The sequence below is a fragment of the Xiphophorus hellerii genome, chromosome 18, assembly GCF_003331165.1.
Source record: "Xiphophorus hellerii strain 12219 chromosome 18, Xiphophorus_hellerii-4.1, whole genome shotgun sequence".
Classification (NCBI taxonomy): Eukaryota; Metazoa; Chordata; class Actinopteri; order Cyprinodontiformes; family Poeciliidae; genus Xiphophorus; species Xiphophorus hellerii.
This window is the reverse complement of record NC_045689.1, coordinates 12,878,666-12,950,754: the sequence shown is the minus strand read 5'-3', so window position 1 is coordinate 12,950,754 and position 72,089 is coordinate 12,878,666. Positions and strand designations below refer to the sequence as shown.

The 72,089-nt window shown below is 37.8% G+C and overlaps 4 protein-coding genes across 7 annotated transcripts in view; 1 reads left to right on the top strand and 3 right to left on the bottom strand.

Annotated features, from left to right (window-relative positions):
- The window catches only part of lsamp (limbic system associated membrane protein), a 783,778-nt gene extending 778,626 nt beyond the window's left edge, over positions 1-5,152 (top strand). For both annotated transcript variants that reach the window (XM_032590657.1, XM_032590656.1), the window contains one exon: positions 1-5,152. This exon is cut by the window's left edge and continues 1,007 nt beyond it. The gene's annotated coding sequence lies outside the window, so the exon portion shown is untranslated.
- Positions 5,153-8,451: 3,299 nt separating this feature from the next.
- gap43 (growth associated protein 43) lies at positions 8,452-21,302 on the bottom strand. 2 transcript variants are annotated; one of them, XM_032545562.1, is made up of 3 exons: positions 21,019-21,298; positions 12,711-13,314; positions 8,452-9,703 (listed from the first exon to the last, which is right to left on the bottom strand). In XM_032545562.1, the coding sequence occupies exons 1-3, from the start codon at positions 21,046-21,048 to the stop codon at positions 9,624-9,626; spliced, it is 714 nt and encodes a 237-aa protein (XP_032401453.1). In that variant the 5' UTR covers positions 21,049-21,298; the 3' UTR covers positions 8,452-9,623. The 2 variants fall into 2 exon arrangements, with proteins under 2 accessions (XP_032401453.1, XP_032401452.1); XM_032545561.1 differs by lacking the exon at positions 8,452-9,703 and adding an exon at positions 12,541-12,611 and having other exon boundaries at positions 12,651-13,314; positions 21,019-21,302.
- Positions 21,303-27,186: 5,884 nt separating this feature from the next.
- On the bottom strand, positions 27,187-38,869 carry mpzl3 (myelin protein zero-like 3). Its single transcript, XM_032545853.1, has 6 exons — positions 38,559-38,869; positions 36,372-36,538; positions 30,729-30,942; positions 30,009-30,165; positions 28,007-28,076; positions 27,187-27,810 (listed from the first exon to the last, which is right to left on the bottom strand). Exons 1-6 carry the CDS (start codon positions 38,626-38,628, stop codon positions 27,730-27,732), a joined length of 759 nt encoding a protein of 252 aa, XP_032401744.1. The 5' UTR covers positions 38,629-38,869; the 3' UTR covers positions 27,187-27,729.
- A 4,255-nt stretch (positions 38,870-43,124) lies between these two features.
- On the bottom strand, positions 43,125-71,743 carry LOC116707824 (myelin protein zero-like protein 2). 2 transcript variants are annotated; one of them, XM_032545449.1, is made up of 5 exons: positions 71,433-71,743; positions 51,530-51,699; positions 51,008-51,218; positions 50,443-50,617; positions 43,125-43,581 (listed from the first exon to the last, which is right to left on the bottom strand). In XM_032545449.1, exons 1-5 carry the CDS (start codon positions 71,485-71,487, stop codon positions 43,569-43,571), a joined length of 624 nt encoding a protein of 207 aa, XP_032401340.1. In that variant the 5' UTR covers positions 71,488-71,743; the 3' UTR covers positions 43,125-43,568. The 2 variants fall into 2 exon arrangements, with proteins under 2 accessions (XP_032401340.1, XP_032401338.1); XM_032545447.1 differs by lacking the exon at positions 43,125-43,581 and adding an exon at positions 47,726-48,165 and having other exon boundaries at positions 71,433-71,742.
- Between the last annotated feature and the right edge of the window lie 346 nt (positions 71,744-72,089).

Below are 72,089 nucleotides of genomic sequence, written 5' to 3'. Positions count from 1 at the left end.
CTGCCACTGTAACACCAGGATTTCAGAGAACATTGTTGCAGTTCATACTTTTAGCTGAGGTATTTTAGGATCATTCTGCTAGACAGTGGGGATTTGGAGAAAAAAATATTTACGTATGACACCAATGAATGACTTAAGTTTTTCTCTTTCTCAAAGAGTGTTTGTTTTACTATGACATGGTACAGAAATATTCATGACAATATATGATGTTCATGCTATTTTTTCCATCTTTATCTCATTAATTTTTACAGCACACTTCAACCAAAATACCTTATGTACAATACCAACCACATTTATTGGCACCTCCGGTAAAGATGAATAAACTGCCTTAAAATAAATTTATTGTAGCAGCCTGATCTTATAAATAATAATACTGAGTATGTTTATGCAGAGTGGATAAAAGTACTCTGCATAAAGAAAATTGTTTCTTTTCACTACAAGACTGGTGGCACACATGTTGGTACAACATTGTAGAACCCCATTTTCCCAGTACGATAAGTAAAACTTAATCTCTTAAAAAAAGATTACAAGGATGGACTGGGCTGGCTATGGAAAAAGTTTTTGAAGTTTATGATGGTAGGATGGTGTCTCTAAGATGCCCGTCTTTGATACAGTTCTCCAGCGGTTACCTTTGAAGAATTTTTTACAGCACAATCCTAAAAACCAAAAACATGTTAAGGTGATTAATTTGCTTATGTTTAAAAGAGCTCAGCAACAACTGTGTCTGCTGCTATGGAAAAAAAGCAACTAAATTCAACGTATTAAGTATTTCCAAAAATGCTGCCTTGTAATTGCGCCCTTTCTTTAATCAGCTGATTGGCAGTGTGCAGCAAAAGGTCGGGGAGGAGCAGCAGCACTGTGCTACTTTACTCTGTCTCGTGAAACTCCAGACTCTTTGGGTTAGGGCTATCTATCTTTAAACGTAGAACTGTTTAATGGTTTTGAGCCACTTTTTTTTTTTTTTACTTTGTATACCAGTAACCAAGAAGTCATTTATAATGATTAAGAAATGTCTATAAATTCCAATTATGAATACTAAAGTAAACCTTTTAAGAAAACCTTCAGTTACATTTATTTTGCAGGAAGAGTGTTGATTTTATTATCAATAATTATTTCTTAGAACAGTATTTTTCTCCACTGAATGTACTCAAATGCTAAATATTTTAGTGAGACAAAATGATAGTGAAATAAAGGATGAATTTATTTAAAGGCAACAACTTTAGCACTGGTACACTGTATAAAAAGAGAAATTTGATGTTTCTTTATAGGATAGCATCTTATTGAGGCTTGTAGGTCTTTTAAACTGGCAGCCATACAGTTTTGATAGAAGCCCGTTGGATGGGAATATAATAAGGCAAAGTTATGCATTAAAAGCAGATAGTTCTGTGCTGTTGTTGTTGTTATTGTGCTTATTCTTGAGTTGACATTTTTTTAAGAATGCAGTATTATGGTTAGCTTGCAATGCTCATTCAAATGCCTGGACTTCAGCACGAGAACAGAATATTAAACACTGGACATGACTCCTCTCAATCGCCAGCAAAAAGTGATTAAATTTAACTGCAGCAAATCACCAAGTCCTTTGCCAAAGCTTTCACAGGATTTATTTCTGTAAGAACTAATGAGTAAATGTCTGTGGGTTTTTCTTTACTCACTCATAGAGTGCAGTTCAGGGTGCAGCTGTGTGGCTCAGTGAACCTGCTGCACTATTATCTGCCTTTTTACCATTTTCTTTGACCTACTGTAAAGCTGACTGATTGTGCAATCCTTTGCTTAGCTCAACACTACCAATTCTCGGTTATCCGAAAACAAACATTTAATTATTGTCATTTTCACCATGTATTTAAAGACTTGTTTCAGTGTTTCCATGGTGATTGCCTCTGAGGTTGCAGCTGTCTGTGGTAGTGATGTTGAACTTAAAATCTAGTATGCTTTTACTTGAAGTGCTGTTTTGGTCACACCAAATCCAATATCACATTTCTGACTCTTGGAGGTGTTAAGGACTCTGCTTATTTTATGCTTTCACCTTCTTGCACATTTTTTTCATTAGTTTTTTTTTAATATATATGCATATATACCTGGTGTGTTTCATTTCTTTGCAGCATACTTTAGGCACAGCAATATAATTTTGTTATTGTGGAATAGATCTTAGCAGGTCAGTTTACCAGAGAGAAATGCTGATTCCTCCTGCTCTGTCTCACTGTCTTTTTATTTAAAATAAGGGCAGAACTGAGCACGGCTGACCTGAAGCAGATGATCAGATGTAGACATTATTTTTTTTGTTTTTGCTCCCTGGCTTTTTTCATCAGTTAAGTGGAGGAGACTGACAGACAACCAAGGTGTTAAAAAAACTTCTTACTGCCTCAAGCCTTCATTTTAGCATTTGTATGCATGATCTCTGCTTAAAAGCAAAACATTTAAGGGAACTCTGATTAATGGATTTTAAGTTGATTTATAGACTATCTTTGTACCATTCAGGTTGTTCAAGTGCATGAGGCTAAGCTCAGCGGTGTGGGTGCCCAAGCACATTCATGCAGGTTAAAACCAGCTAAATAGCACTGACTTACAGCGCCTTGCAAATATATTCATACCATTTGAACTTTTACACACTTTTTGTTACATTATAGCCATAAACTCTAATGTGTTTCATTTGAATTTTAAGTGGTGAATAATTTTGGCATAAAGTAAAAATGACACATGGTTTTCAAAAAATGTTGAAAAATGTAGCATATAATTTGCATTCATCCTACCCACCTCTCCAGTCCCCCATACGCAGGAATGTCTACTTATTCTAAAATGGATCATCATTTATAAAAACACAGATTTGTCCAGACGGCACCGTTTTCATAAATGTTTTTATCCATTCGTAAATACAGACCAGTCCTAGACATTGTTTTTACTCTCCCCACACCTGTAAGTGGTGCTTCCATTCTTGACATGTTTATATTCCATGTCAAGTATGGAATATAAACAAAAGACCTCCACACAAGATTAATGGTAAACATAACATGGGGGGGAAAAAAACAACAACAAAACACAAGTGGAGCCTTTTGAAAAGGTAAAAGGTAAAGGTAATTTTATTTATATAGCACATTTTCAGCAACAAGGCAATACAAAGTGCTTTACATGACTTAAAAGGAAATACAAACAAAATAACAAACCAAAGGAAAGAGCAAAAGAAGAAAAAGAATCTAATGTTGATCTAAAGTATGTAAGCTAGGTGCTCCTGTTCAGGGTTACTAAGTATCCTCTGGTCTAATTCCATTTCTGGGTTGGGAGAACAGGAGTCTAAAAAATAGTTTAACAATGTTGATCCAAAAGTGTCCTCTGGGTTTCTGGTCTCTGCATCTAAATAGTGAGTAAAAAGTGTAGAACTTTTTGCAGTTGCTGCAGAACTTTAAATGAAGTTCTGCACTGCCACCAACATGTAATCTGCCATTGTTGTTATGCATAATCCATATGGCATGTGAAGTTGGGCTAATACGTCAGCATTGTCACAAAAGATGCATTTTTGCCATCCAAATTAATATGTTGGAGCTAAAATTTCACTCTGACCTGCTTTTTTGAAAAACAAAAAACATTTTCCGTCTACCCTTGTGGTGAAAAGCAGTCAAAAACGTCACACAAAATCATCTCTTTAGCTGCAATTACAGCTGTAAGCCTTTAGGGATACATCTCAACTAGCTAGTAGTAATTATTTCAACTAAAACTGTTTTTCCCATTCTTGCAAAATCGCCAAAGCACAGTCAATTTGGTTATAGGACCCATCAACTCTATCCAGCATCACCGTCCTGGTTAAAGAAAAACATCTCCAAAGCATGATGCTACCTCTGCTGTGTTTCGCTGTGTGGGAGAAGAGTTTGCACCATTAATTTTCATGGTGTAAAAAATTAAATTTTTGGTCTCATGTGAACAGAGCACACTTTATCCATGTTTGTTGTGCCCACATGGGACTTGGGGAAACCTGCAAATTGTAGTTCTTCTGACTTTTATGTAACAATACCTTCCTTCTTGCCACTTTTCTATTAAGGCCATTTTGTCTTTTTAGTGTCCATAACTAATAGTTGTCCTGTCAAAATGTTCTCACTCCTTTGCTGTTCATCTTTGTAGCTCCTCTAGTAACCTTGGGTCTCTTGACTACTTCCCTAATTAATGCTTTCTCTATCTGACTTGTCAGCTTAAATGGACAGTCATGTAATAATAGGTTTGCAGTTGTGCCTTACTCTTTTCATTTTGGATGGTAGATTGAACAGAGCTAAAAATGTATCTGAAGATTGAGATATTATTTTGTTGAACAGCTGTATTTATACTAAGAATAAATTACACACAGTAGGCTGTAGCTTTTGATTAGAAAATGTTTTAAAAGCTGTATATCATTTTCTTTCAACTCTACAAATATCCACTTTTAAAGTTTGTGGTTGTAATGCAACATAATGTTAAACATTTTAATGGGTATGATTACTTTTGCAAGGCACTGAAAATATTCAGACCATACGTGTAAAAGCCATGAAGATCTGTCTTATCTGTAAAGCAGAGAAGGAGATTTGTCTTTCCATGTTTAACACATCCTAACAGCCAGCCTAAGAACACAGCACTAACCCAATATCTGCTGAAAGCTACAGGCACAGCTACCTAGTTTACTACTGAGCATTGTCTCGGCCCTCTGCTTCACTGTAGTAAGCTGGCTCTTGTAAATGGCGTGTGTGTTCATGATGATTAACAATGACTGAAGTTGTTAAATGTGAGGCATGAGATATATGAGGAGTACAGCACTTAGTTGATGGTTACTGTGGTAACCCTCTTTTTCTTTAGTTTCAGGTCCCACCATCTTTTTCTCCCTCTTGTCTGTATATACAAAATTATGTTTCTACATTAGAATGTTGTAAAGTCACCAGTTCCTTAAAGATCTCATTCATACAACTCCTACCTTTTGAAAATGTAAACTGTTTGTACTTTCCCCGTACTTCCCCTCAGTGGTGGGAAAATTAACATTCTGCCGTAGACTATGATGCCGAAATGTTTCTCTTTTTTTCAGTTTTGCTTTACTTTAATATTGCATAAGGTAATTCCAGTCCATTTCTAAAAAAAAAAAAGATACATATTAAAGGTAAACTGTATGAGACAATGTTAACAAAATAAAGTTGTTTGAAGTCAGTGTTCTGTATTTGAATGTGACTTGAAATGTTGGGGCAAGTATCCCTTTTTATCTTTTTTGGGGGGAACTCAGAACACACAGCATCTCAGTGGTACTGATGTGTTAATCATCATGTAACATGCAAATAAAATAATGTATGTATTGTTACAATCTTTTCTGAAAGACATTTTTGTACCTACAAGGTGTGAGAAAACCAACTAAGGTTCTGCTTTATTGTAGCTGGTAACACAGCAGGTAAAAACACCAAAGAAAAAGACAAACTGTGTACAGCTATTGGAAGGGCTGCAGTAAACTAGTGCGCCTCTAGGTGTCATAACAGACCATATTTTAAAGTATTGGGAGCGATAAAAGCACATACTGGGGAATTAATTATGAAGAAGGCTACACTGAAGCATTTGCCTCACAGCAAGAAGGTTTTGGGTTCAAATCATGTCGGTCAGTGACATGATTTGTCATCATCATGTCGGTAAGCTCTTCCTGCTCATGCAAGCCCCCAAGTTTCCTCATAGAAACCAACAGCATGCTGGGTTAATAGGAAACTCTACCTTGCCCTTAGGTATTGAGTTTCCTTGAATTGTTGTCTTTGTCAGCTGTCTCTATGTTGGTCCTGTGGTGGACCGTTGGTGGGGTACACCTATACAGGGTGTACCCCACCTCTCACCCTTTGACCCCTGGATATACGCACCAGCCCCCTGTGACCATGAGTGCTAAAAAACAAGCACAGACAATGGATTGCATCTAAGTTTGTGCACAAACTATGTCTGTAGTTCTGCAATGCAGCATTGCCTTCTGCATACCATGTATAGAGCATGTGCAAAAAAGTAAGTTTTCCTCATTTTTCAGACTAAAATAAAATAAATGAATGAGTTAAACTTGTTGAATTTCATACAACGTAGGCATTGACAAGGAATGTGAGCACCTATAGGAAGAAGATATTACCAACCTGATTGTGACTCAGTAAATTGAGGGATTTTTTTTTTCCCAAAGAAAGGATCCTCTTCTCTGGAGAGCTCACTCAGCGAGCGAGCATCATTAGTGTGAAGGTCACTCACCCTTTGTGGGAAAGAGAATGGCATTTGCTGGTGGGCATGTGGGATGTTCAAGTATTAGCACACTGTTTGCTCATAAGTCTTGTCCACACACTGAGATTGAAACCACAGACCTTCTTACCCAGACAATATACTGCTATCACACCACTGTGTTACTATGTTCTAACGTAACAATGTTGGATTCTGATCCTTATACGAAGATGCAGATATATGTGACTGAGAAATGAAATGCAGAAGACATCTGAAATTTTAATCCCAGAACGGCGCTCCTTCTTTGAGGGAAATATTTGAGATATTCCAACCAAGATTCTTTGCCCCCCATAATGATTTGTGTTAATTAATAACAAGCATTGGTAAATACTGAGTACTAGATCAAATACTTGACAACTAAAATTAAAACTCAGAATATTTTATTTGGTTCTGTGGTTCTTCAGAGATTTTGGTTCATATGCATTTTGTTGTAGATTTGTCAGTTAATCTGCTCTTAGACCACATTCAATGCCTCCATGTTGAATTAGCATCTGGTGACTGAGGAAGCCACTGAAATAAAACAGGTACAAGTTTAAGAAACAAATTTTATCTTATTTCAGCCTTGTTGCATTCTGCATGATTCTGCTGGAAGTATGCATCAGAAAGCAGGCAATACAGCAAACCTCATTTTATTACTTTCAATTAGTACTAAAGGGCCAAAAATCCACTAAGAAAATATCCTCCACACCATTACACCATCAGTCCCTAGCTGTTTATGCAAGGTGGAATGGTTTCAAGCTTACACCAAATTCTGATCACACCATCTGAATGTCTCAGCTGAAATCTAGGTTGATGAAACCAATCTAATTTGTCTTTGAGGTTATACATTTTATCTTTTGTGGACCATCCTCTGTAAGCTTGAGCAACTCTTGTGCATGAGTACCAGAAGATCTACATGACATTGGATGGATACTGGCACCGTCTATCCATTGTCTATACCTGCTTATTGTTGCAGGGTTGTTGGAATACTCACTCACACCATGTCTCATTCAAAGTTACTTAAATTTCCTTTCTTCCCCATTCTGATGCACAGTCTGAACATCAAGTAATATTCGTCACATCAGATACTTTAATGTATCTTGCTCCATCAGAGATTAACTGACTTAAGGAAGCAACAATAATGATCTGACAGCTCTTTAATTAGTTTTTGACAATATATGAGACAGCTACAATCATATGCTAAGGCTAACAATTGGATGCTATATGTTACAGACCAAATTTAGTGAAAATCTCTTCTCCAGTTTCTTAAAGCTAGAGCTTTTCACTGAACTACATAAAATTTAGTAACTGGTGAAAGTATAAATTTTATACTGGCTAATGCCTAGTCTGTCTCCCCTACTCAGTGAACATTATTAGGGTTACGGTTAGAATCAATGATCATTGAAAAGAAAATACTTTATCAGGACCTCAACCCCATGCATGGGATGGATAGAAATATCTTTACTTAACCCATGTGCAAAGTATTATTGTAAATCTGCCTCAAACTGCTTTTAGTCAAGTGCTACCAAGATGGCATTTGTATGCTGTTTCTGCCAATAGTAGCATATTCCACACATATTTTAAATACTAAGCATAAGGTTATAAGCATTTTGCTACTGTCTTGAAGACAGAGTCATTATGCCTTATTCTGCTAGTTTGCATTAAAAAAATGCACATTTCCAGCTTATGTCTGCTGTCAAATTAACTATGTCCACTTGAAGTGACGGTGGTAAGAGTGTTTCCCAACCCTGGTCCTTATGGCACTTTGGCCTGCATGCTTTAGATGTTTTCCTTATTTAAGACACCTGATTCAGATGATTGCAATTAATCAGCCATCAGTTGAAATTATGTGTGCTTGAAGCAGGGAAAAATCTAAAACATGCAGAGCAACAGGGTTAGAAAACATTGCTGTAACCAGTGGGTTGCTGGTTCAGAATCCTTTCCGTCTGTCTCTCGTTGTGTCTTTGGACAAAGTCACTTCACCCGCTTTGCCTGCTGCTGGCGGTCAGAGGGCTTGGAGGTGCTGGTGCATGGCAACGTTGTGAATGACTAAATGTAGTTTGAAGTGCTTTGGGGCCCTCTAAACTTGAAAAAAGTGCTGTACAAATACAGACCATTTACCATTTGACATAGAATCATTATTTTTATATATTTGTAAATACCTTGAGGCATTCTTCTTCTGCAACCTAAATGTTTCCATCCATTAGACACAACAACTCAGCTTTAAACAAACTCAACTGCTTAGGATGGTAATTGGCACATTTGCTTTATTTTGAAAACAGACATTGAAACCATTTTTTATTTTTTTCATCATTTTTTTTCACAAGTTTGAACTCTTTGATAAGGTTGAAACTGGACATTGTACTCACTGGAACATAGGAAAAGAATTTCGTATCTTTGAATTTTTCTTTTTCAGATTTTTTATCTTTTTTTCAGTAACATCAGTGCAAGAGTAATTTTTTTCCAATTCATAGAAACCGTCATAACAACACCAAAGACATTAAAAAGAAGCCGCCACACCTCTTAAGTTTTTGTGACTGCGAAGAAGTTCCTCTCGGAGGGAGAGTTCCCATCATGCATCTGGTTCCATGGTTCATGCTACTGTTCTCACGTTTGCTTGGCAGAACACAAGTCAATATATATAAGAGCCAGTTACATCAATACTCTGGTAATTTACTATAGTTTATTATAGGATTTAAATGGCAACAGGTCCTGTACTGTAAATGTGGATTGACAGAGTTTGTAAAAGGGGTGTAAACCAAGCTTGAGTGACTCAAGCTGAATAGAAAGAGCAGGAATTTTATTGTCTTATTTTTGATATGGAATAAAACTACCCAACTAGAAATCTCACACATTTAGATATACATTCGAGTATCCATCTGACTTGTTGCTGTGTTTTCAATGCACTTGCGCGATGCTGAAAACTGGAGTTGCATTTAAAAACTGACTTGTTTTTGTGCATGCGTTTGCAGAACAGATTTTTGTTTTCGCAAAGTGATTTTAAAAAAGAGTGCATTACAATGCAAATGAACCATGGTGCATTGGCAATGCATTTTAAATGTGTGAGAGGTCCAGTTGGAAGCAGGCAATCCATTTGTGTTTCACTTATATTCAGTGCTGTAGCTTTTTACCTTTGCAACATCATTATCATCATCAAGGTAATATCATTTTTCACACTCATTAATACAGACATCATCATCATCACCACCATCACACTATTAGCTTGAGCCAAAAAACTTCACGTTGGAAACTCCCCCAACATGAGAAAATCATTGCCACACAAAAAATGACAAACAAATAGAAACTGACTGCCCTCGACATTGGGAAGGCAAAGAGCAACCTTTTTAGATTTTTGTTTTGTGTTATTCATCATTTTCTCGTAATTCTAATTTCCAGTGGGTAAGACTTTGCCTTTAGTCTTCCTTGGCCTCAGAGGTCTCCGCAGCCCCATCTGGGTGGGCATTCTCCTCCGCTTTTGACTCCTCTGCAGCATCTGTGGGGAAGTGAGGGGAGAAGACAAAGGAAATAAATGTAAACCCAGGAAAAGGAAATGTGAGTTTGAGAAGAACAGTTATAAAAGCTAATTATAGCCAACTACTGTTAGACTAAAGTGATAAAAGTATAAATGTTTTTTTTTAAGATTCTGAAAAGTGCTGCAAATATTAAATGTGAGTTTTAGAGCTTTAAAAAGTCATGTCTGATTAAACATTAGATAAAAACAACATTATGGGAAAAAAAATCTTGAAAAACATAGAAAGGGGCAAAATAATTTAATATTTTTCATCAAGAGCACACCATTTCAAGCTTCAAGCTAATGCCAAAAAAATTCCCTTCTACGTGTGTAAATAATAAAGGAGAAGAGGGCTCCTAATGGACCCATGAAACCCTTGAACTGACATCACAATGCTAACAGCAGCATCTTGGCCTGCCACATCTGATTATGTGTGATGCCTACAGGGAAGGACTGGGCTACAATAACAACCAGAGTTGGCTGTTGTTAAATGTGAATCGTTGGTTCCTCACAAACCTACATGTAGGTTTCTAGGCTGTGGGTTATGTTGTTCTGGTGTTTTTATTTTACATTCTGTCTAATGAGTTTTTCTCTCCAAACAAAATTTTTAAAACAGCAAGAAAATCATACGAGCCAACGTTGCATTAATAAGTAAATATTTCAGTTACAAATGTGCGAGACAGACGCATATTAGTAGAGTGCTCTTTGAGAGGTGATGTCACACTTGGATGATCTCATACTTTTTTAATGAAAAAAAAAAGCAGATGACATCATGGCAGTGGGCCCAGGGTGGGGCTGTGCATAAGTGTGTTTTAGTGCATGTGTGTGAAGAAGTGCAGTGAAAAGTGGGACAATCATATGGCTGCACTAATGTGTGACTCAAGACAGAATGAGTCATAGTAGATCTTCCAGGTGAGAGGTAATTAGCTTGTTAGCCAGCATGACAGATTCAAGAACGTCCTTCTCCATGGCTGCTGAATGTGTGTGTAGCAAATACAATCTCATCCAATTTCCTGAGCCAATGCTTGTTTCTAATGTTGTGGCATTTGCTCCAGATTATCCATGAAATCATTGGGACCAGCAGAGAACCGTTGAAGAAAGCAACCAGTGTGAGAAAGTGGCTGGATTAAGATTTATATGAATAAAATCCACATAACATGTTGCCACCTGTTATTTTCCACTTGTTTTTAAAGCAATTTGTCTGACAGAATATCAACAGTCATCAAAGGACTTTTTTATAAAGACAGAGAACTGATGTAACATACTATGCAGATGACATTTGATTGTTCTTAGCGGGTACTCCGTTTGGATTAATTCTGTCAGTAATATTTAAAAGTATTTGGAATTTATCTTTGCAAGTAATTGTGGCTTTTTTCCTATCTCTTTTACTTGATATTTTAAATGTCCAGACTTGGTTAGGTACTAAATGTACTATTTCCAAACAACCACTTGATGGTTATTAAAGCAAGCTAAGATGAGAACTGATCAAAACTGAAAACAGAAAATCTAAAATAAAGACCTTCAAAGACCTTTTTTGTAATTACCAAACATTTGGTGCATCATTGAATCTGGATCCCAATACAGCAACATTTTGATGAAAAATATTCACTTCCTGAACCTATAATCAATAAAGATTTGTTTGATATCTAGAGCGAAGCATTTTTAAGTAACAGATTTGTTATACAGCTCATTGTTCTGTAGTATTAGAAACACTTTAATAGGTTTTACTTATGTTCCCCTTTGTAATGAATACCAAATTATTTCCAGATTATTCAATAAGGAACAATTTGATGCTATGAAAGTCAATTTGGAATAAAACAAGTGTCAGACACAGGCCTCCTATATACAACAGTGTTCTTCAGTATATTACACCAATCTGCACATTAGAAAATCTAATCAAGTTATTCAGTAATAAATATTAATTTACTCTGAGTCAGTTCAGTGAGTGTAGCAGTGTTTTGCTTGCTGTGGCTATAGGTAATTAGATGTTCCTTGTCAGGTTGTGCTTGTTTATGACATGCCTCCCCGGCGTTGACCGTTACCTTTAAGGGATCATTAATCATTCATTTAAATCAGAACACCTGTTATGGCAGCTTTTCTCCACGCAGGGCCAGCTATACCCATTGAGGTGGTAACTATGACAACAGGGAGACAGGTGACCTACTTTCTTTGTAGTTCCTGAGTTGGTACGTCTGTGTGCTTCACCATTTCACACCCCCACCAACTCCGCACTGAGCATGCTCCACTACCCACCTGTCTGACCCAGTCTGAGAGTCCTTGGACCAGAAATATCAACTCATGTCAAGAGCATGTTGTCAGAGTCTGCTGCACGACTTTGGGTTGTTACTGCTCTTACTGGAACTTGCACTCTGGTTTGCTTAAAAACTTAGTGTTCATCAATATTTGTTGTTCATTTTAAAACCGTGACAATGGGGAATTTAAATGTACTTCTGTCAACTTTAAATAAAACTGTGTAACATTCAGAAGATCTGAATGATTTAACAGGCATGGTGCATTATCTTTAAATAACAAGTAATCTCTGCTTCTGAAATACAGCTCTGATTACTCCTAAAACACTCAGCACATTATGCTCAGAGATAGTTATTCTTCAACTCTGTATTTCTCTCCTAAGCATTACCACATCAGTATAGAGTTTCCATCAAGCTGAGGCTGAGATACAAGGCTGTTTAATGTAATATTGAGCTGCATTTCTGTGTTAAACAGTGAATGCTGGAGCCCTGCCAACGATCTTTATATCCCAAAGACTTAACATGAAGTGATGTCTTGAGGTGCCTGCCAAGCAGCCTATCTGAAAGCCTATCAACTCTTCTTTATTACATTTTACACCTAGTAATTGCTTCTATATTGTTGGAATTAACTAGAAGTATTTCTTGTCTCTAAGTACAATCACAAACATATGCACAGAAACGTGTCCAATTAAACACCTTGAGAAGATTCTTATCTAAATGGAGCTCTGTGATCCGCATACCTTTTTTATCATTTGTTTGGTTAGGCTCCTCCTTTTCAGCTGTCGGACTGACAGCAGCAGGCACATCGGCTTTTCTGGCCTCCTCCTTCTTCTCCTCACTCTTCTCCTCCTTTTTCTCCTCGGCTGTGGCTGTGGTGGGACTCTTGGCTGTGGCCTCCACCTCTTTGGGCTTCTCCTCGGCCTTCGGCTCCTCTTTCTGAGGTTCAGAGGGGGCTGTGGCAGCCGTGGGAGAGGCAGCAGCTGGAGCTGCTGCTACGGGAGATGTTGCTGTGCCTGCAGGAGAGTTAGCTGGCTTATCTGCTCCTGGGGTTTTGGCCTGGTTTGTCTCCTCCCCCTCCTTCTTGGCATCCTCTCCTGTAGTTTCCTCCTGCTTAGCAGGTGCCTCTTCTCCCTCCACCTTCTTCATCTCCTCTCCGTTTTCTGCCTCTTCTGCAGCAGGGCTGTCTCCATCCTTCTCTTCTTCTCCATCTTTCATCTTTTTCCGAGTTATGTGTCCACGGAAGCTTGCCTGTATTTTGGTGGCAGCCTTGTGAGCCTTGTCTTCAGGCTTGTTGGGGGTGCCATCCTGTTCAATCTTCTGATCTGCATCTTCATTCTTCTCCACCTGAGAAGCAAGAGACATTTAGGCAGGTTAACAACTGAAACCAAGAGTCCAAGTTTATGAGAAGCAATCTAGGTCTGGAAATATTTATTCAAGGGGATTTTTTTCTTCAGGAAAATATACATACAGAATCCCTAAATATCATGTTGGCATTTTTATCTGTTCATTACACATAGTCCAAATGTAATGAACTGAGAGGTCAACAGGAGGAAAAGTTACTGAAAAAGTCTTTAGCCACCCTGTGCCTCTTTTTCTATTTCTAATGCTGGCACATCTAAAAACACAACTGATGTAATAAATAATAATAAAAAATGTTTGTATTGTTCTACTTTGGATGGTGTGCATTACTTTTACTGCCAAATCACAGTTTAGTTTTTCTCCTACTTAATAATAGCCTAAGCATGAGGAAATTAAAGACTACAAGAGTTTCCCCCAAGTGGCCATGCAATTGTTAGCTGAATTGATTAAAAAAAAAAAAGCTTTGCCTACAGTCAGTTACAGCCACTTGAAGCATTTAGCATGCTAAGATAAGGGACTCTTCATTAGTGCAGATTGAGCATATGCATTGCATTACACAAGATTCATAGGTTTATGGTTGTGACATTTGAGTGGCATTTATTTCAGGCCTGTTGTAGTAGGAAATAAGTGTGATGTTTGCTTATTTTTATTTATTTATTTGCTCATGGTGCACATGTATTTGTACTTTATTGTAATGCAAGGCATATATGTGACTAGAACCTAGCTTAAGAGTACTTAAGCTAACTGACTGACCTTAAACAAAATCAGAAGACCCGGAGCAACATAAAAACCAAACCAGTAGATAATTTATAGAGGAGGAGATGCGCTAGCCTCAATTTCATACAAAATAACTTTGGGTTTCCTAAATTGCTTTGTGCTGGTTAAAAGGTCACAATCACAAAGTTAGTTAATTTAATAATCAATCATCTCTATGAAAAGAATCCTCTACACTAAAATATAGATTTAAAAAGCTGCCAATGTTCAAAGAAAAACTTTTGAAAAAATGCTCTCTGGCTGAAATTTAAGCATATAGTTGGTTAAAGACTTTTTCATTGAACTGAATAAACTGTATTTGTAACCATTAAGAAAGAACTGAAGGCTGGGAAAAGTTCAGATGCAGGAGGCATATGACAAGATGAGGAAAAGGGTTAGGAGCAGGACAGTGCTGAGTGTAAGATTAACCAGGATTTAATGATTTTACCTTGGGCAACAGGATCCATAGCTGTCCATCAAATAGTGGGTTGTGTTATGAGTCATATAAATCTAATAAAAAGAAATCAAATCCAACAAAAGCATGAATGATGAGTACTGAAAGTGGCATACAAAATAAATCAACACATTCAAAATGAATAGGAAAATAAATCAATGTAAAATATTCACAAGTTAATAACCTGAAAACAATGTTCACCTCAAATCAATGTAAGTAAGCATAATTAAGCAACAGAATTGTCCAGCAGCATGGAGGCTGTAATAATTTATTTATGCTAAGTGGTAGAGAGGCAAATGGGGAAACAAGCAGCTTCTATATGGTTTGAGACACTTTTTCCTTCTGCTTGAAATTATTTAGCAGGAGCCGGACTGACTCCAGAAAAAATAGACCTGTAGTATCATTTTATGTGACAGTAATAGAAGACTTAGTGTTGTGAAATCAAAGTTGTGTGTGTGCGGGAACGGGTGGGGGTTGATTGTCTCCACATAATGAATTAGGCACACTGGGATTTAAGGGAAGACAAATATCTCAGAGTACTTATTATGATGGTTCAACCTAGGCAGAAGGCTGATATTGTTCTCTTTGCATGTTGCTGAATTACATTTGGTAAATCCTTCCCTCAGCATCCATTTGTCCCGTGCCGAGTCAATTTTCTGCTAATGATTTTCTAAAAACTGTAAAAGCCATCTCTATCTTCTGTGTACGGTCGGTGCTTCCCATCTGAATGAGATGCCTGCACAAAATCTCCTCAGCATTCACTGCCATACCCCTCCCAACCATCAAAGGTTACCTTGACAACCAGAGTGCTAACTCATCACAGCTCTGTATGCTGGTTGGCGCTATGAAAGACCACACATCACCCTGATTGGCAGTGCATCTGACCCCTCGGGTGGAGTGGGCCAATGGGAGCACATAAATTAAGACAGAGCAATCGGGAACAGCTACGGAGGGGTTGCAATTCAGCTGCAGGACCTGGTGGGATGAAAGGGTTAATGTGCATGTGTGTGCATTAATGTTGGTGGTCTGTGTCATTAGGCAGCAGGAGGGTGTAGAAGTCTGAGTGGAAATTGTGCCCTCATCACTGCTACTGTACCTTTGTTTCCTTCTGCCTCTGTTAGTGTCACTGTATGTGATGTAAGGTCTAAATTGGAAAGCTGTCTGCCCAGGGAATCACATCAGTGTCGGATGATTTACTGTCAGAGTCAGAGCCCCTAAACCAACATGTTCTCTTCAGGGTCAGTGTGTCAGTGCAATAAGGTGCAGCAGTCTCACTCCTTCACATTTCCTCCCATGGGTTCAGATAATAAATTCTACTGCTCCATAGCAACCTATCCTCCTAAATTATTTTGCCCTGATCAAATTTTAAAGTAAAAAAAAAAAGTACCTGCAGCAAAAGCAATCAATGGCTTAATCCAAATAAGTATTTTAGGCCTGAAGGTTGCAGCTGATTGCAGAAGGGTCAAGGCCAAAGTGGTTTATGCAAATACTAATTAGTGAAACAATCTTCATAATATTTTCATTAAGTGATTAATTTCACATAATCCGATAGTTATTTACACAGGGAATTCAAGCAGGAGGTTGTGTGCCACTAATAAACTTCCTGTGTTAAGAGTTTCTACTAAGAGTAAAAACATGATAAAATGTAAGGCAGTGCAAAAATCTATAAAATGGTGTTCAGTTAAACCTTCATAACATTTTATGAACTACCCTACTTTAATTGTTCTTTTACTGAAAACACATACTGAGTTTCTTTGTTTCATACTGAGAACTGTGTAGATTGTTATTGGATTATGTGAAATTAACCACTTAATGCAAATGTAATGAAGCTTCCAATCTTAGTTCCCTGAATAAATAACTACCCAACTTTTCAGCTAAGTTCCGAGGTCCAGAAAGTAGCATTTGCCTAAATTGTTATAACATTTTTGAAGTTGGATTTGTGTTAGGACAGTAGAAGTCTGGTGTTAACACCTTTAAATCTAGCTGTTAGCTTTAGCTTTGGGGATAAATCAGCATGGATTTACACTAAACAAGAATATCAAGACAGTTACCTACTGCTGGAGAGATAATAATTGCCTATAACCTTTTGACAGAAGCTCACTAAAAAATTGAGTGGAAACATTTGCCAATTGGCTATTAAGTGTTGTAATAAACATAAGAATGAGTCCTTTCATTAGGCTGGACGGCATGGAGACAGACAAAGCTGCACTGCCCGGCCCTCTCCTCTTAGTAATATGCAGGCCTCCAGAGACTTGTTTGGCTTTTATTGGTCTGATCTCATAGAAGCTTGCAATTGCCAAAAAACTTGACCTGCGCACTTAACTCCAAACCAAATTACTTACCGACTGCATTCAGTGAGTCAGGAGGACAGAGAAAAGGATTGATGAGAGTGTTTGGGAATATAGAGAGGGTTGTGGGGGGTATGACATCATTGTTGGAACAGAGGTAATATCATTTACTTTATAGATGAGTGGAAGTATAATGAAGCATCAGCAGACTGCTGAGTGATCTCATATCAGCGTATGAGGGCGGGAAACGCCATCACCTTCACATCACCAGCTTAATCAACTGCATTCGCCTGCATTGCACTCCGCACTGTCATGTTTTTCAGGAGGATGCTAGACTTGTCATGTCAAGTTCATTGAGCTGTAATATACAGCCTAGCAGTGGTTAACGCTCTGCTTTGTTGGCTATGGAATGTGAAAAATCCCATTTTGTCTCAACAGAAACGTAGTTGCAAATGCTTTACAAAGCTTCTTGAAGAGCTGTTAATTGAGGCCCTGGTCACATAGGAATCCTCCTGCGGGCGTTTTTCCACTCTGTCCCTTTGCGGCGCACATTTTCATTCATAAATACAGAGTCGCATCCCTCAGGTACAGCACACTACAAGGTACGCTCGGCTTAAACAAAGACTTCATGCCTGTTCATGCTCTTCCTCAATTCATTTCCGACGAGGCAACATATTTGCATTATCCTGCTGATCAAATTACTTTTTAATAAAAATCAGCTAACAGAATTTTCTCTCTTGTGCATATTCATTTTGGTTGCCATAGATACAGAGGAAGGACATATAAAATGTGAAATCTTTGTCATGTGAAGGCAGACAATGTCAGTTATGATTGTAATAAAAAGCCTTGAGCGTATTGTGATGTCTAAGACATCATGCTTGATGTAAGTAACCCACAACGACGCGCATCTACCTACACAATCCTGCAGAGGACAAACACCTCTCTTCTGTCTTGTCTGGTTTGTAAAAGTAACAAATAACTGAGCAAAAATGTTTTCAGATCACCATCTACTGGCTGAATGTGTCGACCAGAGCTTTTGCCAGCAGCTGCAGTTCGCCTCTGGCCTTGGCTGGCCACCGGGAAAACCACACCCCACACAGCCAATGGCTTTACCAGCTTTATCCATAGCCACTCACATCACCATCCCCCTGCCCCACTCCCCTATCCCCAGTGGGGACACACTCTAACAATTTGCCACCTTTCCGCAGCCTCCCTGAAAATACCATTAGGGACTTGTTCCGGGAGGGGGAAGGAAGGAGAAAGGATAGAAGTGGTGAGGAAGACACTGCCTGAGCAACCACAGAGCAACAGCACAAGCTAATGCATAGACAATGATGTGCATACAGACCAAGAAGATCTTTTTAAAATACATATTTGATAGTTCTACACCAAATACAATTATGGAGCTATTAAGAGTAATTTTTGCATTCACAATGATAATGTTACTCAGCATTGCTTTGCAGAAGCTCTTCAGTCACAAAGCCAACAGGTGCAGAGGCTAAATAATTTTTTTTTTTTTTTTTACAAAAGCCTTGTTTAGCATAACAATGGAAATTGCTGTCATATCAACTATTTAAATACCAAAATAAAAACCAAATGGCAATCATTTAGAGCATATACTTCTCAAACTTTGGTCACTCAGGTGAGCTAAGGCTCAGTAGAGCGCCCCTTGCTGAAAGCCTCCACAAGATTAGAATATCTGTATCCTTGTCCGCAATAAGCATCCAGACACCAAAGAGCAAAGGCTGCAGTCTGCAACCACTGAGCATCTCTTCCTCGTTCTCTTTCTCTTGTCTTTCACTCTTCTTCTCGGTGAGCAAATTGCCACCTACTCACTCTCCGTCTCTCTCTCTCTCTCTCTCAGTCTCACTCACACACACACACACAGGCACAGCAAAGCACCACACCCTTTTAGCCGGCTGTCTCCTGCAGATGAGGAGAGAGAAGTGGGAGGGGGGACTCAGCTCAGGTGGTGGCTGCCACAATCCCCACTCACCCTCTCTCTCACTCGCTGCCTCTCCCTTGATAATGAATTCATTAGGATGTAACGTTTCTTTATCTTTTTTTTATTTTCACCACAGCCCAGGAAAAGATGCTTTGCAGCAACCACTAACAGCCATATGCTAGCTTCATTACATCCTCCGGAGCAGCCTTTAATTGAATTACACCGGCTCTCTGCCTGAACAAAGGCTCTGCAATCAGCGCTGATCTCATAGGGGGCCGAGGATAAGGATGGAAAGAGACGCTGGAGAAGAGGAAGAAGAGGGCTGGACATGAGAGGTGGGGGCTAGTTGACGGAGGAACAGAGACTGTGGTCTCATGCTTCGGCTTGGAGTTAGAGTGCAAGAGCAGCCAAAAGAGAAGAAGGAACAATTCAAGTAGAGAAAAAGGTCTTAATAGCTGAGCTGATAAAATAGGTTCCCAAGATAAAACTGAAGACCTTGGTGCAGGTGGAATTCAGGTAGAGCCAAAAAGGGTGAGAAATAATAACTTCAGCTAAAAAAGTGAGAAGGAGTTGGAGACAACTTTGAATTTAGGTAGGACCTGAATGCAGAAATAAAGCTGGAAGACGTGCACTGGCAAAGATACAGCCATAATTTGGGGCAGCAGGAGACTTCCAAAGTAGGTGCTAGCAGCCACTCCTGTACACTGAAACGATGCTGCAGCAGCACTTAGTGCTCCACAAAGACATGGTCCAGTATTACTGTGCTAAAAAGCAGAAAATCATGCTCTTTGCTCATCCATCCATAAGGACCACAGAGTGTGTCCAGATTCATTTATTCTTAGAAGCGGGAAGATGAGGATAAGTGCTTATGGCCCGGGGGGGATATCTCTCCCCAGCGATGAGGTGTGCAGCCTCACCCACATGGCTGCTGTCTGCAGCATGCATGCATGCCGGCTTTTTATTCCTTAAAGCGTCCTCCCCCACTTTGATCTTACTCACCTTTGCGCTCGCTCACCTGCTCCACATATTATCTCCTGCCGGCTGCAGCCACCACTGTCTTTCCTCTTCATTCCCTTTTTTTAATCACCTTTGCAGCATCCCTGCCTCTGCCGCCATGCCTCCCTTTTGAATTGTCATTTCCTTTTGCATCTTTACCCCAGATCACCTCCATGTGCAGCAGCCATGCTCCCTCCCTGCCTGCATCTCTCCATGCAGCCTCGTGCATGTCTCTTAAGCAGCCTTAGCTCTACTACTCTCTCTCCTCCCTTCTTGCCAGAGCTAATATGACTCATGTGGGCTGACATTTAAGAAGCAATCCAGGACCATCAGAATCCAACATGGTATGAGTCTGATAAATTTCCAATATGTCTGAGGTAGCAACCTGAACCTTTCTGAGATCACAGAGAATGACCATGATGAATGCTACCTCCTTCTCTTTCTTGCTATCCTCCACCACTGAGACCGGACTCTGGTTTTCATAAAGCACCCTTTAACACCCTTTAAACAAGCACTCTCTTCACACAACCTCTCCACTGACTGCATCCACTTGTAAAAAGCTGGAGGGCTGTGATAATCCATTTATACTCATTCATTCCCATTGTATTCCCATGAGGCCACTGACATGATGGTGCCGGCAAACTCAATCCGTACCCCACCCATTTTCTTCCTCGCTGTGGAAATTTTCTTTCCCCTGTCACCAACTACTGCTCAAGATAACCTGATTACAAAAGACACTCAAACACCCCTCATTTAAGGTATCAATGAAGACTTCACAGAAGGTTGGTCCAATTAATATGAAGCATCATTAAGAATGATAGATTATGACTTTTGGAGAGTTTCTTATCTTTTATATCAACCAATAAAGTGCCCTTTCATAAATTTTAACTTTTTGTCTCCAAATGTTCAATCTATAAAAAAACAGCTGGGTAAGATTATCTTCCAGCCTTTTGCCTCCTCACCGGAGCAGTGTGAGGTCTGAAAGACATTGTGGCAACATCCATTCATGCGGGATAATCACATTAACTAGGCGTGTCGGGGCTTTGTGGATAGATTTCTATGAAGAGAAGTCGGGCCCAGAGTCAAAGCAAATGAGCCCAATGCTTCCCTCTAATCTCCCCCACCCCACCCCCAAAGCTTTCTAATCTGACTACCAGGCAGCCTGTGACAAAAGTTCAGAGATGAAATGAATCATTTAGCGATAGGAAAAAAGATGCTGAGGATGCTGGAGAAAGCAAAGCGGTGCACTTTACCGGTTTGGTTCTTCTTATGCAGCACAGCATAGTTGGAGTTGTAGTATCCTCCCTTTCTCTTCTCTGCTTCTTTCTTCCTTTTTTCCCTTCCCTTTCACTTCTCTCTCACACTCTCTCTTGCTCTCTCTCGCTCACTTTCGTGCACACACACACACACACACTCTCGTTCTCTCTCTCGCTGTATCACCAGCTAAGCCTTCCAGTGCATTTATTCATCCCAGTTTGCACACACACGCTCTTCACTGCCTGGGTGCAACTCTTTTCTCTCTCTTACTCTCTGCCTGACAATGCCTACAAGCCCATCCTTTAAGCCCCTCCCTTCCCCTCTCTCCTCCTCCTCCTCCTCCACCATCACTTTTAGATCAGCACTCCTCTCTTCTACATGTTCTCACCCTCCTCTGCCTCCTCCCTTTCAGCCTAGCTCCAGCTAAAGCTGCGGCCCCACCCAAAAAGGCAGCCCCCTTTGATAACTGAGTGGACACCTCCAGCCGGGATTTGCCAAAGCAGTTTCATTTTATTCTGCTCAAATTTACTTTTGCGTTACTTCCCACACCTTTCTCACACACACAGATGAAGAGATGTCTCTTTTCTTTTTGTTTGGCTCCAGTATGAGGAGTGGGGGGTGGGAGGAGGCTTGTCTGCTTTTCAGATTGCGAAGGCTCTCAGTGTGTCAGATTATATGCCTGGATGTGCAGTGCCCAAATTTTCAGGGAAATGCCAAAAGTGCGTTTTCTGGAGCAGCCAGGGAGCAGGTCCTGCCAGCACAGATGTATGAAAGACAGCAGCGATGAGCGCTGATGCATGCAGACACACACACACACACACACCCCTACACATACACATGCACGCTCAGTGCTTTTAGGACACGTCACCCACATCACCAAAACCACCCACCCACCCTCACTCTCTCTTCAACCCCCCCTCGATACCCAGCGCTCTCTGTTCTCATGGAAACACCACACTAGAAGAGCAGAGGAGGAGAAGGAGAGAAGGAAGAAAAGGGAGGAATGATGGCAGGAGGAGGAAGCAAGAAGGCCGGGTGTGGCAGACAGGCGGACTGCTTTTCTCTCTCTTTTTTTTCCCTCCTCTTGTGTCCACCTTTGCACATAGTCTGGTTTAATGAACAGGGACTGGACAAGCACTTCCCCCTATTAGAACCATTAGCATAGAGTGAGGCTTACAGGCGCATGCTCATACAAACACCCACACTCTGTATTTGTATTTCATAACACACATACACACAAAGACACACCGTGGTGTCAAAACTGTCCCCACCCCCGCTCCGACACCAGCAGGCTTCAGCCAAAGACACAGAGACACAATGAGGATGGGAAAACAGGTGGATGAAAAGGAAGAGGGGTGGATGGCGTGAGAGAAAAGAAGGGAGGAGAGAAAGACCTGGAGGCGTTTCCAGTTTACTGAAAAAACTCATCAACTGGCACCACCACGTCTTCCCCTGCCCAGTGGTCACTGCTGTCACACATTCTTGGCAGCACTACATCATCACTTTGTGTAATCATGGTCTGTAGCAGGGACAGTGACACAAGCTGTGTAATAATGCAGGGTTCTGCTGAGTGTGCCTGATCTCGTTTTTACCTCTGCATAGTTATGCACATTCATGCTGAACAGCTGCCAGTTCAGAGTCCTGTATACAAAGCTGATGCACTGGAATAAATGTTAGATATGGCAAATGAAAACAGATGATATTCTGTATTCTGCCAGGATTTCTTGAGACAAAATGAAAAAGGAGGTCAACAAATAAAGTTCACAGAAGAAGCACCAGAAATAGGTATTTTAATAAAGCTAAACAAACAAGAATGCTTGTTTATTTAGCTTTATTAATTTAGAAAGTAATGGAAAAGAAACAATTGTGAATTCAGAATGACATGAGCTGCAATCACACCATTACCAAAAACAGACACAGTCCTGTGGTGACTATTGCCAGGTTTTGTCATCCTTTATATTTTCTCTCATTAGCTCTACAGTTACTGCTCAACCTGACAGAACATCTGCAAACAGATCAACAGAAGATACAGTCATCACAATTTTAAAGCACATCTCCATTTACACTAGCCAAATTTCACACATTGATTTCAGCCCACATGTAAAACAATTATACTTCACGAAATAGACCAGAAATTGAGCAAACTTTTGTTTTGGCAGGTTGAACACAGAATCTCAGTGCCCTGAGCCACAGTTTGTAATGTAAATAATTCTAACTCAAATTGAGACTGGGGCCAGGCAGCATTTCTAAACAGCAGTTTGAATGTATTGCCACAGATTTTCAATTCAATTCAGTTCTGGACTTTGACAGGGTCATTCATACTTTGATATAAACTACTGTTTCTCAGTTTGAGTCACCAGGCACCATTGTCCTGGAAGTTTTAGATGTGTGCTTGTTCTAGAACACCCAAATCAAATTATTGAATAACCTCCTCTTCATTGCTGCAGAATCATATTAAAAGCAAAACCTAAGGCGTACTGTGGTGATATGTGGTGGGTGATAGCGCGACCCACGTTTGGAGGCCTTGAGTCCTCGACGCAGCCGTTGCGGGTTCGATTTCCGGACCGGGCGATATTTGCCGCATGTCCTTCCCCCTCTACTTCCCACTTTTCTGTCAGCCTACTTTCATATAAGGGACACTTGAGCCCACAAAAGACCCCTTGGAGGGGAGAAAAAAAGAAAAGGAAAAAAAAAGCGAAACCTAAAACATGCAGTGCAGTGGTTCCTGAGAACTGGATTCAGAAATATTGATCTAAACCATTGCATTGTAGCCGCGGTTGTATATGGTTGTGTTCCTGCTAGAACATGAATGTGTCTTGTCTTGAAGGATACCACAACTCAACAACCTTATCCAGAACTTGACTGCTGTGTTTCTTGATCATCGTGATGCTATTTGTTCACTAATGTTCTGTAAACAAGTTCTAAGGCCTTCACAGAACATTTGCATCTATACTGAGATTAAACAGATAGACTCAATTCACTAACCAACTTCTAGTCTGGTTGGACAAGATTTGTTTTTCAAGAGTATAAAGTAATTTTTTTCTTTTGAATTACTAGAATAATTTCATTCCACTTTACACTTATGCATTATTTTATGTTGTATTCATCTATATTTACCAAAGATTTGCATCTATGTCAGTCATCATTAGTGCATTTCACTGTTGGTAAAATATTTACAGCATCAGCAGTTCAACATTAAGAAGCAAATCACTTAAAATCAAGTCCCCATTCTGCAAGTGCTGATACAAGTCCTTAGAGAGAACAAATAATAATCAGCTCCCATTTTAAATGAAGAGGGCTGTTAAGAAGAAAAACTCAACAAAAATAATAATCAAAACATTTCAATCCCCAGGAGTCAGAAATCAGGCTGAGGCCGGGGCTGTAGAATCTGTGGAAACCGGGCGAGAGTGTGTGGGTTGGCCTTTGAAAACAGTCCATCTGCCATTGCAACAGATTGGGCTGCAGTTGAGTGAAAACTAACTAAGCAGACATTATAGCTGTTCCTGCTTCCTGAACAACTTGGTATTCTAATGTATGTCCAGTTCTTTGATTGTTTTGTTAATCAGTTGAATCTGCAGCCTTTACCGACCACAGAAATCAATAATGTCACACTGATCGGCCAGCGCTGCCGGGGTGTGTGCTTCGGCAAGGCTTCACACCTGGCAGACTGCACCTCTGGTCACAAAACAAATATGATCAGTTGTACTCTGAGGTTGGCAGAGTAGCCAAAAATTGTAAGTAACTGTTGAGTCACAGTTGCATTATTTCAGTACGTTGGTTATTAAAGAATAATAAAAAAAGAACTAAGTCATATTTGCACAAATGTTACAGAATTATAGTATAACTGGCTGTGCTGTTATGTCAAACTTAATTTTTTCCCATTTCATTTTCACCTCAGGCCATTTCCAATTCCAGTGAAAGAGAGATTTAACATTCAATGTGTGCCCAGCTGAATGCCGATAAAGAGGGTTTGCAAGAGTCTTAAATGAATGTGCATTCCTTTAAAACTTATGAAGCTTGTTTTTGCAATGATTTTAACTAGTTCTATGGTTACAATAGTAATGTTCACATTTAAGGTATTTTAAAGCATTCTGATGTTATTGCATACTTGGAGAATCTTCTAAGGCTGTGGGTGAGAATATCTTAACCCTTGTTAAGGTATTATTCTACACACAACTGCTAAAACTTAGCAGGCGGGGTAAAAAATATTAGTAGTCATGCATCCTTGAATTTCCTCAACACTTAAATCTACTAAATGCATAAATTGACTCTGTACATATAAGAAAACTGCTTACCCATAGTGTCAGCCCTGTGCACTTGTGAGTGCATTCTGTTTGTTGCTTTGTCGATTAACAATGTACCACTTTCCTCGCTGTGATGAAGCTCCTTGTCTGCAGAATGAAAGGTCACTGTGCCTGTGAAAGGCAACGAGGTTCACAAGTAATATGCCAGCTGTAAGCTATATGAAAATATTAAGGCCAGGGCCAATTTCACCTAATTGACCATAACTATTGTAATTGATTAATTTCCTGTAGAATGCTAACGCAAATGTCAGAACTCAAACAGTGCAGATGACCCTGAACTGTGAAATATTTGGCTTTTTAGAGTTGCTAAAGTGGTCATTATCAGCTTATTTATAGTTAGCACTTTGCGTTTTGGTAGTATATGACACATCCCACAAGGACTTTAAATAGATGATTCCAACTAGCGGTGCAAACCAACTCAGCTACACAGACATACAGAAACATTTGCAGAGCGTTGTAACAATAAACAAAATGTGTAGCAGTAACACAAACTCCTCCAAATAAAACAGATACGATGGGTAAGGAGTGTGAATGTATTTTTGTCTGCTGTTTGGACGCCTCGGTCCAGACAACTCAGAAAACATTAGGATTGTCTCAGTATCAGCAAGTTTTAAAATGTAACTAATTATATTTTGTTCTGGAGCTTCTTGCTGGTTGTGCCTCTCCTGAAGTAAATTAAAATTTAATTGCAGCATTAGGATTTCAAATTGAAAAATGTACAGAAATAACATTTGGAGGGAGTTTCACCTTCGGTAACCAGGCACTGGTACATGTCTAAAGCTGAATTTCCTGTGGTGAGGTTGGAGACGGTTTGTGTGTCTGCCGTCATTGTTGTGTCCAACATCTTGTGAATGATGTTCACAGGTTTTGTTGGTCTCTTATTTAAGTTCAAACACTGTGTGATTCAAGCTGCCAACAATACGCAAAGAACTGAACAAAGGAAATTGGATAAATAATTTTACATCAGAAGCACTTCAGCTGGTAAAGAACTACATCATCTATGCATACTTAATAATAGAATAAAGACAGATAACACAAAGGTTTTGAAAACTGAGAAAACTGAGTTTTTCTTCCGTCTTCTCCGAGTGTATATCCACTGTGTGTATCCACTGGAAGAAGAAGACATTGACATTGATGGTGTTATCATACAGCTTTGTAAGTCTGGAGTCCAAATCCTTTAACCTCCAAAACACATTCTCCTCGGAAAATCAAGTCCATCCAGGAAACCGAGGCTTCTTCATTCAATCAATTTTCTTGATTTTCTTTTTCTGACCAACACTAGTAAGCTGTTGCCATGGTAGTTCAGATGAAGCAGGAATAATAATTGTTTCACCATAGCTGTGTGTGAATTATTAAAGCCTAGAGGGCATGAGTGAACTGACTGAGATGCAAAGAAGTCAGAAAGAATAAGGACTGAGTTTTCTTGAGGATTTAATTTTTGTGTTCTCCCTAGGTCTCTTCACAAGAGTCAAAGCCTGCGACCTTACAGTGCAAGAGTCAAATCTGACCTCCAAGATTTGCAGAACTACTCAGCAACATTAGGAAGCAGCTTATTCATTAAAAGTACATACGTTTAGACTCAACTTCAACAACTTGTGTTTACTGATGAAGCACTGCATGTTGTGTTGTCTTTTAGAACTGAGTCTATTTTTAAAATCAATGCTCATTCTCTCACCAAAAAAAAAAGATTATCTCATTAATAATTTATTTAGGTAAAAAAGATGCATCCAGAGCTAAACTGCCACTCAACAGCCCTCAATAAAACACAATAACAAGTACACTGACACAAGGTTGGTGCTAAAATGAAACAGTGAAAGACAGAAAACATGTTAAATAGTCACAGACACAAAGTGAGATCAGTAGAAGTTTTAAATCAAAATGTTTATTCTGTCCTAATCTCAAGCAAATACCAAAAATGTTCCACAGCTACGCAAAGACAAAATGGATGCAGCCGCTCTCTCAGGCAATAAATTAGAAAAAAAAATAAAATAAAATAAAACAAAATAAACTCATCCACATGCTTCACAATAACAAAATGACACAATAGGTAAATCAGAAAGATAAAAATATATATACAGTGCTCGGTTGGCTTGTTTTGTCAGGTTCCACCTGATTTAAGGGTGCTGGGTTTAGTAACTCTACTGCAGACAAAATAAAGTATCTACACCATAACCCACAAAGGAATGAAGGATTTTTGTATCTGTCAGTGCTCAGCTGCTCAGCTCAGCAGTCAAAAGTAAGTCAAATATTTGTGGTAAATATTGGGGTGGATCAATTTCTAAATATGTCTCAAAATAAAAATGAAAAAAACAAAGTAAACTTTATGACCAAATGCCAATCAAGAAGGCCAGTTTTGTTTTCTGTCCAGTGGATGAAGTTTTTAAACAGCTATCACTGTGGATATTAGCACTGAGATTCAACATACTCCTCTTCCCTGGGATGCCTCTTCTGTATACTGTAGTATTCATCCTCTATGTCAGAGTCCTTGAAGAGACCAGAGCAGGGATAGATTAAAAACTTTGTACAGGAAAATTATCAGTATGTCACATATCTTAATGTTCTGCTGTTATGCAATGAGATTATGCAATATGCAATATTTATTTGATGAAGTGGACATATCCATTCAAGTTATTTATGAGCTGAAAGTTATTGTTTTCAAGTGCAACACCGTTAGACGTACCATTAGACACATGTCACAGCAAGTGGTGCTCTTTACGTAGGCTTCCTGTGGGTAGCCACCATTTTCCTCTCTGATGGGAGGAGAACACACAGAGGGTTGTTAATGAAAATAATCACACAAACGGATGTCAAAACATGCACTATGTCACACATTTTAACCTGTGTTTTGTGTGTATAAAATATATCTAAGGTTGATTTTTACCCAGCGCTGATGTGTCTCACTGTCTCTTTCCCTCCTATTACTTTAATATCAAAGCAAGCAACTATATAGCCTAACAGGGCAAAAAAAAAGAGTAGAATTAAAGAAAACACTTAGAGACAAGTTCAAACAAAACGACTATTTGAAGATCTATAAAATGACTATTTTCATGAGTTATCACCACACAAAAAAAAGCGATGCTTTAGTGCCAGAAGCTGTAATTCTTGGAGAGACTGCCTCCAAATGTGAGTCAGTCCCTGCAGACCTTTGTGTTTGAAAACCCTGCTGCTCAGTGCTTTCTCACTAGTCTGGAGTCATAACTGGTGCATATGCTTAACTGTCTTTGCTGTTCACATCATGAACACGCATGTCTGATAAACCCTGACAAAGATTTCCAGATTCTTGCTCCTAAAGAAACAGTGCAGTCCAATCTCTCATGAACTATGGTTGAGTCTGCAATTTTGAGTATCAATTCTCAAGTGAAGACAAATGAAATATTAAATTCTATTAGGAAAAAAGAGCGATCTATTTTTAAAAGGTTATTAAATTGGCAAATAAGTGATGGATAGCTGCTGCCCTGTGCTCTAACTGAATGGATGTTAAGCAGAAAAGAAAAGCTTAAAGCTGAAAGAAAGTTGTGTTCAGTAGTGGGGTTTAAAAACTTACATATAAGGACAAGAGTTGATTTTGTCACAAAACTATGATATGTGTTAAGGCATTTTTAAGGTATTCTTTAAGGCATGTTTAGTAATCGCTTTATTTATTATGCTTAACATTGTGATCTCATTTTATAGTAAATAAAATTTGCAGTTTGAGCTCATAGCCCCGTACCCTGAAGATGAACTAGTTGGAATAGTCCAATAATTTTTCAATTGGAAATTGTCCTTTATTAAGGAACATGCAATAAATACTAGGAATAAACCTGAATGCAAAATACTGAAATAAAAAAAAAAAAAACAAGTTAGGGAAAATATACTTTGGCATAATCTTGACTTAACTCCCTCAAACCCATTACATTTTAAATACATTCATCAAGTACTGTATAACTAAGCTATATTTCTATCCCATAACACATTTAGTGCAGGGGTATTGAGGTCATAATGTCCTTTACGCCCCCCAACCTGTCGCTACATCAAGTTTAATCTTGGCTTTCTGGTATATACTGTAGGTGTGTTTTATAAATTACATTTTTATTACTTATAATCAATTTGATTTTATTTTAACCTAAGCAGGGATTGATCCTACTTCTCAGTAAAGCCATCACATTGTGTTCTAAGTTTTTTTTAAATCTTGTACATATTGTGATATTTTTCAAATATTAATATTTTTCATCAAGGTATATGGAGAGCATCCCATACTGGCCCAATATAGCAATAAAGATACTATGGTGTGTTTGTTTTATTTTTTTTTTCAGTACTTATGTTTTAGGTTTAAGTGCCCCTAAAACACAGTAAAATATCTATCAATCCATCTATCTGACTTTTATTGTTATGCTAAGGTTTATCCAGAATCCCAAGAGTTAAAAAGAAGAGAAAACAGCAGCTCTACTCAGATTATGAAGTCACTGCCTGCCATCTGAAGCCACCTTAGAGATCAATCATGGGAAGACGGTGTTGATTCAAAGCACGTTCCTCCAAGACGCCTGACCTTTCTTAAGCCAAATCTTTAACTTAGACCTCAGTTCTTGCTTAACCTTGGCAGCATTAGCAATCCAGATGTAGAATCTATCATCGCTGAAGGCTGACTTGACTGTCATTATCCCCAAGAGAGCAACATCAGTGATTGGTAGAATAAATTTACTCACCCCTCTGTGACCTCTATCGGTGATCTGTAGGCCTTTGATTGGTTGTGCCGTTTCTTGGGACAAAACATCCGTCCAATCAGGAAGAAGGTAATGAGGCCGGAGGGGAGTAGGATAAAGGCGAGGAGCACAGCAACATCTGAGAAGCGGATGGTCGTAGCTGAGGACAGCAAGAACATTGGGGTCATTAGGTACAAATTACCAAGATGATCATCATCAGCTATTCACAGGAGATTACACCAAGAATACAAAATCATTACAATTCTCTCCTCAGAGAAAAACAAACATTTCAGAAACATATTTAAAACAATTTCACTTCACTGTTTTAGTATAAACAGTTATGACTGTAAACACTGATCATAACTTCATTGACGGGAAGTTTGTGGGCGTCTTTGACCGGGACCACAAACTTCCTGGTTGCCTGGAAACTGCATTCAGACATAAACAACTAAAATGTGAAAAGTTTTCTCGGGAGCTTTAGCAGTGCTGCTACTGCAGGTGCTGAAACACACATGGCAGAGGAGGGTGATCTTCTCCAAATAGATATCCTCAACCTTACCTCAAAGCCAGAAAATTTTGAGCCAGACTGCTTACATTATAGGGCAGCCCAAAGCAAACGAGGCCTAAATGTTTGCCTTAATCTGCTGAATCAATAAATATTTGGCAGGAAGTTGAATTCAAAGGGCTGCCCACCATCATGATTTCCCATCTGTTCCAACTTACCCTTTGGAGTAACTGTCAGAACAGTGTGTGACTTTGGGGAGTCAAAGACATCTGGGGGGTTTGTGACATCACATGTGTATGTCCCATTGTCATTCAGAGTGGCATTGATCAGGGAGATGGAGACGTCCCCACGTGCAGGGGTTCCCTGCCATTTGATGCGACCAGCAAACTGACCACTCTTTGGAAGTTCAGCTTTAGAGGAGAAGTGGAAAAACTGCAATGGAAAAGAAAAGGCAAAAAATTGTTTCATAAAGACCAGGTGGTGAGATAAAGTGTAGCTTGAGCAAAAGCTGTGCACTTTAAATATTTTAATTCACTGTCAAACATAACACCCGAAAATATGGAGTCTACTTATTCAGAGCAAATAAGACCAATTGCTGCAGAATTCAACTTGAGACACTGTATTTGTCCTATTCTGGCAAGGTTGTTCATAAAAAAAAAACAGCTACAGGGAAGGGACATTCATGGTTGTGAAAAATATCTGCACATGTCTGGAAAGCAAAATTTAACTCTCAAGTTGACATTTACCCACATCAGTTTGTTTACAACAACAAACATCATCACTGAGTCACTACTCTGTTATGCCGACCAAGACCTTTTCAAACACTAGAGTACGAGTTTGTTGTATGTGTGTGTGGGAGCAGCGAGGGAGAGAAAAACATGTTTTAGAGTACATTACAGCTGCATGTTGTATGACTAATAAAGTTACACTAAAAAATTTAACTATAAATATAACTGGATTTAAACAAAAAATAGCAGTGATATATGATGCTACGATGATAGATTTGTCCAAATGTAATGAATAAGGACTACAAATGTTTTAAATATTGAAATGAGGGTCAGAAAACTCAAGATTCCTTGATACTATACTCGAAAGCTGGAGCTTAAAACTGAGAGATCATATCCAAGTTCAGCATGTTTGAGTTGCAGGATGAAAATCACCTGACTTCTGAATACTAAGATAATGCACTATTGTTTCCACGTACAAAGCACAATGTGACCATCTACAGTATATTTTCAAAGCAAAGATGAAGTTAGTATTTACTTCTAAGAGCAGCAAGCCAAATTTGTCCATCTGCTCGTGCTTTAAATCTTTGTATTAGCCTTTTTTACCTATTATTGTGTAATTAATGGAATTTAAAACTCAATGTATAAGTGTGACAACAATATTGATGAATATAATCCTGATTATAATATTTTCAATTACCAGACAGCTTTAATTCTCCTAAATCTCACTGCAAGAGTAAACAAAATACTGTTGAAGCAAGCTTCCAAACTTTGCCTACAGGCGACAATGATATGGAGAAACAGTGAAGATAAGGTGACTTTTTCACCCATCACAGAAAAATGTAAGGTATTTCCAGTTAATTAAGGGTATTAAACGTTGGTATAAACCAATAAATCCCCATGAAATCTTCTGAATTATTCACAGTCTAGTCTGGTAACAACTGTAAAGATCAGTTAGTCAAAGCTTTAAATTCATGAACTGATCAAGCCACATTTTAAAATGTAACCAGACTAACTTTCATCCATGTCCCCTAACCTTATGGCAAAATGTTGCCTGATGCAAATTTATGCAGTGGCAACTAGGTGAGTTCAGTAAGGGCAATAAAATTACATCTGTCTAAAGTAAAGGTTACAGCATAGCGTTATACCCCATTGCGCAATATTTCATTTGGCAGCTGGACAGCAGAGACTGTTTTTATGACTCTTTAGTCGATATAACAGAACTAAGGCTAAAAACTCCTGAGACGATCATGATTAGATCTATAATGCTTCCTGAGAGATTTTACTTTTAAAGCTAATGACTAATAAAAACATGACAGTCAACGCAATTTAAAAAAATATCCAGACCTCATTTTTATCACAAAGCCTGAGTTAAAAATAAATAAAACAACAAAAAAAACAAAAACATTTACAATAGGAAATTATGCATTTGTTCCCTAATGAGGATTGGTATAACTTTGTGGTTAAGGATGCCGCAGAGTTCATTTTCACAAATGAACAGGTGCACTGCAGCCTATAATCCTCAACACACTGGCCATTGGCTATGTACTGCATAGTCCTGCTGCCTCTGTCCTCCTTCCATCAAGCTACAACTGAAAAGGTCACTAATGTCACCAAACCTTCAAAAAAAAAAAAAAACTTTCTGAGGTTTTTTTCCGATTTCACCTTACATATTTTTTTATTTTGTGTGCATCCAGATGTGTGTTCAAGGGAACTACGCTTATTATTCATTTAAACACTGTACACAGAAATGATCCAAATAAGATTTTTTTTTTTTTTTAATATTGTGTGTTTAATTCTCTCCATATGCTTATTGTGAGTATTTGAAGCGCTGAATTTTCATCTCTTGATTTGTTAGTAACTACATTCTTTCATCCAGCTTGTTGTTGCTAAAGAACAGTGGTTTAATGGTTAGTGTGAAATTTGGATGTCAGTCTTACTCACAACTATGTGAAATAAACAGGAAACAAAGAGAAAGCTTTTTTTCCTCATCCGATTACCAAGAAAATAGCATTCTGGAGCATTTTAGATCATTATAAGAAAATGGATACCAAAACTGAAGAGAACTGATGAGTATGTAAGCAGATAAATCACACTACTACTGTAGCTCATCGGTCCTGATCTCCACTATGCTAATTAGTAAAGTGAAACTGAGAAACCTGGTATATTTTGGGATTTGTTATTATTTTTTAAACATTGATCCAATTGATACACTCAATAAAAATGCCTGAAACCTTCAGAAGGGAATTAACATAACACAGGCAGAGTTATTTTGTTAATAACATATTTTAATGCACTATTTTGAGCTTTCCTGCATTAATGTTTTTGAAATAAAGATCACACAGCAACATTTCACTTGTAAAGAGTTTGAGTCTCAAGTTTATGTCCACAAGCATGCAAAAGACTGTGAGAAGTATCAACAAGGTTGGTTACACATGGCTTCCCAAATAAAAACCACATAGTGGCAAAAGCAAACACAGAACAATCACAGCCACTGATAAATTTTATGGTTTTACAGCTCTATGTGTATACAAGCTCTACTTTCTAAGAGCCTGACTGCATGCTCATACTGATAAAGCCAATCATCCCTATATACTGAAGCTGGACAGGCCTATACGCAATGAACTAGACCATGACTAAGAATCAACATAGTATTTTAAACCGGGAAGACCTGGATGTATCTAAAAGGTTTAGAAAATAAGCATCCGTTTCTGGCCCAAAGAAGCTTTCACAAGCAGAGTTCAACAGCCAAATACTCCAATTACTATCATTTTCTATAAATATTTGATTGCCTCTCTTCTGCAAAGTTTATTCTCACTGAGACAGAGGTAATTACGCAAGCCACTGAAGCACTGCAGCAATGCTGATTGACACTAAAGCTTCAGCAGCAAATTGATATTTTCTGACAGGTTTTCACATGCTTATTCATGGCCTTTCCCAGTGTGATATACAGCCAGCGTCCCGCGGGCCAATAAACCAAAGAAGCTAATGAAATTGGGAGGAAAGTAATTGAGGGTTTAGAAATAAAAACTAAAAACTTGTAGACTGTGCCATCTGTGGGTCGTATCAAGATTCAGATTCCAAAAAGGCTCCATAGAATGAGCACTAAAAATTCATGAGGATTTATCTTCTTTAACTTTTTAATGGTTGCTAGTTGTTCTGTCCTAAATACTTAGGGAAGACAACTTTGTCTTAAATGACCCAACCAACAGCATGCCACAGCAGCAGAACCACAAAGCATTAGCTTCCATTTAATGCTGAGTGCTCCTATAGGAAATTACTGCATATAGGATTGCAGCTACCACACTATAGAATCTCACAGTCCAAATGCAATTACAAAGAACCACACTTGTGGCCATCTCCAAGTACAATGGAGCTGCTTAAATTATGTGGTGCACTCTTTGTGGACCGGAGAGTGAATGTTAGCCCAAAGTGTGCAGGGTTATAAGACTGAATGCAGTTATAGTTTAGAGTGGCTACATCTGAACTCATTTCAAACAAGACCACAATACAGTAAAGGAAGTGGTATCGGGTTGGGCCGGCCGATATTTACTGTGAAAGCTGCGGACATACACAAATGGTGGAAAGGAACATAAAATTCTCAGCATGGGACTAATAAATCAAACATGCAGGTACAAATGGTGTTCAAATCAAAACTGAATGAAATCAGAATGAAATGCCTTCAGTTATTACCATCACAGCTTGTGTACTGATAGGCTCCAGAATGAGATCACACTAGAATGCAAATAAAGTAACCTGTTATTCGAACAAGTCACTTTCCTGTATGTTAAGTAGCTCCTGATATTTTTTTATCTATATGTAAATATGATCTGTATGCTTTTGGTCTGTATGACTCATAAAGACATTTATTCAGTGAAAATACTACATTTTTTGTTCAAGGCTGAAAATATGGAGAATATCAAACCAAGCTAAGAAAATCAATCCCTATTTTAAGCACCAAATGAACCATTTTATGTGTTCCCAAGAGGCCACCATGCTTTTCAGACACAGCAAATAGGAAAAGTCAAAATTAGTAACTTATTGGTCTGATAACATATTCAGCTAGCATGAAAATACATTCAGTTCAAAATAAAATTATTGGAATAATATTGGAATCAGATTTTCAGTTCAAAAGTATACAGCCTGCTGCATCCCCTTCAGAGCAGACAAGGTCATGATGCTGGTAGGTTGATTTCTAACAAAAACAACATGTAGAGGTGAGGTGTTGATTCTGTTCTGCGAGAGCTCTCATATTTTCTAGCACTTAGATCTACTGATTTCCTGGTGCATGTTGCTTCTTTAATCTAGGAAAGTACTATTAAAATTTTTAACATTGGCTCAAAATAATTTGACTCACATGCAGTTATTCTGCAGCATGACAACCCTGAGTAGGCTGATGGTAATTCCCTGATACCCTGCCTTTTGTTTCAGCATTCTAAGAAGTTGATAAGGCCAGCTAAATTACTACTTGGGTTCTTTTGCCAACACCATGAAATCAGATTTAGTTAACTAAACATTTTACATCTGACTGTTTTTATTTTTATTTTAATGGTGACAGAAACATCTGAAGGTCATGGATTATTTTAACACATTACAATACACATCCTTTTTAAGAGATATTTTGAACTTTACACTCAGAGCAGAGATAATTAAGTCAATTAAGAAAAGAATGAAATATCTTAGACTTGGACATCTCGCTATCTGGTAGCTGACAGTGCATTGAAAAGTCATGAAGAGTTTGGAGGGCATCTGTGAACCAGCTTGTTCAGGTTGAATATCAATTTAAAGAAAAAAAAATGAAATACTGAATAATATTGTCATTTTAGAAATGGACAATGGTGGGAGTTTTATGACCCTATCAATCAAAATATCAGACAACAAAAAGTCTAGCAACAACCTCTGCATAACATAGAAAGTTCCATGATTTTTAATTTATGTAATACTCACTCTTTAAACTTGCACTGCCTTAATACTGAGCCAAGTGTCTAAGTGTCAATAAAGCAGAATGTCAATAAAACTACTCTCAACTTGTGCTTGGTCCATTAGTTTGTCAAGTATTATGCTTGAGAACACAACAACAGTACATGGGTTTTTAATATGGTAAGGAATTATATAAGTAGGTTCTCAAATACTCACCACCAGTGATGAACCTCCAGTCTGTGGTGTATAGGACCAGCTAACACGCATTTTACTTGTTGGGTTTGCTGTAGAGGTAAAAGTGCAGGGCAACTTAACCGTATCCCCTTTAGTTGCATGGAGCTCTGGTGGAGTGGTCACTATGATGGAGGAAACTTGGGAAAGGCCTGGAGAAGAGATGAAGCCAAGTAAGCAATTGAAAATATGATACAAGCTGATTCATGTCTTCACGAGTTCCACAGAAACTGAAGTGGAGAACTAGAACAAAAAAAACACACTGCGAGTGGTTTTTCCACCCACTTTTATACGAAAAACAACTGATATCAATCAAGAAATGTTGCAATGTTGTCACTTTTGTGATTGTCACAAAAGTGACAGGACAGCAAGGCTCTCCTGGTACACATAACACTGAGTGACACATTAATACAAGTTTCTCACCAGCTGCTCTTCTTGCATTTGACAGACATGTTCATCATCTGTCCATCAGACCTTTAACAGTTATGAGTTTCTTAACATGTATCTTTATACCCACCAGTTCACTGAGGATATTAAGTGAATATAGAGATAACATAAGCAGAACTATTTTCTCATGAAAAGGAAATGAAGCAGAGGACTCTTGAAAGAAGAAACACTCTAAATCTCAGTGATATGATGGATGCTGCTAATGTGGTAATTAGAGGTATCGCAGGAATCTTGGCAGGTCCTCTGTGGTCTTTGCACTGACACAAAGTTTCTAAATGTTGTGATAAAAAACAAAAGCTAGAAAGTAAAATTGTGCAGAATAATAAAATTTCACAGCCCCACGAATGGAACAAACACCTACCTCTGTATTTAGATGCAATATATTTAGTTAATTTTAAATGACTACTTTTTGAAATCGTTATATTTTTGCTCAGAATATCACCATCACAATGGGTTGAATTCATTAGTATAAATGCAACAGTTGTTGATTTTTGTTAACTATCTGATTTAGAGCTGTAGTAGAGCTGTATGACATAAACAATATGTTTTTTGACATATTAATTAAAACTGTCACCATGATTTAACAGAATAACAACCAATCAGAGCCAAGAGGAAGGTCATGGTGCTGCCAATCATCATTACTTACTGTAGCTTTAACTACCACTAATTTATTATAAACTAACAAATTAAATAATTTCTGTAGTGGCTTGGAAAATATTCATACCCCATAAGCTTTCTTTTTCAAACAAAAATGTCAAGAGTGTGCTGTGGATTTATATTCAGCCCCCTTTTCATGTGGGGTTACACGAGTAATCTAAACTAGTAAAATACACCTGTGTGTAATTTATTCTTAGTCTGCAAAGAAAAAATGGGGTCTGGTGTGAATTACATTGATTTATTTGCAAAAGGTTCTGTATTAACGCAGGCAGGCTGAGTACAAATACAAACCACAAATTTAATGAGAGAGAAAACAGTACATTTTTCTTCAAAAATCTCAAATACTTTAAATATAAGCTTAATATGACAAATTTTGAAAAGGTTACTGGTTAATTAAACTTTAAATAAGTAAGGCAAAAAATAAAACAACCTCAGATTTATCCAAAAAAAAAAAACACAACAGTTGGTGTACATAAACAGCATTCATTGGCAATGTGAATGTTATTGTAACCACCCAAAATAACGCAATACAGAAGCTAAACAGTCTGAATTAGTACTCAGTGCTAATGACTGTTTATGTCCCATGTAAGTTATTTACAGAGAGCTTTTGTTGGAAGGATGTTTTAGAGTATTTTAAACACTTCCTAATCCACACACAGAGTCCCTGCGCAGAAGCCTGGCTCCTCCTGAATTTACCACCGTAGGCCTGTTGTTATTATGCAATACTATCCCACCCAAATACTGTCATTTAAATTAATATTCTATTTACTGTTATTTTATGTATTGACCTTTCAACATAAATTTAGCGTCTTAAATTGATTAATGGTGTTTCCTTATTTTCTAAAAATAAGACCCACACTATACTATATTGTACTAAAAATAGGTACCATAAAAAGCAAACTTGTACCTGCACTATTGATATAAGTATGACTCGCCAAGACAAAGCATTTCTCTAATTAAGTAATGACTAAATAAGCAGCTTTTAAGAGCAAATATCTACGTATTTAACCGCCTGACGCTGTTGAAATATTCACTGCGACACGACACCGGATCTCAGGCCCTACTTACCGAAAACGCCAAACAAATACAGCAACACAACTACATTTAGAGCTGTCCTTCTTGCGTCCACTCGACACATAATTGGATTAGAAACTGGATCTACTCCGGTGACGATAGAAAAAAATCCTCTAAATTGCCTCAAAACTTCGGTAAATTTCCGTCCATAGTATGTTTCGTCTTGAGTCAGTTTTTTTCCCCCTCCGCCTGTCTGAATACCTGTCGGACAGGTGGATCAGGAAGTAGGAGCTCTCCGTGCGTAAGACCAGACAACACTTTGGGAAAAAGAAAAAAAGATCAGCCAACGCTGGCAAACATGTTGAATAAAGGAGACAGACAGCTCGAAATTTACGCCGAAGGAAAAAAAAAGTCACATTCCACCATAAGATACAAAGTCCAACACGACTGTTTTTAAAAAAAAAAAATAGATTAAAAACTGTAACCAGAAGTTAATTTGGTTAAATACATTTTAAATTAGATAGCTGCGCTATTTTCATTGAAAGACATAGCACAAAATAAATAAATAGTACAAATAATTTGGATTTCGATAACAACGTGTGCTATTGGAAAATGCAGAAGCTTGTCTGAATATGTCTTTATTTCACATATGTATGCTTTGGTTTTTTGAATTGATTTAGGCTCTTAGTTTGACACTAAGTATTCAAAAAGCTTTCAAAGCAGACCTGGTCTAAATCAGAAGCGAACTAAGCAGCTGCTTACTTCCTTCCTCAAACCAGCAGAGGGTCTCCAAGAGCATTCCATTTGTCCCAATTTCATTTACTTATTAAAGTCAGAGTAATTTGTTACTAGAACAACAATACTGAACAGCACCTCTAAAATGGTAAATCACGGGTAATGACAAGTTATTTGAAATTCATTTCAAGTATTATTATAAACTAACAAATTAAATAATCTTGATTAACTTTTTGAAAGAATATGATGGTGACCCGGATGCAGTATTACCTCATAGGCTCTAGTATCCATAGCATTTATTCAATATCAAAAAACATGTTAGTTTCAAAACTTTATACCAGGTGTTACCAATAATCAAATAATCAGATGAAGTGTCATTCAAGCAATCTACAATTAGTCGTAGAGTTAATTACTGAAATAGATTACCTGACGTTACTTTGCAGCTATAAGCTTTGGTGATACTTACAGTGGATCTGTTCTGCATAAAAGACTCATCATCATATATGGATGATATATAGGGAATATTACTTGAGCTATGGTGATTTATGGTAGCTGGATGAAATCAAAATGAATTATATTACAACACTCTTAGAAGCAAACACATTTGGTTTTAAATTGAACCCAAACTTTCTTTACTGTAGGCTCTATAACCATGCATATGCCCTCATATGAGCCCCTGTTTGTAGTCCTCATCTCCCTACCCAACCTCTATACATAAAAAAATGCAGATGATCTGTTGGGACAAACTCCTCTTCTTTCCCTGTTCCCAATCTCCTGGTCCTACTGATGTAATTATGTCTAAAGGGAGAAGGTGTTTTCTTTCCCCAGCCTTTGTTAGTTTACTTTCTCAAGGGGTGTAGTGCTTCATCTCTCTACTACTGCATGAGTTTCTTCAAAAATCCTTTGAAGTATATATGTATATATTTTTATTTGGTCTCTGTAGTCAATTTCCTTCTTACATCCATCATGTGTTTCTAATCTGAAAAAGGAATCATTTCATGGCACATCAAAGAATATGCAAGGATAGCATCTTTTTGTACATTGACCCTGACATGCTCTGCACTTTTATGGACTTATAATGAATTGTCAGCCTACACAGGAAACTAATGCTGTGAAATTTATTATATGACAAACAACCGGGAAGGGAAAAAATTTGTACAATACATTATTCCCGAAGTAGGCATTTCCAGTCCTAGTACGCTGATGTCTTGCATGTTTCAGTGGAACTGCTTCTGTGTACCTCATTTAAGCATTTGATTTATTCCTCATCTTGTCTGAAGTTCTACTAGATACTGCAGATTTCTTATTCAAATCATATAGATACAAAGTGAGAAAGAGATAAAACATTCACAACTTCACTGAAAACTTGAACTGCACACCCCTGAATTAATTTACTAATTTTTTTACTGCATAACTAAAATAACCAGCAGAGAAACCAAGACTCGCCTTACAAGGACACTCTTCAACTCATTTTAGGGCATCCTGATGAGTTCCTAGGTCAGGAAAACGAGCACCGTCCCTTCAATGAAGTTTGGGTCTAGCATGGGTTCTCCTTCCAGTTGAATGTGCCCAGAAAACCTCCATAACATATGAGGTATTTTTATTTTTAGATGTCCAGTCTGGCAATGTAGCACTCAGAATTGTTGCTGCGAGCCAAGGAGAAGCACAACAGATTTACTATCAGAAGTGGAGCAGTGTGACTTCTGCTGTATTGAAATGGTTAAAATTGCTGATTTTAACCATTTATTAAAAATTGCTTAGGTTTATTTCAAATACAATGTACATGTAGACAGTAACAAAAAGGGGAGAGATAGGGTACAAAGATAAAAGGGATTGAAGGAAATAAAAACACTATAGAGAAAGGATAAAAATAATACATGAAAACAGATATCTACTTCTTCTTTTGCATAAAGTGACTAATAAAACAGATAACCACAAAACCACAGCAACAAACGCCATATATATAACAACATCACTGAAAAGTACACGGTACTAATTAATGAAAATGTATTTAGTGGCAACCACAGCCCAGTATAATGTCTTTGGAAACGCCTAAAATTAAACATGCAGGTGTGGGCGAGTGCGTGCGTGTGTGGGTGTGTGCGTGTGTGTGTGTGACCTCAGTGGTTGTGTTATGATACTTAAGGATAATAACACACAATTTGTGTCAAAAAGATCAGCTGTAAACTTTTCTAGATCTATAAAATACATGTGGACCAGCAATCAAACTTCTATGGCCCCCTTAGGAATGCTGTGGGGTAAAGGTTGCATTCACTCTTTCATTACTAGGATGGATGAGCAAATTAGATGTTTGAATCCAAAGTTTAGTAATCAGTTGTCTCCTTTTTCCAGCTGCCTCAAGCAGTGGTGTCCAGATGTGTCCCTGCTCCACATGAACTGAATTAATTCTCTCAGTTACCTTTTCAGTGTGTCCTCAAGTTGTGCAGAGGCCTTACAATGAACCATTTACAAATCCAGGGTTGTTAAATCAGGAAAACACCTCAATATGCTGAACAATGGCCCCTAAGGGCTCATGTAGGACAGACAGCACTGCCACAGAGTAAACCTAAGGAAAATTACCAAGGGAGTGACACAGTAGGGGTTTGGTCCTTTTGTTTAAACAAAAAATAAAGGAGTAAGAGGTTAGAAAATGAATTCCAGTGAGCAAGGGATCACACTTCCCAGTAAAGGAGCATTGAATTTTAACGAAGCATTCTTTTTTTACTTAATGACAGAATATGCTCACAAAAGTGTGCTTCTTAGGTTGTTACCTCTTTTGTCTAAATTAAACACCTTACTGCATTATAATGCTGTATAAAATAGGTGTGTTAATGAATGCCAAACTGTTCCTTTTTGCATCATTAACTGTAAATCAGGACGATGACAAAATCAACACACAGCAAATGCAGGTATGTTGCTCATCTTTAATCAGAATATATGACATAATAGTTTCCAACTTCCTTTTTTGAGCTGGTGGTAATGGTATGGTATAGTAATGGTAATGGTAATGACCCATGAAGTGTCACATCTTTCTAAAGAAAGATTTGGAATCTGTTTCGCAGTCTGGTACCTCTTACCTGGTTATGCAAACACACCATTATATCATGTGACACATTGTGTGTACGAATAAAAGGGTTCTCTGTTTGGCTACAGTCACAGGTTCTCAGTTACAGCAGCAGTCCCCTCATTGACAATCAGGGCTCTGCCCTGCTCACTTACTTTCTGGCGTCTCTGAACAACAAGAAACTTCTTTTTTTGCTGTCAGGTGATTTAAATTTCTGGGCACCAAAAGGTAGATGCAACCATTGTCTGCTCCCCCTAAAATGTAGAAGCTTTTCTGTCTTTTGGTTGCTTTAAATGCACTGAAAAGGCAATGACATACTGTCCAGTTCATGTCTTTTATTTAAGGTTTCACATACACAAGTATTAACTTCTCAGTAAGGAACACAGACAAGTGAGACTGGATTGCACAAGAGTTTAGAGATTCTTAGCTGCACAATGCCCTATGAATAAAGCCGTCTCCCAACCTTTAAATGAATGCCAAACATTACCTGAACATTTGTCTTTGCATGTTAAGGTGCACCCCCTAATAGAAATCTCAGTCTAACATTGAGTCATATTTTACACGCCAGTGAGGCAGCTATAATTTCTCTGTGAAACATGTCCTGCCAAGCACCATATTTGTGTGTGTTACGTGTGGTTAGGCATGAGCAAAGGAATTTAATATGATTGCTGTGCCAGGTACAACCCAATGCAAGGTGTGGAGAGCAAAGAAAAATGACTGGTAAGTCTTAAGCACAGATTTACTTTATAAACAGACTGTAATTTCCTTCTGTCTTGATTTCTATTACTTCCCTTATCATACTGATCTGACATTAGGTTGGCTCTTTTTAGGACATGTTTAATCATGGTTGCCATAGCAAGTACACTACATTGGAAAATGCTGAGTCACAAAGCAAAAGTATTTCAAAAACATATCTCCCAGGAGTTTCAACATGTTTCTGCTACAGACTTCAACAATAAGCTTCACTGGAGTCACAAAAATAAATCTGTGTATTTACAGTGCGATAAAAAAGTTGCAGTTTGGTCTTTTTTTATTTCAGATGTTTAAGCAAATTTTGGAAGCAGAAAAAAGCAAATGATGTAAACACAAAATCCAGTTTTCAGATAATAATAGCACTCATTTATGAAAAAAGTTACCAAACCAACCTGGAAAACCATGTCAAATCTTGAATTAACTGAAAATAAAACATTTTTTGAAAGCTGATTTCAATCTTTCTTCAATCTCTGTCTTAAGTCCAGGCCAAACATGATGAATCATGTTGACATCTAGAAAAAGGACCTGACAACAGGAAGTATGGTAAAAAATAAAAATAAAAAATCTCAAAAAGCATATCATCTCAAAAAAAAAAAAGAAACAAATCAAGAACAGATGAAAACCAAAGCCATTGACAGCGATCAGTATAGAAAGGGCTACAGTGTCATTTATAAAGATTTGGGACTCCACTGAGTCACAGCAAGAGCCATTATTTACAAATGGAGAAAGCAGGAAGAACCTTCTTAGATGAGGCCTGCCAAAGACAGGAGCTCATCAGCAACTCATTGTATTTTGTAGTCTTCTCTCACTTTTTGAACTGGGTTACATGGAGAATATACCAAATGTATACCAGAGGTGTTGCACACACAAGGCAAACTTAAATACTTGCATTTATCAAACTCAATTCTTACATTGTCTAATTGTGCAGTTTGACCTCGAATAGTAACAGTGTGTTCCTTTTTAGAAACAATTGTGTTGCTAGTCACATGTTAAATTGCCAGAGTCGTCAAAACACCACACAAAAGATTCTAAAAAGATTTTAAAAGATTGTAAGCACATCAAAACTGTAATTCTGTACTTGCAACTTTTTTGTTGTGTGGTTCTGTGAAGTTATAATATATCTTATGTTAAAATTTCATAGTTATACAAAAGAGAGTTTAAAAAAATTCTAAATTGTGGGTGGCAATTACTTACTGAAAGTGCATCATCACAATTTTGTCTATTCGCTTTTACAAATTAGCAAATTTGTAAAAGCGAACGGTTTTATTCATAGGGTATTGTGCAGCTAAGATTATTCCAAATAATCATTTTACAAAACAAAAGGCAAGACATTACTTGAAGAAGTAATGTCCTTTTAATTATTGACTGAATTAGAAATCTGTAACATTTTGGAAAATTGGTTCTTATCAGTTACCATATTGACAGATAATTTAATAATTTAGAATAAAATGTCAGACTGAAAGAGTGTTGCCACTCAAAATTCAGTCTTAGACAAATTGAACTCATCTAATGTTTTGCTGTTTAAAAAAATTAGACCAAAAGCACCATGAATAACAATTTTGTTGTTTATGACAGACTGCGCAAGCAGAAAAAGATATGGCTGGGGATGCAGGATCTCTAAAGTTTCTTTGGCATGTTGAGCTACTTGTAGCATAGCCACAAAGAAAATTCCAGTAGTAAGGAATAAACACACATGGCTTGAGTAAAATGACTATCAGTCGATAAAAAACGTTGTTTGTATCATAGGCTCCATGGCCTTCATGGCCAAGCCAACAGATTGCAGTCTTGCGGGTTAGCCCAAATTAACTTGGTCAGAGGTTTGTTTTCTACAGGCTGATGGTGAAAACAGCTGCACCCAAAATCTCCTTCTCAGCTTAAGTCCTAGAAACAAACATAACTATTAGCAGGAGCTATGCATAGCTAGCGCAAGTCAGCTTGGAAATCTGGGGAGCTAATTTTTACATCAGCAGCAGTTGTTGATGCTGTTGGCTTGTCAACCGCAGTCTTGAGGAACCTGTAATTATAAAGTTTCTTCTTCAGAGTTCTGAATAAAACCAAAGTCAAGGTTTATTTCTTTGGCAAGGAAGCATAACTATTTGATGCACAAATCAGTGACATGTAACTTTAGATCTTTAGCTCCTTGGACCTTCCTCCTCTAGCAAACGAAGGATTCATGTGACACACTTTGTCGTCTCCAATATATCAGCACCACGGGAAGAGAACGTCTTTGTTCTATTTGTGGTGTTTTAAGGATCATGACATCACAGAGTTTCCTTCATGAACCTCCTCTTCCTGCTCTTGGAGCCAGAGTAGGTTACTATTCAAAGTATTGTTGAAGTAAAAGGTTACACTAGCCTTATGTCTTGAGTCCTTTATGTCTGGAGGTTCAGCACGGAGCCTGCACAAAGCATGGATTTTGGTTCTATAGCTTATTTACATTTTACTGAGAGACTCAGTTGGGCCAAATGCTTTCCCTGCAGAAAAACACTTTTTGCTGTGTTTCAAATTAATGTGTAGCAGTATGAAAAAGAATCATTGTTTCATAATGCACAAGCTCTGATTGTTTCTATTGAAGTACAGGAAAAAAAAGTCAAACTGTTTAACTGGAATAGTGTTAATACAGCGATGATTGCTGAGCTATTTTCCAAAGTGTATAAAGAGACACCAGCTGATGCTTTCGTCATAAAACTACATCATCCAGCAGGTTTAATGTTTCATCAATTTAGCACAGGAAAATGTTTTTCTTAGCTTAAATAAACAAGCATCCCCCCGCCCCCACACTGGCTTTTTCTTGAGCGTGACTGAAGCCTTCTGTCTGTATAATTCTGCCCACATTCAAGGTCTGTCATTCAGTAACTAAAGCTGCACCCACAGGGGCAGACTTTGATCAATACACACAGATAGACTCAAACACGAGCTAATAAATGGAACCACGTATTCACAGTCATGAACAGTCAAGCATTCAACAATGAAACCCAGACAGGAATAACAGCAGAGTTAGCATTGTGAATGCACAATAAGTTATTCACTACTGCCATGCTTACAGGTAAGCATGTGAAGAGCTTTGCAGACAGACAAGTCATGATTACACAAATGGATACAGTGCATTAAATATACAAAGCATGTGGCTGAACGGTATTATTTTGTTACATAATGAATGAGCACTTTCAAATAGTTTCACAGGATTATTTTTTATGAGACACTCAATTGAAGACTGTTGGAATTAAAATAAGGCAATGCAGAAAAGATTTAAAGGCTTTTTATTAGAAAAACTTTTTCTTTATAAAAGCTCTATTACAAATACAAATGTAACATTTTCTTATAAATCTAAAACACTTTGAATACGAATACAAAATCTGCCACAAAAATCTGAAATATGGGCATTTTAACACACTTGTTAGTTGGAATGCATTCACAAATGAAAGAATAGAGCACAGGCTTTCAAGGACATTTTGCAATCAAAAAGGGTTTTCAGATCTTACTGTGCACTCCCACATGAGTGTCAGGGCAGGTGTGTACATCTGGTTGCTTCCCACTAATCAAATCTTTCGCTTTCAGACAGAAGAAAGAAAAAATAAATCACATTCTTACCGTTTAATATGAGAAATATGATGTGACAAATTAAGTCCTAATGTAAAGTACTTCTCATTCAACTTGCTTGGGTGTAATTCTCAAGGTATTTATAGTGACTTAAAGCTTTAGGATTTTAAATTTACTAGCAAAAATAATTGTCGAAAACTTGTCAATTTTTAGCAAAACAATATGGCATGGTCTGTCATAAGGACATAAGATAATGGAGAATTTAGGGTGAAAACACTAAAATTAAGCTTTTTCTGACAAGACTGAAGATGTCTATTAAAGGGATTGGACACCAACTAATTCCAGTAGCAAACAGGACAGGTGTGGCGGTAGAACAACAGGAGCCTTAACACTGAGCATTTTTCCACAAAAGGAACAGTCACCATCCTCCACCCAAAATACAGCAGGGACAACAGGTGTAGGGACAACCAATTTCTAAGCTGGACTAATTAATCCAATTGAATATGTGTAAGTTCAGTTTGTTTTGTTTTTTTTCTTTTTGGTTCAATTATATTAATACATTTTCTGTAAAATTTAATATTTTACAATAATAAAAAAATTTTTTAAGTACAGTACAGACCAAAAGTTTGGACACATCTTTTAATTCAATGAGTTTCCTTTATTTTCATGACTATTGACATTGTAGATTCACACTGAAGGCATCAAAACTATGAATAACACATGTGGAAATATGCACTAAACAAAAAAATGTAAAACAACTGAAAATACCCCTTATATTCTAGTTTCTTCAAAGTAGCAACCTTTTGCTGTGATTACTGCTTTGCACACACTCTGCATTTTCTTGATGAGCTTCAAGAGGCAGTCACCTGAAATGGTTTTCACTTCATAGGTGTGCCCTGTCAGATTAATAAGTGGGATTTCTTGCCTTATAAATAGTCATATAACGCACTTTGTGTGGCTCAGAATTACAGCAAACACTTGTTCTGCTAAGATGATTCATGTGTAAACCAGCAGAAAGCTCCAACAAAAGCTAAACATATTCACTACGTTAGCCAGCTTTAAGTCCACAATGCAGTTTGGCACATTAGCTTTGGGGTTTTGTTCGAGTTTGATCCACCGTTTCATTTCCTCAAACATTTATGGACCCTCCAAACTGGAATACTGTTTTACTTTAGAACTGTTTCCAAGCATTGAAATGAATCTGAGATCTCTACAGAAATCTTGTTTTTTTTCCCCCTCCAAAAGATTCATATTCTCTGTTTTTCCTCAAATCTTCATCATCTTCTCACTTTCACTGTAGCAGCACTTCCTTCAGCAAGTCTCTGCTTGGCAGAAGAGTGCAATCCAAAGGCACCCTTGGAGCCTCCTTCCAGCAAGTTTCCTGATGGGATCTCATCAGCATTCCTGTCTCTGTTTGGTTCTTCTCAGTCAGAGTCATCATCCGATCTAGGGCCATCATCCTCTGAGGAGCTTGGGTCTCCGGTGCTGGGGTCTGAGATCATGCCATCTGAACTGTCAATCTCTAATGATGTCTCTGACAGGTAGAGGTGGATGGCCTTTGATGGGTGGCTGGGATAAAGTAGGAAAACACCAAGACCAATAAATACAAACACAGAAGCAGGATACAATTTTTTAGCATCAAACTGGGTTGGGCTGAGAAAAGTTTGGATAAAATCTGTTCACTCATCTGCATTTGTTTTGAGTCAGAATCTGTTTCTTCCTTCTCAAAGTTTTTGAAGGAATGATTTATTTTGAAGCTTCAATAAATATGATCACTAACAATATAAGCAAAAAAATAAAATAAAAAATGATTTCCACAGGTGGTGGTGAGAATTAAAGCAACCCTTACAGAAAGATCTGAAAACCCAGCAAATTCGAAGAAAAACCTTAGGTCCCCAAGGAAATACAGCAAATTGTTTGAAACAGACAACCAGCTATTTGAAATGCTACATAAAAAAATGACAATGTAAAAAAATTTTTTTAAAAATCAGTCAATAGAAAAATTAACTGCAATTATTTGTAAATTTGTACAATATTTTAAGATGTAAAAATAGTCTGTTACCAACAAGTGCTTACAATCAGGTATAATTATTGAAAGACACTTATCATATCACAGAAATAAGAACACAGTAGCAAACAAAAACACAGTAACATGACTTCAGTAGTGATTTCTAATAGAAATGGTCAGTGGCTTTATAAGTGTTAACACCCCTGTTATAATTCCAGGTTTTAGTGTGTATGTACATAAAAGTTGAAATCATAAACCGTTTGCAACAATTTTAAAACATTTGACTTTTCAATTTCAGCATTCAGTTTTCTTTGGTGGAAGTAAGTGAGCATCCACCATCTTAACTTGGCAATATCTTTCCATTCTGCATTGGAAAAGCTCTTCAAATCTGTAAGACTCAACGGTAATCCACAACCCTCTTCAAAAACCTCCTCTGATTTTTATGTTCAAACTATAGCTAAGCCATAAAACATATTGTCTCTCATTAAGCTGTTTTGCTGACTTTAATAATGACTGTGATAAAAAATTTAAAAAAACACACTTCATCTTAAACTCTCAGGTTTACTTTAAAAAAATCCTTCAGACACCTGGAGATTTTTTAAAGATGTTTAAAAAAATAAAAAAATAAAAGAAGAAGTCTAGTGCCGTCTCCCAAAAATAAACCCCAGGTCTTGGTGCTACCACTGCCATATTTCTGTGGGTATGGTATAATAGTCAGGCCTGGTTGTTTTTCCATCAGAAACAAAGTCTTTTACTCTTTGTCCATAAAGAATACAAGGTGTTGTAACATGTAAAACACAACCAGTACTAGACGATTTTCTAACCAACTCAGTTTTAATGTGAAGGTCTTGGAAGCCCTTCAGATCAATTTTCATCTTGCCTTTTTATTTATTTTCTGTCACTGGTGTGTCATTTTTCTCCATTTATTTACAGGTGGGCTTACTGTTCCATCCCATGCAAAGAAAAAACTAACCAATGCTGTGAGTGTTTTCACCCTTGTCTCCTCATAGCCTTTGTACAGTGTCTCTCTGTGAAGACTAAATACTGGAATTGAATAAAGAAAGTGGCTTGATTGCTAGTTTATGTACATATATATGCATAGAAAATGTTGATTCATCATAATTTTTTTTTATTTGGCATTTTAACAGGGGTGTTTAGACTTTTAACATCCACTATAAGCAAACCCCAGAGGTTAGATCAGACAGTCGCCACATACCTCCACTGAAAATGATCAGAGCTTTGTGCAGGTTTTTATAAAGTGATCAAATACATTTTCACTGGAAGCTTGGAAAGTGCTCAATGTTTCTATTGTTTCTTGAAATAATACACCAAACACGTGTCATGTACTGCATTTGTACAATGGGACTTGGATTGTATTAGTAGGGAAGTAAACAGCAAGAATACACCATTGTTCTACATCTTCATCATCAAAACATTTACTCTGAACAGGAAATGTGGCTGGAGGCCCATTTAGCTAAACAGGAAAAGATGAATCGATAAAACAGTTGTTTCTCTCGAGAAATGAAAGGCGCATAGTAATTCCACAGACGCTAAGCAGCAATATGGCTAAGGTTCAGCATCTAGAACTTTCTATATAAAGGCACATTCTTCCTCACTTTCTGTCTTACAACAGCTGCCTGTTACCAGTACAAATGTGGGATCCAAAGGCAGAAGTCGCATATGGAGGAAGAAAGAGAAGCATCAAGCAGGAAAAGAGCCCAAGAGGGAGCATAGCATGCCCTGATCCCCAGAGTCTCTCACAGCGGAAGAGAGAAAGCGTGTGAATCTTCTGCTCCTCTTAGTCCCCCTCTTCATCGGCTACACTTCATTGGTCTTACCACGCAGTGGGGTCTTTCCTCTCTTTGCGGGGAACCTCTTCATCACCCTCCAGCTGCCTCTGTCTGTGTTTTCTCTTGCATCTCCTGCAGGACACGATGACTATGAGACAAAAGACCACAGCGGCGATGCCACCTCCAATGGCCAGGACCAGGTAGAGAAGTTCGTTGAAAGAAGCTGTGACAAGAAAACACACGAATGAAAAAGACATGGTGTACAGGTGTAGAAAAATAAGTGCTGCATTTGTTAACATTAAGGTCAAGCAGAAAATTAGCACCAGATGAGCCATGAATAGCAGTTTAAAAAAAAAATGATGGGATAAAACCTTGCTCTCCCTTAAAAGCATATGAGACAAGGCAGATGTAATCATTTTATTCCCAAGTCTGAGCCAAATAATTTTATAATAATTCGAGTTACACAGCAGATTGTATTTGTAAGTTCCCAGTATTGCAGTGGCCAGTCGCACATATTGTTTCATTTATTTTAAAGTGAATTTTTTTTTTTGCCATTTACTCACCGACATCTTTATGGCTAGAGTGCATTTTTTGTAAAATTTCTGCTGCTCACCTGTTTTGACAACACGAAGACGAATCTCCCCAACTGGGCCATGAACATCAGGAGGATTTGTCACCTGGCAGGTGTAGGTGCCATTATAGATGAACTTGACCTCCCGAAGTATGATGGAGGCATCACTCCCCATGATATCACCAGCCCAAGAGATGCGCTTCTTAAAGATGCCATCGAGAGGCGGATATGGTTTTTGCTGGTAATGAAAAATCTACAAATGGGAAAAATAGTTTTAAAAAAAACAAAAAACTTGCCATTGTGGGGTAAGAATTCATTTTATTTTAAAGAAAATTACAATGACTGCAGACTTATTAGGATGTGCTGCTTCTTATTCTCTCAAATCTCAATATGCAGACACAAAGGTACATAAAGACAGGCTGTCTTAGATGCTCCATTGGGAGCCTTATGACTCACCACCTCCTCCTTTGGTTGGATGAGGGGGTGGTTGCACTCTGACACAGCAATGGAGGAGAGAGATTTGTTCTCTCTTTCTCCTGCTCAGACACACACATATGAACTCACCCTATCTACTCGGCCTCCTGAAAGGGGTTTGAAAGTCCAGGAGATGATGACAAGATCAGGGTTGATCTTGGCTGAACTGTCAAATGTGCATTTGAGACGAACATCTGTTCCATTGACCGCCTCAACATCCCCAGATGTGTAAACACGCATTCCGCTCACCTGCAAAACACCTGCAAAGGGACATGTAGTGAAATGTTTACATTCAAAGCTAAATAGCATGAACAATGCAAAACAACAGATGCACCATGAATATGTTTATCGACTCTTTATGCAATGGAAAAGTGACCACATTCATGTCTACCTGCTGCAAGAAATCCACCAATTGTAAGTAAGAGCAAAGAGGGAGACTGGCACCAATTCTGCTTGACACTGGTGGCTGATGACACAAACTCCCTGGAAATGAGCTAGCACTTCTACCCACATGCATTGTCCAGAAGCATGCACACACTATGGACTAGAAACACATTTATTTATTGCTGATGTACCGCCTGGCAATCACACTCCCCCTCTCCTGGAGATCACAAAAGAAGCAACTGTTTTTAGAAGCAGCCCACTGAGAAAGCAGGCTTGTGGCTATGGGGAAGTTTATGTGAGGGCTGTCTGGTCAAAATCACCAGGGCTATTAATAGAAGGAGCCATATATGCTCTAAGAATAGTGGAAGGCATTTCTAGCCTTATTAAAGCCAATGCCCAGGAGAACAGTAAGCTGACCATCTGCCAAGCTGCAGCACAACTCAGAGTAGTCGAGACTTGGTTTGTCATCGTCACTATCACTCTGTGTATAGAAGCTCTGCTGAACAAGGTGAATAGCACATAATGTCACAGATACTATTGTATGAATTGAAAGTAGTTTGGTTCTTTGACTTGACATACACTCTTCAACAAAATCTGAAGATTTGGGAAGAAATTACAAGTAATTATTTGTGCTGCTGGATTATAACCACGTTGTAAGAAGAGATCCCTACTTCCTAAAAAGAAACACGTGCAATAAAAATAGTCTGCATTTTGTTTAGGATGGTATTTAGACTCAAACAGGTTGCTCAAAAGACCATTCAACTTTGAAAGGCAAAAAATCTTCCATAAATTTGGTATTCAACATTTATTATCCAACAGCAAAGGCTTCCATTGTAACTGACAGTACAAGAAAGTTCTACTGGATGCATTTGTAGGAGGTACAGTGGAGGATGTTGCATTGTGATATGGGACGTATTTTCCCGCTATGGTGTAGCTTCAGGTGGTGCAGACAAGTTGAACTAGAGTTGATGATGCACAGATGTTCTAGTGAGCACCTTTGAGTCCTGGTCTGTGAATTGACGACTGGGTCTTTCAATAGGACCTTTTGCCAATAATTCCTCATCTCTCTCTCTTGGTTCACCCTGCAAGATTATTTGTCTTAAGTACCATTGGAAATATTTCGGAATGCAAGACAAACAAGTTTTACAAAAAATGTCACATCCAGACCATCGATATGACCCAAGATCGACTCTTCCACCAGGAAAACCACACACACCACCGATATATGAACATATTTCTGAAATGAACAACAAAAACAGTTGGATGTTTCATAACATTTCTGTTGCAAAATGTACTTCTAAAATAGATCTTCTGGATGTGTGTGCATGAGATTGACTAGAGGAGATTGAGAAGCAGTTCAAGAAGGATGTCTAATAATTCAAGGCACTCATTTATGTTTTTATGATGGTTTAATCTGGTGCAGAATGCCATGAGAGCTGGACTGTTCAGTCAAGACTCATTTAAGGAAAATGCATGATCCCTTAGTAATTCTAGCACATTTCCACAACTCCATTGCAAATTCTATACCTCTTCTTATGTTGTATTCTTGCAATCTTACCTTTGAATAAATGTATCCCTTCATGCACCAGAAAAACTTGTTTACTGTACTGAAATTTTGTACAGTTAATGAGAATATTGAGTCAGAAGCAAGCTCTGAAAATATCAGTAAGGGACTTAGCTTTCTTAAGCTGCATTTTCAGCTTCTTATCAGTGTTTCCTGTAGACAGGGAGGAGAGTGAGAGAGGCTCCCTCACATCATTAAAGAGACCTGCTACTCTCTCATCGCTGGGGCCATAACAGCACTCTGTCAGCCTAATGTGTTTTAAATGAGCCTGATGAAATCTGGGAGTAGGTCAAACAAGTCAGCAATAGAAAAACTGCAAGAATCCTTTCCATCCTTTAGTTAAAACACATTTGGTGTTCTGGATAAGCAGGCATCTTCTACCCCAACTTCTATTGGCCTTTCAGCTACCTTGCTGTCAGTAAGGATGCACTGAAGTCAGTGGATTAAACTGCCAACATGGAGAATGTTCATTAAGCAGATATCATCAGTTTCAGCTCCATCAGTCCAGCCAGTAATAACTCCCTCCTTAGCTTGCATGCTAAGGAGCTGTGCACACCTGTGCTACAGTTATGTGTGTCCTAAATCCATGTTGATAAATTCAAAACACTGAGTACGGATTGAATTACTTATTTTTCATGAGATTTGAAACCGTTTTTGTTAAGGTTGACCAGAAGAAATAAATGGCAGAGGGATGGAGGATGGGCAAGACACCATTTAACTGTCCATCTCAAACAAAATATGTAGGTCCATTACAGCATTTTGTTTTATAGTGATGATTTGCAGCAGATTCAACACTTGAAGGAAATAGAGATATTTAAACATGTGCTTTTTAGATTTACATTATCAAGGTTTGTTAGAATAATAAGTAAAACATCTGAATAAGGGACTCATAATTTAAATGTCATGCAGAATTTCCATAAACAAAACCTGGGCTGCAATTTCAAAGACAATTTAAAGTGAAAGTTGAAACCTACCTAATATTTTTTGAGAGAAATAAAATTTACCCAAGTAATTTCAACTTCTAGGACATGACACTGAGGTATCTGTTCACACAGTAAGTGACCAGTGTTGCCAGATAATGATGAAATAGGTGGTATTTTCCATTGACACAATAAAGAGAGGAGCACTTATGAGCTGAAAAAAAAAACATGGAAGAACAACAACTTCACCATGTTGGTTGATGTTGAACAAAAGCCACCAGCTAGTGTAAATAACATGTTTGCCATTTGGAACCACTTAAAAGCAAATGATAAAAGCAAAGTTTGGTAGTTTACCCAGCTAACTCTATTGAGTCATTTACAACAGCACACTAAGGACTGAAATCATTTCTCAGGCCATCAAAGTGGCAGAGAATACTAGTTAACATGTGAACCCGCTAGAGCCACAACACATCCTCCCATTTCAAGATAGTAAACACATTTCTACCCTAGCTAGATGGAAAAAGTCTGCCAACAGCTCCATGGTATGTCATCCAGCTGTGACTGTTATTAACTTGAACACATACACTGTTCAGAGGTCTGACTAATGTCACTTTTTAGCCTAAAGTCATATGGGGCAGATTCCTCTATGATTAAATACAGGCCGTGTCCAGTGGTTTTGTAGATCTCATACTGCAGAGCATATGAACAAGCTATTGAGGTGTTTTAGAGATGGAAAATGTTTCCAAGTCATTCCAAGAAATACAAAGAAAGGGATTTATTGACTTTGCGCATTGGCTGCTTCAGATACATATTTTAGGTTATGCACAAGAAATTCCTTTTACAATGCAGAATCATAGAAGCACTGGGTACAAAGAGAGGAATATTGGTCATTTAAAAATCACTTCATACTTCCATAGACCTGTGGACAATTCAATAAAGTAATTGGCATCGATATTAGTAACTTTATCCTACTTATAGTTTTTTAGTCTGAGTGTAAAATTCACAAGTATTCCAACTGATTTATAAATTACTTCTCTTGGAGGCTTAGCTTTTAGAAGAGTCTGAAAGCTAGATGGTGCTAATGCTGTGGAGAGTCTCATTAAGCCTCTAAGATAGCTCTATTGAAGCATGCCGCCAAGACTTGTTTACTCATGAGAAAATCGAATTAATCTCTGCAACGTCTGCTTCTCAGAGATCACAACCCAAAGTTAAACACATTACTTTTTACATGCTTGTTAGTGTTTAAAGACCAGAGGCAAGATTAGCAAAGCAATGAAGTAAAATTGAAAATTACTTCAAAGCTCATATTTACATTGTCCCTCATGTCTACCATTAGAAAGTGCACTTCCAGGCCATAGCACTTCATTTCCCAGTCCTACCTTAAGTCCATTTACAACATACAAATTTAAATTTCCACCCCTAATCTCTGAAAAAGAATACAGCACAATGCTTTCAACAACACTGTCCTTTGACTGAACTGATTGGGAGTTAAGGTTAAATAGAGCTTTTCGAAGGAAAACATTTAATTAGCAGAATGATATTGCTTTCTAAGCTATGGACAGTGCCCTGGTTATTAATTTTTCCCAGTGGCAAAAAGTACAAGAACATTAATTAATCAGTCATTAGCAGGAACTAATTGGGATGTCATTACTTGAATAAGACCATAAGGATCCTAGAATTTGAGTAATTTACTCAAAGAGAGAGGAGATGAATTGTCAAATGATTAGCTTACAATAGTGTTTTTTTTAATAAAAAGGAAAATAAAAGGATGGAAGGTTTGTCTGTTTGCACTTTTAGAGTGAGCTATAATAATTATATTTGTTTTTTCTGCTTATTGCCAGTGTTATTGTTGCATTTCTTGTTTGTTTTTTTGTTTTGTTTCCCCCCCCTCCCCTTTCTAATGTAGGTCACGGACTTGTTTATGACTGAACATCCTGTCTGGCCAGAGCTGAACACACCCAGCGTCCAGAGGTTGTTTCTGCATCTTGTTATTCTCATATTGTCCTCAGAGGTGAGAAGATCTTAGGTTAAGTCAAAAAAATTACCCATTTATTAAAAAAAAAAAGAGGGTTGCAAAACTAACCACCATTTAAAATAAATAATATTGTGCAACATTTTTTTTACTTTTCCAGACTAAGGAAACAAGAGTGAAATGGTAAAAGGTAAAGTTAAAAAGGACAGATAGAAGAATGAACACATAGAAGGAAGGAATTAAAGGTAGAAAGAAAGGACAAGGAAGGAAACAAGGTAGAACATTTTAAAGGATGTAAGAAAGGAGGGTCAAAAGAAGAAAGGACATGAGGAACAGCAAACAGAAGGAAGAGAAGATGCAATGGACTAAGGACGGAAAGGTGGAGAAACACAAAGAAGGATTGAAGGAGGTAAGGATAAGAAGGAAGAAGGGAAGGAAATAGGAAAGGGGAAAAAAGGAAACAATTTTTCAATTGCAGTGTTAATAATTTTCTTTTCAATGAATAGGGGAAGAAGTCTGCAAGTACAAATATCTCTTTATCCACATTATCCAGACAAGGAAAATACATCAAATTCCATACTTTTTAAAAATGTTGTGGGACTCCATATGGGAGTCCTTTTTAAAGCAAGTTGATACTCACAGTGACTGAATTTTATGAAAGTAGCTAAGATTAGCATCTCAAATACAAACACTAACTTTCTCAGAAAGTGTATGTTTGTATATTTGTGCATTTTTGTTTTGCAACTGCAGATTTTTAGAGTCAAAAACAGCAGCAGGAATACTTTGAAAAAGTCAAAGTACATCTTTCCTCAATGTGTGTAACTCAGGATGCTCATTGCTGACACACACACACACACACTCGCACTGCCTCCACAGAACATACTGCTGGACTTGGCATTACTCCATATTTTCTATCAATACAGCCAATATACTGTATTACATTACAATGAACATGCTGAACCATTAACATACTTTATTCCACCTGTCAACACTACTTGGTGCTAGCTGCTCCACTTCATTGTTCTGTCTGGGGCCAAAGGGGTAAATACTTTGATACACTGTGAAATAATAAGCAAGGTTCACTCAAGTGTGATTAGATTTGCTTGGCTGTGATCCCATTACTGTAAAGAAAAGCTTTCTGAAGAAAAAGAATGAATATTAAATAGTATTTGACTCATTAATGGGCTTAATTTAGAGGAAACCAGGGTTGACAAATTCTTACGCATGTAGCCAAATTGACAGATACATGTTTCACACCGTCAGGTTGGTACATTGCTAACAGAAAGTGTTTAGAGCACCTCAAGTTTTTTGTTTTAGGTTCATTATGGTTCAAAAAGAATTTTTCAGACATTCCTCTGTTCAGCTATCCAGAGGAATTCTGAATCATTCCCAAGACTATTGAGTCATAACGAAAATAATCTCTTTAGCAGATAGTCTCTGTAGAATATGCCTTAAGGTTTCTCTAGGAAGGCCCCCAGACAGCATACATACAGCAAAATTATCACAATTGGCGCTATACAAAGCAGTAGAGTAGATACTGTATATGACCCAAGCCAAAATCTGGGCCAAAATTATTTCCTCAATGGTAAGATCAGGATTGGCCTTCTGTGGTGCATTTGATAAGCTTACAATACATACAGCACATAGAAAACCAAACAAGAATGCTGGATATGAAGTTGTATTAATCTACTTATAGTCTAAATAGAGGAGTTGGTAGCTTACCCTGTTGAGGAAAGAAAGAAAGTAAAGTATAAAAGTTCATTAGACTGCAACAAGTGCAGCACATTGCACACAGCCCTGCTTCAATCCTACAAATCTCACATCCCAGATGGCTTGCACTTGACTCACCCTGCGGTAACAAGCAACAAAATGGAGCTGGAAGATGTTAAACAAAACCTGCAAAAGGGAGAAATTACATTGCTTACTCAAATTATGGTCTAAAAACAAAAAACAATAAAATCTTAATTAAAATATATCAAGTTTACTCTGGGCTCTGGTCTCTAATTAAAGTTAATTAGTCGGGTTGGATCGGGCTCAGGGCGGGTCGGGTTGGACTTTTTTAAGTCTGATGTAAATACTACAAAAACAGAGTGGCTGTGACTCATTGAGCAGAGTTCCCTTTTCCATCTCTAGGAATGAATCCAGCTGCAGACAAAGATCGTTTCATGAGTGAGGAAAGGGTGGAATAAAACTTTCCCTTCTAGTTCATAATTTTCTTACACCAGCGCAGTATCTGCATTACAGCAGCCTGTCAGTCTCCCACCAGCGCTTCCTCCACCCTAGATATTTGAATTTCTTTTCTTGTAGAAGCAGCCAACTCACCCTAGAGGTGACAACCCATAATAACCTCAGATTTGAAGGTGTCAACCTTCATCCCAGTTGTTTCATACTCTGTTGTAAAATGTCCCAGTGCCTCCAGGAGGTTGATTTAGGCCAGCAGCACTGCATCTGCAAAAGGAGCATTTAAGCTTGAAGTCTTAAATGGTAAAGTCTGAACTGACATCTTCCTGGCTGCATTTAGAAATTCTGTCCATGAAAGTTACAACTAGAATCAGTGACAAAGGGCAACCCTGGCAGCATTCAGAACAGTCTGAAAACAAGTTTGACATTTATAATAGCAATGCAAACCAAACTTTTCTCCCATTTGGTTTTCATACCTTTAAAACAAAAATAACAGTGGATAAACATTTGTGCCTCTGACAGATTCTCTGAGACAAAGGCACATCCTCTTCTAAGTTACAGAAGCAGCCATGCCTTGGTAGTGACATTTAGGAGGGCTTTAAAGAGGATCATTTAGTTTTACCTAAACTTTCTGTCTCCAGGAACCTTATGTCTTCTCTCTCTTGCAGCTTGAGTAATAAACAATTTTATCAATGCTTTAAATGTCCACAGTTTATTTTTATTTACTTAGCATCCTCCTGAACATTGAATTTACAATTCTACAATTCTGGTTTTTATAGATGCTTCTTATTTCACCACAGATGATGCATTCTCCTTGAGTCTTGCAAAAGTTTGTCTCACTTGACCCTTTGTTGCACTTTGTCATGTCAAAATCACAAATCATATTGTAATTCACAGGAATTTTTTGTGATAGACCAAGACAAAGAGTAGAATTGTGAATTGAATGGAAATAAAAATTAGGATTAAGAACTTGAGAAGATTGTGATTTGAATTCAGCCCACCTGAATCAAATTTAGCAAAATCATGTTTTTTGCAGGATGTCTCTGCAAGTCTTGCACTGAAATATTTCTCCATTAAAATAAGTAAATAAGCCAAGCTTAGTCAGTTTGGTTGGATGGTCGTGTAAGCAGCACATTTCTCAATTAGATTTAGAGATGAACTTTGACATTCTAAAATGAATATGCTTGAACTGAACTATCCCATCAGTATGATGACTGATCTACATGATGTTTGTTCATTAATGCTCTCTAAGCAACCACTTACCCTGCAACAGAACAGCTGAATTTATGCTGAGATCAAAACAGTCTTTTTTTTTTTTTTACTAATTAGGTGAATTCTAAAGGTCACTTGTTGTACCATATTTTATTTTGAGGTTGATTACCATCAACCTGTCCAGGGACTGCAAATGCAAGTGGAAATTAGTATTTTTTGCTACAAACTGGTACCATGCATCTTTTCTTTGAAAAGGTCAATGAAATGCTGTACATTATCTCTGTGTAAAATAAAGAAAGGTCCAGGTCTAAAAGTCTAAATAAGAACTTGAAAATCATGCAACATTTTCTGTTAAATTCAGATTTAATTATTATTGACTTTCTACTGTAAAATTAAATCCCATTATAATACATCAGCATTCATGTTTGCAATGTGAAAAAGGGCAGTATATCTTTTAAATGTTTAGGCAAACTAGTTAGAAAACACTAAGATTTATCCTCTATTGACATAAACCAGGCAACCTGCTCTTGTGTGTGACTGGCAGTCATTTACAAAGAAGTATTCCACACTCCAGCTTAGGTTAAACAGCTTACACAAGCAGTGTTCAGCCAGAGCTGAAAATCATCTTTCTTCAAGACTTGAAGAAAGGGGAGGACACATAATGACAGCAAGTAAAACGAAGGACCTGGAAAAACGTACTGAATCAGAAAATCAGTCCCATTACATTACCCCCCAAACGGCCTGTTTTTGTGCATTTCCTCTCATAATCATGGCTCAGAAACAACAGGACCATGGGAGGAAAACCAGCCTCTTTTGCTGCCTCTTTTGCTGCCACATTTTAAGACGGAACAAAACACGCATGGAGCCGAGTCTCTTACAAAGAGCCTGTTCTGCTCTTTGTGAGAAGCTTCACAAGGCCAGTTTTGGTTCTTTCTGTCTTTGTACAAGGCTTGCCTTTCACGAGGGGCTGGGAAAAGCCGGTTCAGGTAACATGTTTTCAGAATCCAGAGCTGAGGGAGTGGGTCAGTGTTGAGTGGTGTAATGGAAGGGAACCCCTGAGATGGACACAGTGCTGAAATAAACATTGTGATATAGAGATGGGAAAAGCTGGGAAGAAGTACAGTAATACAGCATTGCTGCATTACTGTGCATGGTAATGCAATGTTTGCTAGCTAGAAATATGAAAACCATATAGTGGACTCCAGCCTATGTGTGTATTCACCAATTCACTTTTTTTTTCTCTGAAACGTAATTTCAAATTATTGATGGAAAATTCACCCATTTGCACAACTATCTGCTAGAGCATATAGCAGATAGTTATGTAAAGTGTCCCAGTGCCTGCAGGAGGTTGATGTAGGCCAGAATCAACCTGGCCTACATCAACTGAAAGTAGTCAGTTGACCAGAAATCAATCTCTCTTTTGAACTACTTCAACCATGCATTCTCTTTACACAGAGGGAAAAAATGCAGCTTGGGAAGTAAAAATATCTAGTCAAAATGCTACTTGAAACACTATTAGCTGGCATTTGCAAATTTGCAGTTAGCCAACTTTAACTCTGACCTTTAATTTCGTTAGAAAAAAAATCTGTAAGAAATCAGCTTTTTGGACAATATTACAAATTTGTACCAACAATTCCTAAAACAAATATTTCTAAGATTTTTTTTAAATCTCTACTTTTTCATGTTGATCATACATGTATGACAGTTCAATAAGTAATCTTTTATGTTTTCACTAATTTTACATATACACGTAATGTCTATATGCTGTGAGCATGGGGAAAAAAATTCTTGTTTATGCACTCAATCTTGGCCAATAACTGATTCTGAGACTTCCTGTTCCCCGGGGGCAAGGGAAAATATCACGTGGCAGAGGCCAATGTCTTGCAAAAGAACAGAATGGGATATCTAGCTATGGCAGATGCTTTTTATTCTTTATATGTACGAAAATTATTTTTAAGACAGCTACAAGGTTGAACTTATCTGTGATTAAAAAATGCTTAAAACTGGAACAGGGACAAACAAAAGTCGAACTGCATCAAGGCATGAAAGAGGAAAAGCTTTATTTGGTCCCATCACAATAAATTTGTAGACTTTATAAAATTTAATAGGAACTATAACTAAGATTGGACTTTTAGGTTCAAGTATCTGGTTTGAATCAAAGTATACTCGTGTGGAAAAGTACCCCATGAGCACTGCACAAGTATCTGATGAAGTGGGCTTGTTTTTACTTCAATTGGCCAGGGAACCTTATTAATGTGCCTGATATGATGAACTCAAATGCCAGAAGATTGAAATGAAAACTGGTCATCACTAGCTCTTTCAGCAGTATGATGAGCCAAAGATTTAGCAAAATATCTTTTGCTAAATCTTATAGAAATTTTATAGAAAACATGTGCTGATATGAAGAGAACAGAGATGAAAACAAACTGGAGCAAATAGTCAAAGATCCTTATCTGTTTATTCTTATGAAATATTAAGTGCATAAAGGGTTGTTCAAAGTATTACAGAGGTGCCAATATTTGTGAGATGCGTGAATTAATGTAAAAACCACATTTAAAATTTTTTTTCTCCCACTGAAAAAATAAAATAAAATAAAAAATCACTCAAATCAAAAATTGGGTTTTGAACATTTCTCAGGGTGAGATTTTGCTGCTCCAGTTAAAAACAAATGTATTTCTTTTCACACATCTTTACTAGTGGAGCAAAGACATGTGGAGGATGCTCCATTTAGAAAATATCCTACAAACAAGATTCTGCTATGCCAAAACATTTTTTTTCACACAAAAAAATAAATAAACAAATTAAAATACACGCATGTGTTTTTAAACATCCCTAATTTTCTTTCTTCCTGTGCAAGATTAAAACTGAGAACCTGTCTCTAATAATCTTGTTCAAAGCTCAAAAACAACCAAAAGCAAAAGAAAGCTTTTAAAAATGCTTTCTATAAGATAATGGACAGAAATCTTTCCACCTCCACTTTCTTTAAAGACAAAAGTGGAGAAACACGTCGGACTAATGTGTCCGACTGCAGTCTAAAGGTCAGTTGACCAAAAATCAATCTCTTTGAACTCTCTCCTCCTTTCTTTCTTTCACTCTCCTCCTACTTCCTCCAGCCCAATTGTAATTCATCAGGCGACAGTGTTCAGAGGAAACGTGAAGTGAGTGAATGAGGATAAGTATTTAATCCATCAAACTCCTTTCACTCCCACCAAGCAGCTGACTCGACAATTTCTCCCTGGGATTAGATACTCTTGTGAGAGGTATAGAAGGAGGAGGTGTAAGCTTCAATCCAGCTCAGCCCACAAGCTTCTGGTACACAAACAATCCAACTACAAAAAGGCTACCTTATAATTTAACATATTTACTACATAGACAGATGTCCCTTGTGCAACAGTGGTGTGAGTCAGAATGGATCCAGTCCCACTGTGGTTTCCCCCTCTGCTCCAGAGCTGATGATGGAGTAGGCAAATGACAGAATACACAGAGAGGACATGCCACATTGTGTAGGAGGTACAGACCTCTGATCGTTGCAAGCTGCCTTAAAGGGGCATGGACCAATTTTCCAAACTAGTCACAAAGAGAACTGCTCCTTGCAAACAGTTTTATTATGTGGTGTAGAAGGACTGGCTTTTTAAAGAGGAAAAGCACAGTCTGTCTCTGTTTTAGGATGAATCAGGCTTAAAAAAAAAAAAAAAATTATATTTGTATATTCGCATAGTTCTTAAACTGCGACTCTGGTTCCATTGGTTCCACATCCGTCACCTACAGAAGACAAATTAGCTTCTTCATTTATGATACAAATGAGTTATCTGTGACATGACACTAATAACCACTGACAGGCAAACTGAATCTTCACACACTGATCTTTGCTTCAGACACATCTAAGAGAAGTGCAGTGGGGAAATAATCAAGAACCTCCGGTATGAACTAATAAGGACAATAGTGAACAAAGAACAAGTGCCAGTGGCTGCTACTTCTGCCATATTCCAGTTTCCAGGAATGTCAGAAACTGAATCTAGGAATGACATAAACCCAACTCAACTTTCCTCTAATTCCAAGGAGGAAGACAAGAGGGATTTGCAAATTAATGTTATACAAGCATTGAATATTGCAGCTTGGGTGCCATGTGGCTCATTGGTAGAGTGACTACAACTTATGCTGAAACTACAACCCTCAACACTGTAGTCCCAAGTTTGATTCCCCGTCCCTGGACAATTTTACTGCATTTCTTTCCCTTCTCTTTCTGCCCAACTTCCTGCCTCGCTACTAATGAATAAAAGCCACTAGTGTCAAACAACCCTGCAGCTTTGTAATGGCTTTCTGTCCTTTCAAACACTGCAGGAACATATTATTGGAGAGTGAAACTTTAGCTTCTGAGAATAACTAAGCCATTTTAAATAACTTAAGTTCTTCTTGAAGTACCTTGTTGATGTGACAGGTTATAACTTGTTCAGCAGCTTATGAAACTTTTTCAAAATAAATAAATTCTTTTTACAAAGAATGACGAAGCACACTTTTTAAGTTCCAATGTGTGATAAACCAACAGGCTAGTTGCATTAGCCCTTTTGTGAGCTGTTTATTTTGGTGTTTCTTTTCTGTTATCTTTAACACACTAATTTTACTTGCACATGCAAATGAAGTGAGTGCTTAGCTTTGTGCTCTTCGCATTGGAAAAATCCACAAAGTGACAGTGTGGAGGTGGAGAAAGCAAATACAAACTTTTCAGAAACTTTGTTTTTAGCTCCAGATTTTTCTGCACCTCCAATGGCTGTGTTGAGCTTTTTATTTATTTCTTTGTCTGATTATATCCAGACCTCTGTTGTGGTTAATCAGCATTGGGGTATGGGAAATTTTCTTCAACAAGGAGAATGAAGCTGGTCACAGTGGATTGAAAAGTGTTTTATTTAAAAACAGGGCGACACTGGATAAAAAAATAAAAAAAACCTCTTAAATCCACATAAGAAAGATGCCTTTCATCCAAACCTGACTGGTCTTGAGATGTTTTACAAAGAGATTAGACGATTTCATTCTCTTGCTGAAAACATTATCCAAAAGACATGCAGCACATTGTTAGAGCAAAGACATTTCACAGTATTTATTCTGGGGAGTTGAATATAAATACAACAATTTGCATATGTTTACCATTAAAAACTCTAAAAAGAAACATATTGTTTTTATTCCACTACACAATTCCTACTTTGTGTTGGTCTATAAGATAAAACCACAGAAAATAAATACAATTTTTTAAAAACTGACTAATGTAGCAAAATTAGAAAATGCTTGCTTTTTAGATATATGGATACTCCTGTATGTGAGGGAGTGCTAAGTGTATGTACACTTCTGAATTAGCCAATAGAAATAATTTTGGTAATTCTAACTAACCTAAAAGAAGAGATTTGTGGTCCGATTTAAATTCAGGCAGTGAGAAGAAATGTGTGCATTTTAATTGGATTTATGTTTATATCTGGTTTGGACTGTATATTTTAAAATAAATGACTGAAGATGGATCATATTTTTCTTTTCTGGCTTTGACACTGATTTTATCATTAATCTGCCCTTAATGTTTTTAGTTTCTTACTAGTAACAAGGACATGCATCTTGGCTTTCCATATGTCACAACGCAAACAGAAAGGGATTTAGAGGAAAATAATGACCAATATGGAAATTTACCTGGGGTTCTGCTTTGACGTGCAGATCTGCTTGTTTGTGCCAAGGTCTTTGAGAACCAGGCCGAAAAACAAAATGTAAAACTTCAGCAATGCAAACAGAAAATGCTACTAGTACCAATGCAGAATTTGAATTTTCCAGAGATGGAGAAAAATGTGTGTGTGTTCAAATCATACACACGCTGGCAAACCCAAACACTTTACAGTGTGAAATAAAATAAAATTCCCTGTTTGCACTTGGTGACAAGGACCTTGGTATGTTTTAAGACTTCACAGACGGCTGCTTATCCTTGCGTATTAATACGTCATTGTCGACTCAACGCACACTTGAGCCGTTCTGTCAACTCAGCTCAAAGGGCTGGGCTCACTCCAAGGTGTGTCAGCACACCATGTCAAAAGAACAGCCATGTTTTCTTCTGTTCCCACTACAGGGAAGAGATTAGAGGCGCCAAGAGAGACGGATAACGGATACAACCCAGTAAACAGTTCCAAGATGCTTCTCCTGTACAGTAAACTCAACAAGATTCAACTGAAGCCTCAGCCTGTGTGATCGTTTGATATGCTGCAGTCAACAGCAGCTGCACGGTCACTGGCAAAGTATGTGTTCTTGTGTGCTAAACCTGTATGTTAAGACAGGCTGGCACATGTCAGCCTGTGAGCTTTCCATGTTACTGCCTGGAGAGAAAAATTCTTGTGGGAAGAGAGGCATTAAAACAACAGACATGAAAACAACAGAGCTACAGTCAACAAAGACGCATGACTATGTTTAAAAACGATTTAGTTGGATATCTGTATTTGGACGAGACAAAGGAGACAAGAAAGTAATCTAGTTTAAGAAATTAAGACTGAGTGAAGTTGACTTCCCTTCTTTCTACAAATTGTTAGTTGGGGTGTAAGTGAGTCAATGTCAGCCATGTGATTAAAACAAGAAAAGTGTGACAGACGTATTTTCTAATAATAGCAGTATGCCAGAAAATGTGGTACCGATACTGTTTAGTATGACAGTTTTCTCTGTACTGCAAGTTTTTAAAGGAAGTCTGACCTCAAGCAAGCCTGTGCATTGTCACAGTCAAGCAAGAAACAAATTTGATTTCCAATTTTAAACATTCCCCCACCTCTCACCCTTTTCCTTAAAAAGAAAACAAATGACAGAAAATATTTAAAAAATTATTTTTATTTCAATCATTTCTTCTATGAGTAGACGAATTCAAAGTCAAAAATAAATACATGAAATTTGATAGTCCTTCAGTGAGCTGGAACTACTCTGGAACTGAACTATGAGCATTAATGAAATATGCAGATTTTCCAAAAATGTAATCTTCAAAAACAGGAAATTTGATTAATAAAAATCTATTTATTTCCAAGCTCCAATCTAATCAGAAAGGCTGCAATGAGCCTTTTTTGTATGTTTGCCTTGTTAAAGACTATGTTGGTGTAAATAACATTTTTCAATAACGCATAATTACCTAGCAATATTTTCAAATTTCAAGTCAATTAAAAAAAAAAAAAAAAAAAAATTTTTCAAAAACATAGTAGGCCATTAGATGACAGCCCTACCACGGAGCTTAGAAGGTTTTCTGGGGAAAACTCTGCCAACTCAATCCTGTGTACCATTTCTACAACACATATAGTGAAAGATTGAAGGACTGCGGAAAATGTTAAGTAGGACCGGTTTGGAACTAGGAGTTTGAACTAATGCCTCTGTCTCCATCCTCCTTCCGAGCTCACCATTTACAAGTTCAATAACAAAGCCCAGTGAGTAAAGGGAGAACAAACGATGTGTGAATTACCAGATCTCAGTGTCAGCGCAAAGACATTAAATACGTTAATCAGAGGAGCTCAACCACAATAAAACACCTGGGAGTTTGCTGCCAACCGCTACAGATACAATCAAAACAACAACATCCATCTAACGTCTACACGTGCTGGTCTTTGTAAAATCCCACGAGGCTGGTGCCTGTATCCTAAAAAAAAAACAATTAAAAAAAGCTACACACTCCACAGAAACAAACATCAGCTTTCTGACCCTTTAAGCCCCAAATTGTGATTAAATATTTTTTTCCACTGACAAAAATTCTAAAATAACATTCATTAAAACTTTGAACCAAAAAATTAATCCTCTCCGGTTTAACTCGTGCAATTAATTGCCTAAAGCACTGAGCAGTTACGTCTATTTTTTATAGTACCATTTATCAAAAAAAATAGAATATTCAATAAATTAGAATGCTTTTAAAACGTTTATTTAAATAACGGAATTCACCATGTGAAACCTATGATAGATTGTTTACACACATCGATGTTTTCAAGCCTTCATTTCTATTAAGATGAGTTTCTGTTACAGCTAATGAACAACATTTTAGATTATATCAGAACACAAAGAAATTCTTATTACAAAAGTCTTTTTGCATTTAAAAAAAAACTACCTGTTTAAAGGTTATTTTTAAAAAGGTACTTTTAATCTAACTGTGATTATGTATGTGCAGATATTCTAATTTACTGAAAATGACTGTAGATAAATAAAATTAATAATAAAAAGGGCTCCCTTATCTGCTATAAGTTTTCCTAATGATTATTTTGATCACATTTTTCTCACTTAGTTTTTAGAAAATTTAATCATTGATTGCAACATTTGATTAGTCGGTCAGCTGACTAGTCCTAGTTTTGTGTTTACAGAGCTTGTTAGTTTTGGTGTGACCTTGTTTATACATCTTACAGGAATAAAATTCATAAGCGTATTATCTGTTTTAGCCTCTGCTATTCAGATCCAAGGTTGCATGCATGAACAGAAACTGTGAGCCTTCACCACTCAGGATCGTGAGCCTTCAGCAACCCCTGGATTGTTATTTTCATGTCTGCTTCATTACATTTTTTTTTTTTTTTTAAAGCAAAACCCTAGCTCCTCAGTGAGTTACAAAATCATATTATATTCCCAGAAATACCCAATACCTTCTATTGGGATGCAGTGAGTTTTGGAATTTTATGTTATTTAAACATTTATCCCATCAATTCTTAAACAAGTTCACACAATGCAGGCTAACTATTATATCTAGTAGTAAAATCAGCAGTTTGTTCTACGTTGTTATAGTTCTCCAGAACTGAACATAAAAGAAACTTTGTTCACTGAGAGGAAATTGGCAACATATGCTAGAAGTGTGGCAGGACCTTTGGTGAGGTAAGTATGTAAAGTATGAGGCTGTTTCAGATGAAAACATACTCCTTAGTTTAAGAATAGGATTAATGCTACAGAATGTAGTCAAATATGAACATGTGTCAACAGAATTTGGTTATACATTCGTGTCTGAGGGATCTCTAAAAGCACAGAATGAATTATTACTTTAGTAAATTGTTGCAGAGCGAGTGTGGGTTGAAGCTGATGACTTCCAACAGAACTGGCTGCATGGCTGACACCAACATCCATTATATGTAATTGAACTGTAACCACTGATGACAATTTTCAGAAATGTAGGCCCATCTAAAAGTGCAGTACAATGATTGACGGAAAAACGAAAACCACATTTCCTCTCATGGTTCATATTTCTAACTGTGGTAGATGGAAACTTGTGGGCAGCAGTATGGGCTACACACCCAAAACAGGGAGAGGGCTCCAAGGAGACCTAAAGCTGATGTTTACCAATACTGGTGGGGGTTGGGAGGGAGGAAGGAGCAATTAACAACACAGCTTTCAAATGAATACAGATAGTAATCAGAATTTCAAATGCAATATCTTTCAAAACCTACAGTTTACATTAGCAGTCGTACCCCTTTAGCTTTTTGCATTTTGTCACATTATAACCACATTCCTCCATTAGCTTTATCTGGATTTTATGTGTTAAACTAACAAACAGTTTTAGATAACTGTGACTGGTTAATAGTCATGTGTTTGGATTGTTTGAGAAAGCTGACAAATATAGACAGAACCCTCGCATACATATGGAGAACATAAAAGCTCCATGCAGAAAGAAGCCAAGCTGGGATTCTAACATGGGAAGTCCTCACAGCAATACAAATAAAATCCTAAAAATTGAAACTGGAAGGCATTGCATTGTAGAACCAAGATGATCTTCTCACCACAATGCTTCACGAACGAAGATGATGTGCTTAGGATGATTCACACTGTTAGTCACACAGTTTTTGCTGGTGGGTCATGTTTGTTCTGCTCTCATTTAACCTTCTTCCACTTGTTTGCTGTGCTCCCTCCTTCAGCTTGTGACAAACTGGGCAGCTTGAGGCAGGAGAACTTTGTAGCTCCTCCAGACTCAACTCAGGCCAAGGCAAGGGCAGCATCTATCAGAAAACGTACCCTAGAAGCCTGTCAGTTTAGCCATGCATTTGTAACTTTGCAGTTGTCCCATGTTCTTTCCATTTTCAGACGATGGACGGAACAGTGAGTTGTTCAAAGTTTGGAACATCCCTGCTTTAAACTTCTCAAGACCTGCATTTCTAACCCACCTGCTGTGTTCCTTGGTTTTAACCAGGGAGAATTCCTAAAACCTATGAGATCTTAAACATATGTATTCTTCCTACAATTAAATTATGCACAAGTTGACTCCAATTTCTTACCACTTGACTTCTGATGGCATTATTTTACATTGGACATTTAGTGGTTTCAGCATAAATGGGTGCTAAATTAAAATAAGCATCACTTTTCTTTTTTTGGATATTCAGTTGTAAAATGTCTTGAAAAGCTTTTATCTTTCATATTAGATCATCTCTCAAATTACTTCAAAACTACGTACTACTTTGTTTTGGTCTCTCAGAAGAGATTTGGGTAAACTTTATAAGAATCATGTTTTTCATGGCCCTGAATATCAGAATGAGGTCATGGTCACATCTCCAGTACATGTGATGTCCAAAGCTTAGGGCAACACCATTCTGTTTTGCAATATCATGAGTCTTTCTGTAAGTTCAATAATGAAAACCAAATGTCTTTAGGAAAACCCTTCACTTGTTAAAACAGCAGCAGGGAGAAGGGGAAAAAAGTCTTTCAGATTATGTAATAGCAACAGATGTTAAATAAAAACAGATGAAAATAAATTTTGTGCACATGTATTATATCTGTCATGAAAGCGAGACATGTGCTTTCTTGTTTCATTAGTGTGATGCCAGTGCAACAAAGCTTGAAGGAAAACTCTAGAGCAAACAATCTTGAGAACTGAGATGCTGCTGAGCTGCAATCAGTTCCCACATAAACATGTACTTATTTGATCAGCCATCCTTCCACACCCAAATATTTAGTCATCCTGCTGCTCAGGCCCTGTCAGACTGTTATGATGGATCCACAGGCACATGTTCACTGTAAACATAAGCAGCTTGCTGCTACACTGGACCCCTTGCGTGGTGCTTTGGCACTGGATGGAAATGTTCAATCAATATAATCCACTTAACAAGGCTGTGCGCAGATTACTTCAAGGTTAAACAACTGGCTGTATGCTAAATGAATTGCCGCTGATGCGCCAATTTGCGCACTTATTAAAACATGTTACATTTAAGGCGCCGTCTGAGCGCTTTAATAGGAGGATGTGCTCCATTACTGTTTATCCCAAGACATATCCTGGACCCCCTGCTAACGGGAAGCAGGTGGACTTATCTGCGTCCAAGTGGCCACTTTAGTCTCCGCGTATACGTACACAAGCACGGATGCGCATTAATGGGCAGGAAAAGGAGGTTGTGCGAAAACACAAAGACAATGCGGCAGACTTCTGATGCCGGTAAAGTCGTTAGCTCAGAAAGAAGTTCTATCTAAGGATGTTTTACAGGAATTCTTAAGGGACCCACCCGGTGCCACAGTGCCAAAGTTCCCCACTTCCCGATGACGCACAGCAGCTCATTGAGAAGAAGGTTAGTGGTCCCCACGGAGTCTTAACAAATGGACAGTCAATTATGGTTGTCTTTTTATTTTAAACCTGGATTATTTATGGAATATCCAAAAAGTCTTCCAGTTCTGTTTTAAAATCCCCCCCAAAAAAACAGCACAGCATGGAAACTTTTGACTCGATAAATCAAATTAGATCAACGTGTATAACCAAGAAAAAGATACAGAACATCAAGCGTCATTTTAAACTAAAAGCATAACAGTGTTTTCAGTCTCACTCACCTGAAGCTGCGAGTCCAAACAGGACGGCGATAATAAACAGCCCCTTTACGCACATTTGGTCGGCAAGTCAACTAAGCAGTGGGGGAGAAGAGTCAACAAACCCCAGGCTAGTCAACCTTCTTCCACAGATTGACTCACAGAGACAGCAAAACCGAGCGGTAAAAATCTACGGATCCCCCTTGCAGAGAGTAAAAAAGAGAAGAAAAAAAAAGAAAAAGGTTGCGATAAGTCCTCTATTTCAGCTTTCCTGTCCAAAGACGCTTCCTAGCTCGTCTTCTGGCCTCAAAGATTTGACTTCTAGTACCCTCCCTCCCATTATAATTTCGGGCGGAGTAAAAAAAGAAAGGAGGAAAAAAGGGCTTGAAAAAAAAAGAAAAAGAAAAAAGAAGAAACTTTAATCTGTTTAATTGAGAAGCAGAGAACAAGTGCAAGAAAACAAAACCTTAACATAAAGCTAATCAAAAATTAAAAAAATTAAAAATGTCAGTTACTTGTTGGTGTGTTATTGAATTGTCCAGTTTTTGTTTTATGTGGCACTTTATTGTGCGAGGGTGAGGAACTCAGATTGATTTATATATATATATATAAAAAAAGTTAAATGATATTTAGTCTTGTTAACAAAAAAATACCACGGAGCTTCATTTATGTTCAATGCCC

Coding starts and splice junctions, on each gene's coding strand:
- gap43 (XM_032545561.1), bottom strand. CDS start 21,048: ATGCTGTGCTGCATAAGAAGAACCAAACCG. Junction 13,315..21,018: donor GCATAAGAAGAACCAAACCG/GTAAAGTGCACC, acceptor CTTGCTTCTCAG/GTGGAGAAGAATGAAGATGC. Junction 12,612..12,650: donor CAAGGTGTTTAATTGGACAC/GTTTCTGTGCAT, acceptor CTTAGAGACAAG/AAATACTTCTAGTTAATTCC.
- mpzl3 (XM_032545853.1), bottom strand. CDS start 38,628: ATGTGTCGAGTGGACGCAAGAAGGACAGCTCTAAATGTAGTTGTGTTG. Junction 36,539..38,558: donor GTATTTGTTTGGCGTTTTCG/GTAAGTAGGGCC, acceptor TCTCTTCTCCAG/GCCTTTCCCAAGTTTCCTCC. Junction 28,077..30,008: donor CCGATAGAGGTCACAGAGGG/GTGAGTAAATTT, acceptor TCCTCCCATCAG/AGAGGAAAATGGTGGCTACC.
- LOC116707824 (XM_032545447.1), bottom strand. CDS start 71,487: ATGTGCGTAAAGGGGCTGTTTATTATCGCCGTCCTGTTTGGACTCGCA. Junction 51,700..71,432: donor GTTTGGACTCGCAGCTTCAG/GTGAGTGAGACT, acceptor GTCCCTTTGCAG/GTGTTTTGCAGGTGAGCGGA. Junction 50,618..51,007: donor TCTTCGTGTTGTCAAAACAG/GTGAGCAGCAGA, acceptor TTCTTGTCACAG/CTTCTTTCAACGAACTTCTC.